This window comes from Gavia stellata, chromosome 4 (genome assembly GCF_030936135.1).
Source record: "Gavia stellata isolate bGavSte3 chromosome 4, bGavSte3.hap2, whole genome shotgun sequence".
Taxonomy (NCBI): domain Eukaryota; kingdom Metazoa; phylum Chordata; class Aves; order Gaviiformes; family Gaviidae; genus Gavia; species Gavia stellata.
In genome coordinates, this window is record NC_082597.1 from 83,786,200 (window position 1) to 83,857,257 (window position 71,058).

Consider the following 71,058-nt stretch of genomic DNA (forward strand, 5'->3'; position numbering starts at 1 on the left):
CTGCTCAGAGCCTCACCTAGAAACACCAGATTGCTCACCTTTTCATTCCCTGCAGTGCACACTGGCTGAAGCCTGAGCCCCCTCTTACACAGGCTCAGCACCCTGTGGTACCCCACAACAGAGCTTGTGCAGGGTCCATCAGATTCCAGTTTGAAGCCATATTCTGCAAATACTGCTGCTTATTAGTGTTATTTTGGATTTCCATTAAAACGCTTCAGAATTTCTCCGTCGTTAATCCAGCACCTGGGTTTTGGGGGCTTGTTTCTTTCCCTAAGTGTTGAGCAAATGGGCCTTGTAGTCTGTTGCAGAGCATGAAGAAGAGACACTTTCTAGTTAGCGACGAAACCAAGACCAGGCTTTGACATCGTAGTAAATCTGCCCTGAGGTCTTCTAGTGTCACATAAAAATATCCTTACTTTCTGCTGTTGGAAACCTGTTACAAATATTGAAGGATCAATTTTGTACTGCTAGACTTGATGCCAGATCAGTCATTATCTGACCTTTCACAGCTGGAAAAAAGCAGCGGCTTAAACGCTGTCCCACATTGATTCATCAGAAATAGGACCTGGAGCAGAACTCTGAACTGCTCCTTAACCCTGCAGGGCCTGGGTCTGGTATTAGTGACCACACAACCGTCACCTCACCCTGTCTAGACCAGGAAAAGCTGTCTTCTAAAGCATATCTAGCCTTTAATTAAGACATTTTAATCACCTGTAGTGTCTCATGCAGGCAAAGTCTGCCACGTTTAAAAGCATGTGATGCTGATAATCAAGTCACTTGATTTCTAGCAGCTGCTTTTCCCAAGGCAGAGAGACAACTCCTTCCTGATGAGGAGAATTAGAAGGTAATTCTCTGAAGGTGCTCACCTGTGTGGGTTCATGGATGTCTAATAGGGGGTCTAGTCACACTACTGCAGATGACTCCTGAGGCGTTTGGGAAGACAGTCATGGAATCATAGACTGTCTATGAGCAACTCCCTTGAATTCAGTGGGGCTGCTCATAAAGGCAGAAGGATGATATCTGCACTATCTGGACAGGCTCTTTAAATGAAATGGGAAGGAAGCCTGGAATTGTGGTGTGATGAAGGCTGACTTCTTCCTTTTCCTCTAACAAATAACAAAAAAAAGCGAGTTTTATGTCAGGCCAATAGGATAACGCGCAAAAGAATTACTAAACGTAAAGGACCATCCAGAAAACTTCACACGTCCTCCCAAACGGGGATTCTAAGGAAACCTGTTAAATTCTGTCAGATGAGCTCCCAGCATACAAAAAAACCCCCAGTCTGCCCTTTCAGGGGTGCTGGGCCTGCTTCGGGCCTGGGGCAGGAGCTGGAAGTACCAAGGCCGGGAGGAAGCTGGGAGCAGCTCCCCCCAAGCGCAGCAAACGCGGCCCTCCCCCCGCCCCGTTTCAGGAGGGCCCGGCCCCCCCAGCCCGGGGAGAGGGCCGATGAAGCGGGCGGGAGCGGAGCGCTGCCCCCGGGCTACGCTTTTGCCAACCAGCGAACAGCGGAAGAGGGGAATTCCCCCTGCGCGTAAAATGCGGGAATGCGTTTCTGGGTGGGCCCGGCCTGCTCGGCCTGTCCCCCTCCCCGCTTCCCCCCCCGCCCCGCCCGCTCCTCAAGTAGCGGCGGGGCCGCGCTCCCCCGCCGGGCTCCTGCACCATGCTGAGGGAAGCCCTGCTCCTCCTGGCCTGGCTGGCCCCGCTGCTGGCCCTCCCCACCGCCGCACCAGGTAACCGGGGCCCGGCCTTGAGGGGTGGGCTGAGGCGGCACGAAGTGTGGTGAGGAGCGGCTGAGGGAGCTGGGGTTGTTCGGTCTGGAGAAGAGGAGGCTGAGGGGAGACCTCATCGCTCTCTACAACTACCTGAAAGGGGGTTGTGGTGAGGTGGGTGTTGGTCTCTTCTCCCAAGTGACAAGCGACAGGACAAGAGGAAACGGCCTCAAGTTGCACCAGGGGAGGATCAGGCTGGATATTAGGAAAAATGTCTTTCCTGAGAGAGTGGTGAAGCACTGGAATAGACTGCCCAGGGAGGTGGTGGAGTCACCATCCCTGGAGGTGTTCAAGGAGTGTGTGGACGTGGCACTGTGGGACCTGGCTTGATGGGCATGGTGGGGTGTGGGTTTTTTTGGTTTTTGTTTTTTTTTTTTTTAATGGTTGGACTTGATGATCTTGCAGGTCTTTTCCAACCTTAGCGATTCTGTGACCGCTCTGTGGGACCCCGGTCAGGCTTAAGGGGCCGCCCGCCATTTGGGGAGAGGCAGGCTGGGTGTAGCCAGCAGCCTCGCCGGTGCGTGTGCTGGCAGCAAGGCGAGGGTGTAGTCTCCATCCAGCATGATGGGTTTTGTGTGGGAAGAGCATCTTTTCCCCCAGACAACCGTGTTTGGGGGGGGTGTCTCATAGCCTTAGACCATGTTTCTGCTCTGGGCTCTTCCCTGGCATCCCTCTTCATGGGTTGGCTTGCAGGTTGTGGCCTGCTGTGCTCTGTCTCCCCCCTGCCTCAAGTTGAGATAAATCTCACAAAAGCCGAATCCTGTTTTCTAAGCTGAAATCTGCGCAGGAGTTTTTTTTTCTGGCAGTAGCTGAAAACAGCTCTGAGCAAGGTCAGCTTGGACGGGGCTCTGAGCAACCTGATGTAGTTGAAGATGTCCCTGCTCTTTGCAGGGGGGTTGGACTAGGTGAGCTTTAAAGATCCCTTCCAACCCAAACCATTTTATGATTCTGTGGTAGTGCAAGTGCAGTGTGGAGACCCAGGGTGGTGCTGGGGTGCGATGATGGAATATTCAGCTGGTCTCATTGCTGCGTATGCCTGCGACTTCTAGAGATCGCAACATCTCTCAGGGACCCACGGCTGAAGGTCTTTCCAGACAGTGGAGAGTGCTGGGTTACTCAGATACGTGCTGTTTGCTGTGGAGATTAAAACTTCCAGAAAGTGTTTCATGTCCTTCGAGTGTACAGGAGATATTTAATTATTTCTCATAATTATTGTCCCCAGATATCACAGCTTCTTACCTGGAGGGCACAACCACAGAAGCTACTGGTGAGTTGTTTTTTTTTTCTCCCGTAACAAACTGCAGAAGGAATGGACACCCAGAGCAGGAGCCCCTAGGGAGCCATGCAGAGGGGTGGTTTATGTACAGCATTGCGTGCTGACTCGCATGATGCTGCTTAAAACCTCTTTTTAAGCAGTGTAAACTTCCTACTACGAAAATTAACCCTAAAAATGGGGACAACTGATAACTAGAATGCTTTCTAGCATATGTCAGACCCTAGGGCCTATATTTCAATGAGTTTCAATGGATATTACTGACAGAAACTTCAGAACTTATCAGGAGAAAAATTTTCTTCAAAAAATGGGATGCAGCTCCCTCTCTCTGAGCCCTGCTTGCTTTTAATCCAGGCTACTCAACATGCCCTCCATCATTGTCATACAATTTTTAATATATTTATCCACACTCATTTTGCACATGGGTACTGTCACACACAAAGGCTTTATATCTTGCCAAGAGTCACATGGGAATTAAGTGACAAAACAGGCACTGGAACATAGTCCTCCCAAATTCTACACCAGGGCTCTAACCAATGGCCGTCTGCTCTGTAAAGCCCATTGGAGTTGAAACAAATAAATATTAATTACTGAAGTCAGCACATAAGACTGTGACTGAAGAGAAGGAACCGGCTTGCTGAGGAAAATTAAAATAATGATATGTAGTCCCACATAAATTCGTAAAATACAGTTTTACTTTTTTAATATATGGAACTTCTCCTATAGAAATATTCCAAGTACATTACAGGCTGTATGTTAATTGTGGCAAGTGAGAAGTGGTTTCCTGGTTTAATTACCTCAGTCTAAGCCCCAGGCAGATTATCTGAAGCCAACAACCATTTTTCTTTTAAATGTTAGCCTTAACGTTTTCACAGTACTACGTGAGCATTCATGAACGAATTCTAACAGAAGCTGGCTGGGCAGAACGGGCACCGATGCATAGAATTCTCGGTTCTGCAGCAACCCTTGTCCTTTATGCCTAGACCCATCCAAGATGTTTCTTGACTTCTTTTCCTTTCTACATCTTGCTTGGGCTTCACTAGCTTTTATTTGACATTGAAATTGGCTCTAGGTCTCAACTGCATCTCATGAGTGTACTGGGCATCTGTCTGGATTTCTTCTTACATAGTGGAAGTAACATCCTAAACATGTGCTGAGTCTTGTTTTACTTTGGTTTAGGTTTTAAATTAGGTCAGATTAGTATCCAGTGTAGTTAAAAGTCTTTAAAAATGCCCAAGAGAAGCAACACGATATTCTAGAAATAGGATATGTAAGAGATTTGATTGCGCATGGTTTGTTCCTGCTGTGGTCTTTGCAGGATTGATTCATACAATGTATATTGTCACTTAGTCAAGTGTAATGTAAATCACACCACTTCCCAGAGGAATGCTGTCACTAGAAACTTAACTCTTTAGCAATATGTTCATAGGCAAAATGTTCCTTTGTTCATTTAATCTCATTTAGTACACCACACATGACAAGAGTATGAAACGTCTGATAGACGTAATGAAGATGAAGTTAATAATTTTTTTCTAAAATGTTTCCAACTGTGGTTGAGTCTTTCTCTTTCTTTGTTTCACCAGGTTTCACCCAGTCTTCTACTGAGAAAGGAATAACAAAGATATTTGGTGAGTTTCTACCTAAATTATAATGTTATTTAATTTCCTAGAAACATGGGATCCCCATGGAAGGATGCTAATGCCTCTAAAATATCCCAGCGTTGGTGATATTAAAGGAAAAGCACAGCTATGAAATGATGGATCTTCTCCTTTCCCGGTTTGCAAAAAGAACATTAAAATCTTGCACTTAGGAGTAATGAATTTCTACTATTAAAAAAGTGAGTTTTTGAACAAAAGACTTTTTTCCAGTTTTCCAACATGTATTACAGGTTTTTAATGAAAGCTAGTTTTGTTTATCCCGCATTTCAGCTCCTCTGTAGGAGCCATAAGTACAGAAAAAAAAGGAGTGAGTCCATATCTGAGCTGTCCTAATTCTTCCCTAAAAACTGCGGTAGTTCAATTCCTAACCTGTGATGTATTCATTAATAGCAATACGCATTTCTCTGGTAATGCTGCTTCTACTTTTTTTCTGAGAAAATTTTCCATTACCCTCTGGTGGTTTGCTATAGGTAATTACATTACTTTTTCCTTTGGTTTAATCTAACTGTACTCTGCATCTTCTGTACTGTCAGGAGATTTGTTCTTTTAGACCTGACATTATTATGGTTCAGCTGTCCACATGGACGTGGCTCATTTTTTGGGGCATAAGAAATTTTTATCAAAGACTTTCTCTAAATCTACACAGGAAAAGAAAAAGGAGCTTCCTGTAGCTGTGTCTCTATCTATTATGTTCATTGTCAATGACTACCTTAGAGAAATTGTCAGGAGAAAATAAAGTATAAGGAAATAAAATAAAATACTTGCAAACATGTAAAAATAATCTTTAGAACAAAAGGGAGAAGTCTTTTTGTGAAGTCTGGGTCTCTTTCTTTCATACTTTGCTCTTCGACTAACACTGGGAAGTGCACAAGACTAGAAAGAATGTAACTAATTTGTCTGCTTTAATTAAATTAAATTTGTCTGCTTTCCTAAATACCACCTTTCACAACGAAGACTCAGCTGGAAAGGCAACAGATGAATTAGCGTCATCCTTCTTTTGTTCAAAACCCTTCTTAACCTTGATACCTGTTGTCTCTACCTGGTCAATCGTTAGAAGTCAGACAAACTGAATTTCTTTCAAAAAGTGTAAGCCTATTTTTCTGTTTGCCAATGGTCTGAGGAGTAAATTAAAATGACTTTGAAGCGTATTAGTTCAGTTTTAAAGTGTGGTATTAAAGAGTGAAATATATATGCATCATTGAGTCCAGTGATCCTAAAGTAAGACATAATTTCTATTTTAATTTTGTTTCCACATAGCTCTGCGAGGGCTTTGCACTCCCGCCCTGAAGCCCCCCTGCCAGCCCAGCCCAGGTCTTCCCCCCTGCCCCCCAAGCTTTATTTACACATTTCAGTATGTACCAGAGCAGTTTTAGGGCTTTTTTTTACTACTTTGTGTTGCTGTGCTGACACGCTTTGGTTTTACCCTGCAGCAGTTGTTCCCTTCTGGCTTTTGGTGTGATTGCAGGTTAGTCTGAGCTGGTGTGTTACACTGAAATGCCTCCTTAGCAGATGGTTTTAAAGCCTTTTTAAGAAAAAGGTATCCTATGTAAAAGAACAGCAGTAATCAACAGTTATTCTTGGCAATATGTATTTGTAATGTTTTCTTTTGGTTTAGCTGAACTCATCTTTGACCCAAATGGAGATAAGCTCAGTGAATATCCTGCAACGTAAATATTTCTTTCACGTTATATTTTTCCTTTTGGTGTGCTGCACAAGACCCTTCTGTTTTCAGAAAGGAGCTACCTGTCAGCCACGGTCTGTGACTGATTCTTTAAAGCTCTTGATTGATTATTAGAGCATCAGCTGCAACCCCAGCTTTCCTTTCTGCATTTTTTTTTTCCCCTGTTTGGATCAGTTCTCTGGCCTGGGCTCACAGCACAGTGTTTCAGATAATTCAGTCATCACAACTGAAAGGTGAATGTTTTCTGGTACAGAACAAGAAGGAGCCAAAGCTTATCGCAGAGGTTAACAGGTTGCGCAAACTGGCGTCGCTGCTGCAATACCAGCGATGCAGCGCAGCATCTCTTAGATGTTATATTTTCCCAGTAGCCCAGATGTTTTGACCTTGCTCCATGGGCACGCAGCCCAGCAGCTGGCCACATGTGCCTGAGGGTTTGTAGGTGTTGGAGAGCAGCTGGTAGAGCGTGGCTGGCCTAAATGTACTCTCTTGTTTACATTGCTGCAGGTGAAGTGACCACCACTGGAAGCAGAGGCAGGAGGAGTGAATACAGTAAGTTAGTCTTGCTACTTTTTAAGTATCTAACTCTTGTTACTGTGATATATATTCTTGTGATTCCTGCATGAAAGGCTGTAGCTCCCATTGTATGGGAGGTTGCAGAGGCCACAGAGAGACTAAGACCCCAAACTGTTAAAGGGTGTAGATTTTGCTTTGGGACCCCAAGCTGTGTTTTCATACCAGAAAAATGTGGGAAAGACAGCTTCAACCCAAGTCACCGATTAATGCTCTTTAGATTCCATTCTCTCTTTACCACCAGAGTCCTCTGTGCTTAATTTTGAAGGCCTTATTCCTATGAAATATTTTTCCTTTAATAATACTGCCAGTATCCCTCCAGTTTTGACTTACACTCCCTTTGCCACGCCAGCTGTGTCCTCTCTCCACACCTCCCTTACTGCGGTGTCCTCTGCCACTGGTTATCTTCTTTCTTTTTAACATTTGATTAAAAAAGCACCCCAAGAAGACACTATTCCACATGAAATAGGTCAGACATATTATTAAATGTGGCAAATTGCCACACCAACAAATGTAGCTCTGAATTCAGCTTTTCCATTATCTTGACGCTTCAGTGGTTGCTCTTGTGCTTCATAGACTTCATGTTTGTCTGCGTTCTCATGCAGCCTGCACAAATCTTGCTCATCTAGCCCTTGACTATGGCTCTCCTGCCCTTGCTCTTGCCTTTGTGCTTGTGTAGCACAACCCTAAAACTTCTTTCATGTCCTGGATCCCCTGTCTCGTCACGCAACACTTGTGAAGTTGGCCAAAAGCATTGAGAAATCTGAGGGGTTTAGCTCCCACTGGCAATACTACTTCTCAGTCTGCTTGGTAGCAAGTAAATATTTAATACTCTTTCCTTGGTAGTATGGATTTCAGGAGGGGTTGGGGTGACGGGGAGAAGAGGCGGGTGGATCAGGATCCCATTTTCTTCCTCTCTCTCTTCTGCATCTGGCTTGAGTGGTTCTTCCACAGAATGAAACTTGAACCTCAGTGCGTTTCTCATGGGCTGAGGTTTTTTCTAAAGCCTTTAGAAAGCTTTGCCTTTTAAAATATGCCAGTATGATTTTTAATATTTTTTTTTTTTGTTTAAATAGTTGAATATGACTCTATCACAGAGGAAGACTACATGACTGGTATGTCCAGGGAGCTCCGTTTCTTTTACCCTTCTGCCTGCAAATGTCTTCAGCCAACAGCCTCACAGTCACCCTCTCTCACACGCACCTTGGATACCTACAGTGTGTGACGGCCTGTAGAGAGAAGGAAAATTTTATAATCGTTGCCGGGATATTGCCTTCTTAGCCTATTCCTTTGTGAAATATAATGAGAGGCAGAAGGACTGAGGGTTTTTATTGTTTCTGGCCTTTTTCATCATCCTAAAAGTATTAAAAATTTCACGTCTGGTCTCCTAGTTTAGTCAGAAAATTTCTTGGAGGTCTCAGAGGGGAGGTGGTTATTTTTAGTATGCTATATTATGCTGGAAATAGGAGAAATAGCTAAGTTTTTATCCATTTCCTTTCTCCAGCTGTAAATATACTATGGAAATGAAATAAATGTAAGCAGAACACCAAACCCCTGTTTAACAGTATCCAGATATCCTTCTTATTTGGCACATTTTTCATTTTTTGTCTGTTGTATTGCCAGCATTTTACTGATTTTTATTCTTGTCATAGATTCTTCAAGCAGATATGAGTTATGTATATAAAACATAAGCAAAGGGAAAAAGTATCTGTGGGCACATATTTTAAGAAGGGAAAAATAGCCCAGCCCATTTTACGTATGAGGTAAACGGCCAACTTTGCATGAAAAACTTACCGGTTACCAGTTACTGATATTGCTGGGAGAGGATGCAGGAAATTCAGCTAGCTTGCTACTTCTGCTTCCCCTGCTTAGCACAGCCAGCCCTACACTACCCCGCAGGGGCAGTTTGCAAAGAGTTTTGCTGAAAAGGATGCGAAACATAAATTTCCATAGGGTACTGATTTTTCTTTTTCTGTAGGTGAGCCCAGCATCATCTCCACTGAGCAATGTGTGCAGAAGAGAACATGTAAGAAGTTTCCTCTTTATTTTTATTTAGCTTATAAATGGTGCTGTTTGTGTCTTTATTACACTATGTGGAAAATTTATGTTTTCAGGCACATTCTAAAGAACTATAAGCATGAAAATACTGGAGAGAGTGCTTGTGATTGTGGGGACTTTTTAAAATCCACAGCAATTTCTTTACACTGAGGGAGCATCAAGCAGGAGGTTTTGCCTCAATAACTTAGTAAAGATATTCACAAGGCCTGCAACTTTTTTCTGAGGAAAACATGGCAAGGATAGGTATTTTTGCTGTGATATTAAACAATAGCACCTAATAAAATAGCTCCATGGTTCATAATGAGTGTACCCGGTATTCTGGTAATAGAAATAATAAGCAGTTGTCTTAATATCACGTATGGAGGCCTCCTGGCTGTGCTAGGATTCTGATCTGAATTCAGGACAAGGGAAACCATCCATAAAGCATCAACAGTTAAGATGGGGGTTATCTCCAGAGAATAAACAAACGTTGCAAGGGATGAGGCCAATGCACAGCAATCTCAGGATTCCTGATTTTACCGTTATAGGACATCACAGCTGCATCTTCCTTCTTCCCTGCAAACACAGCGTAGTTGGAGAGGCATCAGGTTCTGTATGCCAGTGGCAGGTGGTCCATGCAGCGTGCCAGTTACCAGCACTGCTTGGCTTCTGGATCACTTTCTTTTGGGTACCTCATATCCAGTTTGGATGCAGAAAAACCAACTGAATCGTAGAGTGATTTATTATAAAGAACTGGCTTTACTGGTTTGTGTTTTTCGCTTGTCTTTTGTTTTTTAACATCATTTTCTTATGCCAGCAGTTAAGGACGGCGTCAGTTTGAATGAAGGATCTGTGATTGGCGATCCACGTGAGTTTTCATTTCCATTCTTTTTTTTTTCTTTTCTGCTCCTCTACAGTGAAAATCCTACTCTCCCTTTTATACAGATGTTATCTTATCTGTGTACTTCAGGGTCTCAATCAATTTGGAGATCCCAGATCTTCATGATCTAGACACAGTGCTCTGTTGCCTATTTTTTTTTTTTTTAAAAAAAGCAACTTTCTCCCACCACTAGAAGTTTTTGTGTGTGCACGAGGAAGGGCAGAAGTTGTTACCTTGAGTTCATATCTGGGTCCTGGCTCATAAGTGACTGGGCTTGATCTGCCACTTCTGAACGGACACGTCTAGATCTGGAACTGGATCTAAATCTTTATTTTAAAATGTAGGGTTATGTCTGCCTCTGAGGGTGATTTGTCTGGATGGAAAGAAAAGCATAAGGTGACTTTGGGTAGATTAAAATTACCTAGGATTGCTTGTTGCATGGCTGCTTCTTTAGATAATAAACCATTTTAGTAGAAAAGGCAGCCTGGGCTCTTCCAGAGCATCCTATTTTTGCGATTCCCCTTCAGCATTCTTTTGCAACTACCCTGATCTGTACCAACCCCCTCGGGCATCACTGTGTCCTGCTTGGCAGGTCAAGGCAAAGGCACGGGGCTGTATTGTTACCTTCACTGGGTGTGCGTAGGGGGGCAACACCCAGCAGTGTGACCCTTCTGATGTCTTGTTACAGAGGGGTCCATCGATGGAGAGGAAAACGCTGGAGGAAAGGATCAGCCTTGTAAGTGAACAGTTTTTGTAAGCATCCAGCCTAGGATAACTTTGCATTTTATCTGCACATTTTATTAAAGAACCTTTGTTAAGGCAAAGGGGATTAGCAGATACCCATAGTGTCTCCCAACAGATGAATCAGTCCCTTAGCATTACATCATGCTGTAGCAGTTGAGAGCTGAGCTACCTCAGGACTTCATGATTTGATATCTAACTCTTTTCTTCTCTTCCCATGTAGAAAGACATGCACAGAGTGAAGAAACCTGGTCATCAGCTGGCAATTTCAGCTTCATCACAGGAATAGTTGATTCCTGAAGTACAAAATTTGCTTTGAATCGTCTCTGTGTTATTGTTAGAATCTGGATTGCAATAAATCGGCGTCAGTGTTTACCCTGCCATGCTGTAGTGCCTTAATTTTGTTCTTTAGTAAGAGGACCAAGAGAGAGAGAACCCTGGCTGCTTCGCTGGGCTTAGAGGTCAAGCTTTATGCAAGTAGAAAAAGATGCTCTGTCCACATCCTTGCTAGGTGTGAGAACAATGTGTTGTGGGCTGGAAATATTCCTGCTGATTCTTGAAGAGCAACAAAATGGACCACACAAAGCCCCGAATTTGACATAAAATAAACTAGCAAAACCAAAACAAAAATCACTTTTGAAAGCTCTGTGGAAAGCCTTCAGAAAACCGCTTCATTTTTTAGTCTACCTCATCATTCTTTTTCCTGGCTGGCTTGGCAAGTCAAAGATGAATGGGCATGGAAAGCTGCAGCTCTGGTTGATGCAGCACAATCGCCTTCTTGTATACTACCGAAACAGTGATCGCTTCAGCTCCCCAGATGCAGATTAAATGTGTTGGGACTCTGAAGAGCACTGTCTGACCTGTCTTCCTCAGTGCCCCATCTGACTTGGTTTTCTAGTATGGCTTACTTTTCTTTGCTACCAATTCCTAGCTGCCACCCCAGGCTGAAAGCTATGTGAGGAGGAACTGAATTGTTCTAGATAGCAGAAAGGACTAAAAGAGATTATGCACAAGAGAAAGCCTTTGGGGCTGTAGGCTGCAAAAGCAGGTGTTTCAAGCTGTAAGAGAATTTCGTCCTCTTAGGAATAGCAACAGAAGAGGAATGGGTAGGCAGATGGAGTATGGAAAAAGATAGTAAAATCTTTTTGAGATTGCAAGATGCTGCTACACTGCATGGTTGTCTGGTGGCTGTGAGTAAAGGCTGTCAGGTTCTGTGGCAGATCTGTTGGCATTTTTTTCAGATGTGCAAACCACCAACAATGCCCCCCTGAGTCTGTGATGCAGGCATTTCTACAACTCAGGCTTTCACATGCTCCAAGTCTCCATCCCTCTGTAAAACAAAGGGCAAACTACTTCACAAATTCACTGTCATCAACATGGATAGGATTTGATTAGAAGTTAGAAAAAGTCTCTTTCGGACGGGGCTCTTTTCTGGTCTGAGCTGGTAATATTCCTCATTTAGGGCTGCATTGTGACTCAACTGGTCTGTATCTACTAGTGGTAATGTAATTCTGCTATACAGCAGGCTGTGTGCAAGGGCGAGTAGTACATCCACCTACCCGACTGGTATGTGCTCTCACTTTTAGCGGCCAAAAGCAGGTATGGAGGGAAGAAAATATGGACGGGGCAATGATGTGCTGATATACCTCTGGTGTTACCTCCCAGCTCTCAGCAATCTGTTAATTAGTGACTTTCCATATCAAGATTTGCATATTAGTGTCTACTAATCCTCCGAGGAGTCTCCAGGAATTTATCTAATTCTGTTGTGTGAATATAAGTTTTGGGGTTGTACAACCACGTGTTTGACAATTTAATTTAACCACATGGGAAAAGTTCCTGCTCTTGTTTGGTTTGGCCCTGCCACCTGATAAATTGCTTGGTGCTACAGTTGCCAACCAGAAATGTCCAATACTGTCCCTACAATACAAGTGGTTTTAGACATGCATCTTTTTCCAGCTGGCCACAACTTGCTCAGAGCTGGTCAGTGTATGGTTGTTTTTCTTGATGTGTATCTCTGCGTTTTTCAGTAAAGAATGAGTATCTGCTGTTTTATTGTCTAGTTACTTAGTATTTCTCAACTCTTCACAGTCTGCTTTTGGTTTTATGGTCCTAAAGAATTCAGTATCAGTAGATTTTTGCATCCTCCCCTATACCCGTTTTTCAAGATGATTCATGAGTATGTAAAACACAACAGGCTATAGCAAAGTTCCTTTCAGAGCATGAATGGTCACCTTCGTCTTTTGTGAAAGTGAACAGTTTATTTCTCCTCTTTATTTCTTATTCCTAGCTAGACAATAATACAGAAAAGGACTTTTTTTAGCATTTTTCTTCTCTTTGGGGCACTCCAAGAGATTTCCTTGTAAACGTTTCAAAATATCAAAAAATACTATGTAAATCAGATCACCCTGGCCTATATACAGAGTTCCAGCACATGGACGAGACATGATTGCCCTTGTTAAAATTCCATGTTAGCTCTTCTCCCTACATCAGATTAAAATCTCATCACCTAATGCTTCAGTTTGAGGCAGGTCTGTTGCCTCCCTCATTAAGAAAAGTTCTGCTGTAGAAGCCTCCCTAACCTCCACAATACAGGCCAAGAGTTTCTTTGCTTTTTCTTTGCCACACTTTTGTCTTTTTTTGAATGTTTTCTTTAAAAAAGCATATATCAATTGGCCCTACAGACCCTCAGGTAGGATTCCTGACTCTTAAGTGTGAAAAAAAATCATCAGGTAATCTCTATGCCATGGCGAAGGTTTTCCCGAATTTTTCTCCCTCCAGGGTTTAATTGTGCTCTTGTAACCTTTTTGGCAAAGTGTGTGTTCTTTTCTACTTTCTTTGCTTGGATAGGTTTTAAACTTTTCGCAGGATTGCTTATTACTATTATTATAATAATAATTATTATTATTATTGCTTATTGCTTATTTCTGCTTTACTGGGGTGCTTGGCCTTCCATACTTCAGGAAGGGCAAAAACTAGGAGAGAGTCTTTTTGAAATATTTTCCTTGAGCCTTGCCCTGATTGCTTTTTAAAAATGTCCATGCTGCTTTTCAAGTATTTAATCACTTTAGTTGATGGTTTTAATTTCATTGTACCTCCTCTATGCCATCCTTCCTGAAAGTCAACATCAACGTAGAGGATTTTGGAGCAATGCTGAATTTGAGTACGCTATGGTCGTTATTCCAGAGCGGCTCTTCGGTGGTGATAGTTTGTTTGTCCTGAGCATTTCTCAAAATTGTAGGAGTTTTTTTTCCGTCCATGATGCATGGGTTCCTGTCTTTATTAGTATTTTTGCCAAGTTGATCTTTCTCTTTACTTGAAATCTATTACTATCATCTTTGTTGATAAATTAGAAACGTAAACAGGTTTTAAAACAATCATTCACTGTAGTAATATGTTTCTCAGTGTCCCGAGGCTGAACTGCAAATTCTCAAGATTTTTCAGCCAATTTTCAAGTAACTATTGTCTTAAGGCCCAGCTGCTGCTGCCCTCCACTGGCTGAAACCTCTGTATACTGAGGCTCCTTGCTGTCGCTGCAAAGAAACCGAAGGCACCAGTTTCAGTGCAAGAGCAGAAGTGAAGGTGTTTTTCAGAGACTGCCCTTAGCTATTCTCCTTGCCTCTTGTCCAGCTGAATGTTTGAAACCATGTCCTGAGAAAGAGTGCTTTTAGGTACAGCAAACCCTTTTCCTCATTGCTAATGTGAGCTGAAAAGTATAGTTAATGTAAATAAAGATGCATTTGAGCCATAAGACTACTAAAGGCTTGTTAGTACAGGGCAGTAATGATTTTTTTAAAAAAGAAACGTAGAAAGTTTCCAGCTCTTGGTTTTCAATTCCTGTGTGGCGTTCCTGTGGCTGTGAAGCAGTAACCCTCGCTTTACTCTTGATTAAATAGGTATCTAAATTACAGAAGAAACCTGCTATATGCCATATCTTTGCTTGTCAAAAGAAAAAAAAAGGCAATGAAAAAATAGGTCAAATTCCCCTCAGCCCCTGGGAGAAGTGGATGAGTAGCAAATGGGTCTATAATCATTTGGGGCAAAAGAGAGTTTCTAGGGACTATAAAGCTGGCGCCTTGTTGCCAGTATTGTATGAGTTCATTCACAATATCATGTAAACACACAACTTGAATGTTCTTTAAATTCAGAGCTTTTTAATAGTTTGGGCTTTTTTTCTATCTACAGCTTTATTTTAAATGAGCATCTTATTAATCCCCCGTGAAGCTCAAGAGAACAAACTCATCTCCAGAGTAACTATGCATGGACTGTGCAACTATGCATGGGAAGTAAGGTTTCACGCACTGCATAGCGGGCATGTGCGCAGCACTTGTGGTCTCCTTCTCAGTCTCGGTCATCTTCACGGGATATGGTTGAACATTTAAGTTCAACTTCCTCCATTAAGAGGAAGGAGGAGGACTGTGGAAGAAGCAGGGATGGAAAGGTGGGTGCTGGACGTCCCCAGTGTTGAAAACAGACTCCTGAGGTGAGAAGTCTTTCAGATGCCACGTGTGGTTTTGTCGCCTGGAAGGGTTTGTTTGGGAGACCTGTGAGGAAGGCCACGTGGGTGTCCTCTGTGGGGCCATAAAGAAGGGCAAAACACAGGCTTTGCAGTTGCAGCCAGGAGACCTGTTGTTAAAGTAATCACAAGGTGAAGAACCTCATGAAATTCTGGTGACCTGGACTGAACTTCTTTAACCAGTAATTCATGTTTCTGCTTCCCAAATGATGATCAGAGCTTTCAGAATAAGGGTAAACAAAGGGAAACAGATGCTTGCTGGTTGGTTTTGCATCCATTCCTTTCTGCTGCTGTTATCTCAGGAAAGAAAGCACATGTGATGCAGAAAACTTGTCTGATTATTTAGAGTTTTAAGTAGACTATTTCTAGCTGGCCTCAACAGTGGAATGTCTGGATGGCTTCTCAGTGATAAGAGGTATGGCCGCATCCACCGAGTCTCTTCATTTCCAGGGGAAAAAATGTTAAAACTGAAAATAATATGGGGAATCATTCCCAAGGAGATGACTTCTAGTGTGACCTTCTCATAAGATCAACCCTCCTCGTTTCAATTCATGACTCTAATTTGGACCACCAGGTGGAATTGATACTTGGCAGTCTTCTGTCTGAGAAGCACCGTTTTACAAGGTAGTTCTGATCCTGCTTAAGCCAGTGGCACTTTTGTGTATGTCAGGACTGCAGCATGTGAAGTGAAAAGAATGGTAAGCAGTATGTTGGACTGATCCTGACTCTAGTTTCTGCATTTCTCATGGGTTCTAAGAGGCAGGAGTCAGTGAAGACGAAAGAAGCTGAGCAATAATAGATTAGGGAAAAAAAAATGGAAGTGAAAAAGACTTAACAATTACACTTGATTCTTCAGCTGGCACAGTGGTGTAGTCAGCGATGACCTCTAAACACAACAAACATGAGTCACGAGAAAAACTGATGATACACCTGGGAGCAGGGTTTTACTGAGCCCATAATTAAATTTATTAGGTTGCTCTCAAGCCCTAGAGGAATCAAGTACTAATCTCATTGGATTGCCTCTGAAGTATTCCCAGGCAAAGAATTCATGAACTGAGGCTGAAGCATACATGTAGGGGAAAATTTTCCTGACACTCACAGCACTCATCCAAGTCCAGAGGCTTGGATGGACTAGATTGTAGGGTTTGGGTAGCTGAGAAGGTCTAATCTAGGATGTGGAAGGTTTGGTAGCTAGGAGAGTGGACCAGCAGGATGACAAGTGATAGAAGTCATTCCTTTTCTTCTGGGTGCATCACTTAACACATCCCAGACTCCCAACTTCTTCATTTCACCTCTTACTGTCACCTGCCTGTTGCAGAAGGGCCTAACTGTTTTTGCTTGTTTCTTCCTTTACCTGAGAGAAGAAAAAACTTGCGTCATCCAAAAATCCTAGCATATAAGTGCCACCAAACCTGAAAGTTTGTAGAAGAATGGCTCAGGACAGGGAGACTGTAGCTGCTAGAGAATGTATGAAACGGGATTTAGTTGAAGGCACAGATAGGAAGTGGGGGGTTGTGGAGGATCCCTCTTGGCTGGGGTTTTGAGGGACCACTGAAGAAGACAGTCTGTCACACAGAAGATGACCAGGGAGCGAGCTAGTCAATTATTTCCTGTCTATAGCTGGAGGCTGTAGTTGCAGGAAGAGAATATCTCCGGCGACCACATAAAACAAGATATAAAACAGTGATAGCAAGTGTGAGCAGGTGACAGTGATAGAAAGAAATCAGAGGCAAAAGGATTTATCAGTGGAAGTGATTCTGTAGCAGTTTCTTTGGTGATAGAAAGGATGCTGTCATCCAAAGAAATCAAACATAACGAACAAGCAAAATGATATCTCAGGGAAGATGATTCCATTGAACCAACTCTGATCAGTTCTGACACTCAGGAACATCGGGCTGGGTAATTTACAGTGTAGAAATTGTGGTAGGAAGCCCACCACTGTTGGTGGCCTTTTTAAATGTGGTCAGGAGGGAGGAACTCTGCACTCACAGATCTGGTAGAGGGAAGACAGTTCAAGTATGATTTTACTGAATGTGAGATAATTTTGCTAAATCACTTTCAGGCTCTGTGAGGTATTTTCCTCCCAGCCCAATTGCAGTTCCTAACGCTAAGACTTGCAGTACACGAACCTGAAGTTACTGCTGTGACCTGCTGTTCCTGAGCTATGGTTTAGGACCATATTGGCTGTGCAACAGAAGTCCATCTCTTACAGATAATAACAATATTACTCCCCTTGACTGTAATTTTAAGAATATTTGAACATGTCCTAATTATCTAAGGAGCTGGCGGATAATACCACTGTGCTGCGATGACAGAGTACATGCATGTCCTTGGGTCTTGTTAAAAAGAAAGCTTGTTATGCTCCTTTCATGCTTTAGAGCACGAAAGCATTACAAGCAGGAGAACAGTGGGTTTGGAGATAAAGCATGTGCATGGGTGGCTATTTTGGCTGGTGGTTCATAGGCGTGTGTCAGAAGCTGAGTACTGGGATGAGTCAGCACAGAAGTGTCATCAGATAAAAATAGCTGGAGGACATAGCAGGGTGTGGTAGTTACCAAAGGGATCATTGTATGGCACTCACATGGAGTGAAGTTCTTCTCCTATTCCTCCTCTCCCCTTCCCCTCCCCTGTTTCCAGCCATTTCATTTTCCCTCTAGCTCCTACCTGCCTGGGTCACTGGGAGCTTACCTGCTTCAGCTCAGCTACAAGCGTCTGGGTCATGGCTGCAGCGAAGGGTCAGACAGCCCAGAGCAGTTAGTGGGATTCCTACAGATACCTCAAATACGGAGCAATAAAGACCCCAGCTCACAGACCAGCCCTCTCTTCCAGGAGGCCATCTGAACTTGAATGTCTCATGGTGGCCAGAGAGACAGCGACAATGGTCAAGTGGCTGGCTGCAATGTACTGCCTGGTTGAAGCCAGGCAGAGGCTAGAAGCAACGACAGGGCCCGGCACAAAGCCCCTTGGGGCCCGAACTGCTGCCAAATTGTTCATTTCTGAAAGAAGCAAACTGGTTCCTGAAGACCTTCTCCTGATGGAATGGAGAAGCCATTCAGCACAGAGATTTTACTGGTGGGATGCCTAAACATGAACATGTAGAGCCAACTTATATGACCTAGGTTTTCCTTCTAGCCTCCTATTGCTTTCCCAGAAGGGAGACGGTCTCCTGTAGCTCCCGTGTAATGTCTGCCAGTCCCTTGGAGTCATCGCAGAAATAGTAGGTTATCCCAGAGGAAAGTACATGCCTCTGTTCAAGCAACTGAACCCATCCACGCTGCTTTTTCAGAGATCAACAACACGGTTCTTCATGGGATCCCTGTGTCTTCTTTTCAAAGAGAGCATTTAGAAACCACTTTTTCTAGATAACACTTTTTCAAAGTGAAAGCCTAAATCTTGATGAAAATATAATGACGTGATAAATTCATATAGAGAATTCCACCCCCCAGGGGAGCAACAGCCTTCCCAGAGGTCCTTGGGATTTGTGCTCTCGGAAGGAAAGCCAAGAACATCTGGCTAAACTTGATCATCGAAGGCTCCCAACATCCTATTCCAGCAGCTCCCACCCTGCTTGCTGGAGCTTGCTGGAGGAACAGCCTTGCTAGCCAAGAATCTTGCGCTTGGAAGGCTGGATGCTGCGGAGATGGTCCTGCACCCCTGTGTAGATTCCCGCACCCATAGGAATGCAATGCCTTGCTGCTCACCAGCCACTCTCAAATCATCCTTTACACCAGACAAGCACTAAAGTAAAAATAAAGAAATGAAGCATTTACCACATTCATATGCTGATGACACATCTGTTGTGTTGGCAGTGACAACACTGTCTGCCCGGCAATCGCCGAGGCCCTCGCCCCTGCTGCAGCACGGGAAGACCAGGCTTGCTGCTGCTGCACTTGAGGATGGGCTCGGGAGCTGCTTCCCAGAGGATTGTGCCAAGGGGAAGCAGATGCCATCCTCCCGAGGGAACAGCAGGACAAGGACGTACAGCCCTGCCCAGCTCTCACCCCCACCTTTCCATTCCGGCTCTGCTCCTTCCCCTCCCCGTTCCACTTCCCAAGTCAGGAACAGTCTGGCTCTTGCACCTTACTGTGGGAAGGCAAAACCCGCTTTGCTTGCAGAGCTCAGAAGACTTGAGTGGCTCTGCGTGTACAGAAACTGAAGATGTTTACTCAGTTTGCATACGAATGTCAATCGAAACCAGGAGGTTTGGATACCTGTTTCCTGCAGCTGTCCAGCCACTTACACAACCTTAAGGCTAGGATTTACCATTCAATCAAACTCCTTGTCCCAGGTATTGCTTTCACAGCACTGTCAAGTTATCCCCAGGCAGATCCCATTCAAGTGCAGACCTTGCAGCCCAATCCCACAAGGCTCTCCCGTGATTCATACCTTAACCTGGGATTCACTTTTAACATTCCTCCGGAGGACTGCTGATCCCCAAAGTTAACTTCAGAAAGCACCTGGCAAGGTAAAGCCACCTCCCCACCAGACAGCGAACAGAACCTGGTAACATCGTCATGGCATTAAACAGTAGGCAAGTCGCTACTGGCAGTAAATACCTGTCGGGGTATCTCAGTGCGTTCCTGCTTTATACACTGCAACTTTAGATTTTATATAAGCACGATGCAAAATGATAGTCATACTTTATACAAAACAGGAACGGGAATCACTTGTGCAGTTGATGCTCATTCTTTGCAGTCTGTAACAGGGGCCAAGTAGAATGGAATGGAATGGAATGGAATAGAATAGAATACAATAGAATAGAATAGAATAGAATAGAATAGAATAGAATAGAATAGAATTTAATTAGAATAGAATAGAATAGAATAGAATAGAATAGAATAGAATAGAATAGAATAGAATAGAATATTTTCAGTTGGAAGGGACCTACTCTGTATTCATTCAGACCTACTCTGTGTCACTGAATGCCTTCGGCTCCAGCTTAAAGAGACACCATGACAAAGAATTTCCTTGCCATTCAATGAGCTTTTCGGTTGTCCTAGTTACGGGATTTTATTAGATTTCTCAGCTCTACAAGAAAATCTGAGCGACTTTATCAAACTTTGAAGTTAGCCCTGCTCTAAGCAGGGAGCGGGACTAGATGACCTTCTTCCTAGATAAATTTTTCTGTGATTCTAAAATGGTGACAGTTGTGAAAAGGAGAGGAAAGGGAACAATAGTACATTTCAAGGAGAAATTCAAACAAATTGGGACTTACCAAAGGGTCTTGCTGAAGTGTCTTTCAGAGAACACGTATCCCTCTAGGGTACCAGGCAGAAGCCATTAAATTCAGTTCAGCCTCTCACCATGTGTGTGAGGTTGGTTTAATTTAAACCCTCCTAGGGCCGTGACATGAGGGATCTCTCACTCTCAGCAGGGACAGGCCCAGAATATAAAATCCGGGAGTCTTTGTGGTTGCCGGTGACTCAGCTAAGGATGCTATTTCCTCTAGGTGTTACATAGAGCTTGTGATTAAGCGGCTTTCCCCTGAGAAAACTTTTCAGTGGAATTAATGCTTCTATTCTCATTGAAGAAGTTTCTTTGAAAAGTTTTACCTGCTGAAAAAGTTGTAGGTTTTGAAAAACTTTCACTTAATTCTTCATTTATCAGAAGCCATTTTCTATGAAAAATGTCAACCTACTTCCAATGTGAACTGGGCGTTTTATTATTTAGACTTTTTTATGTATTTTAATTGCACTAATTATATTAATTCTGTATTTTATATATTAGATAATAATAATTGTGTTTATGTTCATTGCCATTTATAGAATTATGGTACATGTCATAGCTGGAGCAGAGTGCAGCCTATGGGATATTACGGGCACTAATCAGAGGGCATTCATGGAGGGGGAAGAGGAGAAGAACAAACTAGTTTTGGGACGGAGCTTAATACATTTCCTAAGGATATCATGTGATGACGACGCATGCAAAGCCAGGGTCCCGGGACTCTCTGCAGACGTGTGCTCCCATGTTTCATCCCTCTTGGCATGACAGATGAGCGTCATGGCCCTCAATGCCCAGGTGGGAAGTGCTCAGTTGTTGCGGGGCGGCATCACAACTAATGCAGGCCACAACGCCAAGCATTTCATTCAGCTCACACAATGCAGGACTGCACAGTATTCTGCTGGACAAGGTTTTGCTTTGTATTAAAGTGCACAGCCTGGGCTTTGACCACTACGCTCGCTCAAGGTCCCGGGATGGTTTTTCTTTGCCATATTCAATTTGCTAATCCAAACGCTGACCAGACATTACTGGCGACAAATGGGGTCTGGGTTACCTCAGCTGGCGATCTACGTGACAGCTGGATGTACTCTTCCCTTTCTCCATGAGCTGGTGTTCCGTTGCTGGTCATACCCACCAGTTACTGGGCCTTCGGTGAGGGGGAGCTGACTTCCAGCAGCTTGTGCATGATCCCACCTACGAATCGGGCGTTGTGCTTGCAACTCTTCTTTAGGGAATCTTATTTGCGGGGTTAAATCGTGAAAACAGGAATTTACTGTACAGATATGTTGACGTTTCTTGCGCATCCAAAGAACCTAAGGAGAAAGGCAGGAGGCATAAGAAAAAAATGCCTTTTCCAGAAAACATGCCTTTCTAACATAACTGCGGAATGTGGCACCAGGTTACGGCGAAGTCTCTGCATTGAAGTGCGAACCCACTTGCTGTTTCTCAATTACAGGGTTAATCGTCCTTATTCCCCATGTGTTACTGCCATCTACGGGCTCTGACCGAATGGACTCATCGTTGGACCTTGAATAAATATCTCTGGTTAACTCTATTTATTTAAGAGCTACAAGTTTTGATAAAACTGTTATTTCTGCTGGCCTTGGAAGGTTTGCCTTCCTCTCCTTTTTAAATCTCTTTGATTCCCCATTAGCTTTTCAGTACAGATATATCATATTGAGTTACTGGCCAAAAAAAAAAAAATGGCTTTTTTAGCTCAAAAGAGAAGAGGAGTTGCAGGCAATGTAGCAGCCTTTCTGCATGTGATGACTCTCCTTGCAGGATTCCTGCGTGAGTTCGGAAATTCCTGGGAAGGAGCAAGGAAAACAGCTAGCTGTGTAGAGCAGGGGAAGGGGATTTGCTTTAATAGGAACTGGCTCGCTTTTTATTACCTCAGACAACGCTGAATAAGTCATGTTTTCAAAGGAAGGTAAATTCCATCACCAACTCCCATCTTCTTGCAGCGGTGGGGGGAGGGAGAGTGAAGGGGAACGTCCCTCACGTTCCTGAGGGTGGCTGGGATTCACCCCCAAAATTTTATAATCGCAAACCCTCAGGGGCTAGGGCAGGAGACCTGAATTGCTTCCGTCAGCGGGGTCCCTCGTGCGACACGCAGCACTTCGTATCGCGGGGAACAGCAGTGCACCAAGGGACCCGCCGAGAGGGCTTTTGGAATGGATTAACTGAGAAACGCAGCGCTCGTGTAATGGCAAGCTCGGGCCGTATCTGGGGAGAAGTCATGGCTAAAGAAAGGAGAAGACAATCCAGAAAAGCCAAGTATTGCATTTCAGCATTTTGAAAAGAAAGAATTTCGATTTTTTGTTTTGAAGCAAGGCTTTTGTTTGAAAAACCCCACAATGCTCCCAAAGTTTAATTTAAAACAGGGCTTTATAAAAGGGGCCAAAATGCATCTTGAGAGTCAGTCTCAGAGCATTACAGTTCTGTGGCTTAAGCTGCAGCTGGGACTAGCAAAACGCCTCCAAGAAGCACCTCAAAGCTCTCTCAGGTGAAGGAAAGCAAAGAGCATCCCGCAGTGTGCCTCTCTTCATACGTGCTGTCAGGCAGCAACATCATTTGGGTATCGGCTGGTTTCATCGCTCCGGGAAACTGGCTGCAGGTAATGGAACTCTTTAATTAGCGACTTGTAAATGATCAGACAGGCATTAAGTCAGGCTGAAATCATTCAGGAAAAGTCAATGCTTAGATTTTTGCTGTTGATAAAGGGAAGCAAGATTGGATGGATTTTTATGATGATTGGCCCTTGATGGGTTTCTTCTTGGACTTTTTGGACTTCTTCTTTGGACTTGATGATCTTACAGGTCTTTTCCAACCTTAGTGATTCTGTGATTCTTCGCCCCTCCAGCATGCAACCGTTGGGTAAGTCCGCCTGAATGCACCGGCGCTGCCGGTGTCAGAACAGAACAGGAGAGCAGGCTCGAAACCCAGCCACTTCCATGCTGGTGCCACACAACCTCCCAGCAAAGCAGCCTTGCTATCTTGGGCCGTCAATCCGTGGGGAGCTGTTGTGAGTCCAACAGCATTTAGCTCGTGTTGCAACTTAGACTGGAGGCATTCCTGGAGCATATGCATTTCACAGGATCCTATAAATGCCTAGTGACAAGGCACTGTGTTAGATCACACCTTAGACACTTCTCTTCTTACTTGGCAGAGCAGGATTCCTCTCTACAATCTTTTCTTTGGAGCCCTGGTTTGCCTTAAGGCAACTTAGGTTTAAATTAAATGGGATTTTGCCACCCCCACGGAGTCTGACACTCACTTTTAAGAGCAAAGTATTGAACCACTTAGCTATCAGCATGTCTCCTTCTGCCACCTGCCTGCAGATACCTGCCCGGCAGGCCAGGATAATTTTTGTTTATTCCAGTGCTTTCTTTCCTCATTATAAACCTTTTGCACTGGCTCAGACAATTCCCCTCTGCACTTGCCACTTTTAACCTTTAAAAAATCTTTAATGACTTGCCACAAAACCTTGCGTTGACTATGTTCACTATGTCTCCCAGCCCATTTTCCCCATTTCCCCTGCACGTGCAGTCATATGCTACAGTATGGTTATTGGGACATGGCTCAGAGAATAAGGAGAAAGCTTGTTTCAGAAGAGCAGGCCCCAGACTTAAGAACTGAATCACAGTGTCCAAGTCTGCTTTGACACATACTTCCTCCACGAAACTCCCCGGGGATGAGAAAGAAAAAAAGCTGATGGCATGCTTGGGAGCGGAGAAGGAATTTATTTACTCTGTGGTCTTTGGTGACCACGAGAGGCAAAAGGAGAATCCAGTGCCGTAGGCAGATGTTGCAGCATTCTTCATCTTGGTACAGCACTTTCATATAATGCACTTCCTACAAAGTGCATGGGTAGAGGATAATCCTGGGTAAAGAAGAATGTTATTTACTTGATGTTAGAGGTCAGTTTACATTCCTGTTACAGTTTTCCACTCATACCCCCCTGATCCTTACTGCCATTGTATTTTCCATAGTGAGATGAAGACTATCACTCTAGAAAAAATTACAAAGGCAGTCAATGCTCATGACTTCAGAAATAACCATGAAATGCAAGGGAAAGACCATTTCCAAGAGAGATGCTGGAGGACACAAGAAGATTGTTCTCATGTCCCCTAGGGAGTGCAGCGTGTGCTGCAGCTCTCCGTTATTTTCTCACATCGACCCTTCTCACTGCTGCACTGAACGGAGCTACTCACAACTGAGCCTCTGCCCGGGGTTTGATCTGCAGCTCTCCACCTCCGTACGATCGAGGCTCCCCGTAGATCTCTGGTGGCTACTCTCAGTTCACCCTTGTCTTCCTTGACCAAGCAGGGGGGATGATGAAGGGTTCTGCCAACCTGAGTTTTTCTTTTGTAGCGCAGGCAAATGCATGTTTGCCTCTGACCTAAGAAAGGACGTGCTGGGTATAGTTATCCCTGTGTGTGGTCTCTGTGTTGTATGTGCAGTCGAATTTGTGAATGTGTGGTTTGTGGCTGAGGAATGGTTTTCTGAGTTGAAATTTAGGTACCGTGTTCTATACTTGTTTGTCACTATAACGCAAATTACAACTTGCAAAGTCCTTTCCCAATGTAGACATCTTGTTCCTTTGCCTTCTCACAGAGCTAGCAGCTGGCTGTCATCCAGTCTTTTTAAATCGGTAAATAAACAAAGATCCGGAAGCAAGCCGGTGTGACTGTCACTGCACAATTCAGTGCTCTAGTGAGCTAATTCCTTATCTTGATCAGGTCCTTCCAGATATACTTTATACGCCATTAGAATAACACCACCTATTGTGCATTTGCCTTATGTCACCTTAACCCATAAGACACCACAAGAAGCCTTGGGCAGACCAGCGGTACAAGTGAGCATCCAGAGAAAAGGAATGGAGAGGGCTGATCCCACTTCTGCAGGATAACGTGCAGCGGGATGCTGAGCCGACACAGGGAGTTGGCAGAGGCTCCCCTGCTGCCAAGCGAGACCAAGAACGGCTCTAGCAAGCACATGCTAAACTCTGTTCTCATTTTCTTCATTAAAAGTCATATTTGCATGGTAGAACAGTAATATATTTAAGCCTAGTCAGCTACCCAGTGTTTGACACACTTGGGATCTAATCAAAACTCCGTAGATGTCAATCCATCAACAGAAAGTTTTCCTTCACTGACCGCTGGGCAGGTCCTTCATCTCTTAGGAAAGAAATTCTCATTCTTCAGCAGCAGTAGCATTTTCCCAAGTTCATGTCTTTCAACTCTGGCCTGGAATCAGGTTCTTCCTATCTCACAGATAGCCAGATAATAAAAATGATTGTGCTCATAAGTTTTTTAGTATTTTACAACACACAAATCCTGATGGAAACCATCGACAGTCCTTTTAAGTCCTTCCATCTGGAATGATCCAAAATTGCTTAGAAACAGTAATTCTCGGGTACTTCAGCCAAATTGGAAACACATCCTCTGTATGGTAGAACACAGCAGCCCTAAGAGTGAATTCGATCCAACGCTTCCCAGGATAGCGCCAAGCTACGGGTTATCTGGGGATGGATTGTTCTTCATTTGCCACGCTGAAGCAGGTATACTGACTACCTATGTACTCATTTAACATATTCAAATGGATTCTTTGGCAATTTTGAAGTATTTTGTTGATTTTATTTTGCCTAAAATTATTAATGAATGTGATTGCACTTCACAGCATTCTCTCATAAATTGTCCACTGGAAATTTTTTTTCCCAGTTTCAACATCATGTTGAGTGGGCCAGAAGATGCTTGCAGGACAACATGAAGATCAAGGGACAATGACTTCTGGAACCTTTGCTACTTTCCTACCACAGTAACTTTTTTATATTTTCCGAGATAACCTTCCACAGCATTAATGGGAAAGATACTCTTTACTTCCTTCTTATGCCATTCCTCTAAAGTTTCTGGACACAGGTTGGTGGAGCAGCATTTTGCATCTGACTGCTGTACCCTGCAGATACTTGATCTATAAACCAGTTTGATTCCTTCTAGATTAAAGGATTTACAAGACTATCAATACTTTCCATTAAAGCCAGTGTAAGTTGTTTTTTCTTAATAAAAGCCTTCCAAAAAAAACCCCCCAAACAACTTGCTGGATTTTGTAAAACTGCCTTCACTCCAATATTAAAGATGTTACTCGAGAAGCAGCTGTTGACAATATAAAATGCAATGGAAAGTAATTAAGATCAATCAATCCTCTACATCTGAGATCCAACCATACACTTAGGGCTTACTTCCAAGCCCATTTTTCCACTGACTTGGTGAATCAAGTGCTACATTTTTTAGTTAAGTTTTTCTGACTTTTTAAACTTGCTTGTGTAAATAAATGTTATCACTTTAATTTTTCAATAAGGAAGGTAAGTAGAGAGTTTAAATGACTTGCCTGTGGTAGGTAGATCATTGTATTATCAATTTAATGACAATGTCAACACAGGCACAGGCTGCACAGAAGATAAGGTCCCAGTTACGCCAGAGTGTGTATAAAAGCACACTGAAGGACCATTTATAATTTGAAGAATTTATGGTTTAAATTCAGGGTTAAGGCCCAAGAAGTCTCTTACTTGTCCAGCTATACCTGGGAAGACCAGAGTTTTCCATTTTAAAGGAAAATCTGCAGCTTTAAATGTCCTTCTAAAATTGGAAGAAAAAGAAGTATTTCTAGATATCTGCATTTTATAAAATATATCCCCAGAAAAATACTGTTTACTGTAAAAACCCCACATGTCAACATTATTTTTGCATTACATAAAATAATTTCAGTACATGAAAACATTTGGAAATGCTACATTGAAACGTTAGTTTCTGCAATTGTTGAAACAGGACCTTTCCGCTTTATTGCAAGGTGTTATCTCAATTTTTTCCAAGAAATACAATTACAGAAATCGATTTGTATCTGCAAAATGTTTCTGCTTCGGTCACCACCACATTTTCTAATTACAAAACCTGTTAGCCCCATCTGCTCTTTGAACTAGCCTATTGGACCCGTGTGTCCTGTTACAGACAGGTGAAGGCAGCCACTGTGCACATCATCCACCCTGTGAAGTCTTCAGAACTCCTGTTGTCCCTTCAGATTTCTCAGTAGGGCCCAAAGCCCCTAAAGAGCTACTTCATAAGTATAAATAGTTATTCATTCCCATAAATCATCACATACACTCTGCCTACCTAATCTAGAACTCTTGCGGCGTACTCCCGCCAATTCCCAGCACTCCAAATTCGTTGGGGTTGGCTTAAAATCATGAAATTTTCAGAACAATGATGAATTTTAGCTCTTCTGATCTGTCTTACAGTATCTAAGCCTTAAACAGTACATTTCAAGATCTTTTCCGCAGCCAGCACGGAGCAAGCAGGTTCTGTACAAAGAAAGGAAAGCACAGATTTTCAGGCTATCACAGGATTCAAGAGCCTTGTAAAAGGGAGCCCGTGAATAAATATGATGCTTGTTAAGTATTTGATCTTTAGGCGCTGCACAACCTGATGCAGGTACTTGGTGGATTCAGGAGATGGAGCTGGGAGATGGAGCCTGGGATGCCCACACAGAGCATGGGAGGGATTAGTCACCGAAGGAGAGAAATTCACAGGTGACGATGAATGATGACCTACGCTCACCGGTGGGAAACAGCGAGAGAAGAGGTGGGCTTCAAACCCAACCCCTCCAAGAAGGCCAGGCTGCCGACCCGATGCTGCAGCAAAACATCTCCTCTCACTTGGGATCTGCAGGAGCAACCTCTCCTGAAGCCCAGGGCATAAAATAGCCCCACAAAATAGCTCCTGTGCTGCCATGTCGCATGTCCCAGCCTCATGCAGGCGTCTCGTGGCCCACCTGAGTTGTAAAAACAGCAAGTTCCCTGGAAAAGAAACGCAGAGATGTTCAAGGCAGCTACCCAGAATCAGCAGATACTTGAAAACGGTAGCATTAACCTCTTTTTGCCTCTGTTCCCCATTCCCAGAGTTGAGATGATAATCCCAGCTGTTTGCACACGATGCTGGATAAAGTACATTCATTAATGCTTGAGATCGGTGGGTACACAATGGTAAAAGCCCCACCGGATCCCAAAGAAAGAAGGGCATGAATAATTCTGCATCTAGTCTGAGGCTTATATAATACACATTAAATAATAGCTTGAGCTGCACATCGAGTCAGGAGGATGAAAGGGACTATTGAAAACCAGCTCATTTGCTGAAAAAAGGCAGGATCCTGTGGGAAGAGGATTATGTGATCATCTAATTAAGAAATGTATAATTATCCCCACACTTAAGGGGGCTGAACTTCAAGCTTACAAGTAACCTCATTCCTAGTAGTTCTTAACTTTTCCTTGCTTAACTTTGCAGCTTTACTCTCTTTTGTCGAATGGGTTTCAGTTCCCTTCCAAAAGTAAAACAGCAATAACCCCCAGGCTGGGGAACGGCGCGATTGTCCCAGAGGGACACGCTGACTAACCCGAGTGAGAAGCAGGTCTGGCTCTCCAGGGCTTCAGCCCGGACGCCTCGAAACACCCATCGCCGGGCCTTTCTGCTCTCTCTCAGCCACCGTTTTCTCTTGGCTTTGGCTCCCAGTACTTCATCCCCTTCTGACAAGTCTCTTCACACCGGATGTTTCAGTCCCTGGTCTTGCACTCAGTGAAGCCCACGCTCCCCAGCCATCCTCTGCTCCCTGCCTTTGTTAAAAGTTGGGCAGCATGGAGACATGCGGAAGAGCACCGATGGGATAGTCTTCTCTCTCCAAACACCAGTGACTGGTGCCACAGCGACCCAGAAGAATGGCAGTTGCAAGGGTGACCTGCTGGTCACCAGCTGGTCTGTCCCGTGGTGCTCAGACATGGGATTCGAACAGCGGGCAAGAGGTGGAGCATGCTCGGCGCACCTCCAGACAGCCCCTTCAGAGCATTTCTCTACTGACCATGTGCTAAAGATATTTTTTCAGAAGTTCCTTACTTGGTGAAATTTGATTTCTAAGAGTTTTGAGGGGTGCTTTTTGTTCTCCCCCCCAAATAGGAACTGTAAAACACATGCCTCTATCACAGCTAAAATTCAACTTCCCATTCAAAAGCACAGACTCACTGTGACTTATAGACCTACGTCCTAAACCAAATTCAAACAATGGAAAACAAAGCATTTTTCTCTCATCTCCTTGTTAGGACTGAGCATCTTTTGCTGAACTTTTCAAATGAGGAGTACAGATTTCAGTCCAAGCTTTGGGCCCCTCACTACAAGAAGGACATTGAGGTGCTGGAGCGTGTCCAGAGAAGGGCGACGGAGCTGGTGAGGGGTCTGGAGCACAAGTCCTGTGGGGAGCGGCTGGGGGAACTGGGGTTGTTCAGTCTGGAGAAGAGGAGGCTGAAGGGAGACCTTATCACTCTCTACAACTACCTGAAAGGGGGTTGTGGTGAGGTGGGTGTTGGACTCTTCTCCCAAGTGACAAGTAATAGCACAAGAGGAAATGGCCTCAAGTTGCACCAGGGGAGGTTTAGGCTGGATATTAGGAAAAACTTCACTGAAAGGGTTGTCAGGCATTGGAACAGGCTGCCCAGGGAGGTGGTGGAGTCACCATCCCTGGAGGTATTTAAAAGACGTGTGGATGAGGCGCTTGGGGACATGGTTTAGTGGTGGACTTGGCAGGGTTAGGTCTATGGTTGGACTCGATGATCTTAAAGGTCTTTTCCAACCTAAATGATTCTACAATCCTATGATTCTTTCACAGTTTAGCCAAGTTACGAGCAACTTAAACAGTGTGTCAGATTGCTGTTTCCACCACCTGCAATGTCAGAATCACAGAATCACTAAGGTTGGAAAAGACCTGTAAGAACGTCAAGTCCAACCACCAACCCAACCCCACCATGCCCACTAAACCATGTCCCACAGTGCCACGTCCACACGTTCCTTGAACACCTCCAGGGATGGTGACTCCACCACCTCCCTGGGCAGCCTGTTCCAGTGCTTCACCACTCTCTCAGTGAAGAATTTTTTCCTAATATCCAGCCTAAACCTCCCCTGGCGCAACTTGAGGCCGTTTCCTCTTGGGCCTGGGCCCTGATGGGATGCACCCACGAGTGCTGAGGGAGTTGGCAGGTCTCATTGCGAGGCAACTCTCGATACTCTTCGATTGATCGTGGCAACTGGGAGAAGTGCCCAAGGACTGGAATAAAGCAAATGTCACTCCTGTCTTCAGTAAGGGCAGGAAGGAGGACACAGGGAACTACAGGCCGTGGGAAAGTGATGGAGCAGCTACTTCTGGAAACCATTTCCAGGTACATGAAGGACAAGAAGGTGATTTGGAGTAGCCAGCATGGATTCACCAAGGGGAAGTCATACTTGACCAACCTGATCACCTTTTATGATGAAATGACTAGCTTGGTACAAAAGGGGTACAAAAAGTCTACCTTCAGTAAGGCTTTCAACACCGTCTCCCGTAAGATCCTCACAGAGAAGCTGCTGAAGTGCGGGCTGGCTGAGCAGTGAGGTGGATTGAAAACCAGCTGAACGGCCGGACCCAGAGGGTGGTGATCAGTGGCACGAAGTCTAGCTGGAGGCCAGTAACTAGTGCTCTACCTCAGGGGTCAATACGGGGTGCGATCCTGTTCAACATCTCATTAATGACCTGGATGATGGGGCAGAGCGTACCCTCAGCAAGTTTGCCGATGACACCAAACTGGGAGGAGTGGGTGATAGGCCAGAGGGGTGTGCTGCCATCCAGAGGGACCTCAACCGGCTGGAGAAATGGGCTGACAGGAACCTCATTAAGTTCAATAAGGAGAAGTGCAAAGTCCTTCACCTGGGGAGGAACAAGCCCAGGCACCAGTACATGCTGGGGGCCACCCAGCTGGGAAGCAGCTTTGCAGAAAAGGACCTGAGGGTCCTGGTGGACACCAAGTTGAACATGAGCTAACGGTGTCCTCCACACTGGTGAGGCCACACCTGGAGTGCTGTGTCCAGCTCCCCAGTAGAAGAGAGACATGGACATACTGGAGAGGGTCCAACGAAGGGTTACAAAGATGATGAAGGGACTGGAGCATCTCTCCTATGAGGAAAGGCTGAGAGAGCTGGGACTGTTGAGAAGGCGCGGGGGGGTCTTATAAATCGCAGAATCACAGCATCACAGAATCACTAAGGTTGGAAAAGACCTGTAAGATCATCAAGTCCAACCATCAACCAACAAACCCCACCATGCCCACTAAACCATGTCCCACAATGCTTCGTCCACATGTTCCTTGAACACCTCCAGGGATGGTGACTCCACCACCTCCCTGGGCAGCCTGTTCCAATGCTTCACCACTCTCTCAGGAAAGACATTTTTCCTAATATCCACTCTAAACCTCCCCTGGCACAACTTGAGGCCATTTCCTCTTGTCCTGTCGCTAGTTCCTTGGAAGAAGAGGCCAACACCCACCTCTCTGCAACCCCCTCTCAGGTAGTTGTAGAGATCAAGAAGGTCTCCCCTCAGGCTCCTCTTCTCCAGACTGAACAACCCCAGCTCTCTCAGCCGCTCCTCACAGGACTTGTGCTCCAGACCCCTCACCAGCTCCGTCGCCCTTCTCTGGACACGCTCCAGCACCTCAATGTCCTTCTTGTAGTGAGGGGCCCAAAACTGAACACAGCATTTGAGGTGTGGCCTCACCTGATGGGAGGGTGCAAAGAGGACAGAGCCAGGCTCTCCAGGACCAGAGGCAGTGGGCACAAACTGAAAAACAGAAAGTTCCCTCTGAACGTCAGGAAACGCTTTTTTATGGGGAGGCTGACTCACAGCGTGGTCTCCCTCCTTGGAGATACTCAAAAGCTGTCTGGACATGATCCTGGGCAACCAGCTCTGGGTGGCCCTGCTTGGGTGGGGTTGGACAAGGTGACCTCCGGAGGTCCCTGCCAACCTCAACCATCCTGCCAGTCCGTACTCTTCTAAACTTTATAAAATAGTTATTTACACCTAGCTGATAGGAAGTAGCCAGACAATGTAGATGCAGAAATTAGCGTCCACACGCAACAGTTAACTACCCAAGTTGTTACTACCCAAGTTGGTGGATTAATTTCTTCCAACATAATTTTTGAGAAGAGATTGAATACTGAAGCAAATGTATTACCACTTGTCAGCAAGAAAAGGAAAAATGAGACTACTCTATAATCCTTACATTTTCTCATTATTAAAAGAACTGAGAAAAATAGAGGAGAACACTGCCAATTTTCTCCGAAGGGAAAGAGTAAAGCAGGGTACATTTCCACAGCTTGCATACTGTCGTTTTTTGTTGAACGGGCTTCTCAAGAAAACTCTAAAATTTACTTGAGGAAGAAAAATTAATTAACAACTTCACTGAAAATAACTTCGATGTCTCAAGTGCACGTCAGTGTCTGAATTTTGATAACGTATTTGACTTGGCATGATAAGCCTTCCCCTCAAAACTCATTGTAATGACCATCCTCCTAGAATTTTTCACGTACCCTGAAAATGTAAAAGGACACAAAGTGAGATCATCTTTAAATAATACAATTAACATAGAGGGGAGGATTAAAAACGGTGGGACAAAAATTATTTTGTTGTTTCTTATGTGTACAGCGGGGTGCGATGAGGAAAACCGTAATAAAAATTTCCGCCCAGGAGTTAGAAAAGGGTGTACGGAATTGAAGCGGGAGCAGTGATGGCTGCGTGGGTGGAAATACCCCCGAATCCTCCGAAAGCATTTCGGATTTCAAACCAGCTCGCTCCTTCGCCATCGCTCTCTGGAGCAGCTGAGCCTGAGCCGGCTGGCGGTTGCGGGAGGGTCCGCATCCCCGCGTTGTGGCGTCTTTTTCTTTTGGCTCCGGCGTCCCGCAAACCCAGGTGGAAGGTTCCCGAGGAGTTTCGGTAGGCGAGACGTTGCGGGGTTTAAACCACGGGCCGAGGCGTGCCTTCCCAGGGAACGCTTCACCCGAGCCTGCTTTGGCATCGCTACCCGAGGGGTCCACCCTTCCACGACCGTCATTTTTGTCGTGAGAACTGCCAAGGAATCGTTCAGAAGTGGGGATCGGGGGGCGGGGGGGGTACAAAGCGGAAAAGGTCCCCGCGCTCTTTGACTGTTCGGGTATGCAGGGAAGCAAAGGAAAACTCGGAGGTGAAGGCCAGGCGCGTGAAGCTTCAGTTCAGGCACCCGTCTCGTGGGGAAGGATGGAGGAGAGGCAGAGGCGATGCGGAACGAGGATGCGGCGGGAGCGGGGCGTCAGGGTGGGGCGCTGGCGTGGAAATGGCGAGGGACAGCGGAAACGCCACCGGAAAGGCGGTCGGGGAGGCTGTACAAAAACTGGGGGGAAAAGGGATTTCCCTGGAGAGGGAAAAAGAAGAAGAGGCAGGAAGGCAGGCGGGGGCGATGGAAGGGCAGCGGGAAGGACGGGAGGCAGGAGCGGGAGGGCTGGGGTGGAACCTCGACCCCACGAGGACACCCCGGGAGACAAAGCGCCGGGGTGGAAAAGGTGACAAGGAAAGAAAGAGGTGTGACCGCGCCAATGCATACACGTGTGTGTCCCCCCCCCCACGCACCAACATGCGGGGGTCTCCCGCAAAACGCACAGGCACCCGCGCCCCGAACACGCCCCCCTCCACCCACCCCTCCCCACGCGCCTTCCCTCCATCCACACCCCCCCCCTCGCCGCGCAGCCGTGGGCGCGGAGCTGCGCTGACACGCGTGGGTACGGACGGGCAGCTGGGGCTGTGCCTACGTATGTTAGCTATAGGTACGCGCCCGTGAGTCGGGGTACGCCTGCGTGTACCCGCGGATACGGATGCGGGTGCACACGCGGCGCCCACGGCCACGCGCACGCCCCACGCGCGTACACACACTCCAGGCGGCCACGTATATATCCGCACCGACGCGCGCGCACCCACCCAGCCACTCGCCTCCCATGCCACGCCGGGCCCACGCGTCCCCACCGCCTCACACGCGGGGGAGCTGCTCCCCACTCCGCGCCGCCCTCTCAATGTGGGCGCGGCCCCTTTAAATGCTAATGAGGCGGCGCGAATCCCGGCGCCGGCCCCCGCTGACTGTGTTAAAACTTCGGCGGGGCCATTTTGGGGGCAGTAAGACCCAGCGCGGGCCTGAGGGACGCCCGCCCGCCCGCTGAGCGCCGCGCACCCGCCCGCTACCCACCGCCCTCCCTCCCGCCAGGCACCATGAGCGAGGCGGCGGAGACCAGCACCGCCAGCCCGGCGCCCACCACCACCACCACAGCCGCCGCCGGAGCCCCCGCGCCGCCGTCGCCCGCCGCCCCGGACGCTAAGCCCAAGAGCCCCGTCAGCGCCGCCGCGCCGAGCGCGGCTGTCGGTGAGGCGGCTCCCGGTGCTGCCGCCGCCACAACCGCCGCGGCCGAGACGGAGAAGAAAGTGTTGGGTGAGTACCGGGCCCCCAACTTCTCGGGGCACCTGAGGGGGGAGAGGCGGCAGCACAGGGCCGCCGCTCGGGGCCCGGTCCGGCTTCGGGTTCCCCCCCCCCCCCCCCGCCCCGCCGCCGCCTCAGCGGCTGTGAGTCAGGCTGCGCTCGGGGGGAGGCGGCCGCGCCTCCTCCTCCTCATTCCCCGGCCGGGGCGGGGGGGAGCGGAGCGGTGCTGGGCCGGGACGCCGAGTTGGAGTCGGGCGGGAGCACCTGTGAGCAGCAGCGGCGTCCACTATCCCCGCCCGGCCCCGGAGAAGCGCCCGGGGCCGCGCTTCGCGGCCCCGGGCGCTTCTCCGGGGCCGGGCGGGGATAGTGAGTGAAGCGCAGCCATGTTGACGGGCTTCCCGGCACCTGCCGCCGGCCCCATGCTCTCCCTCTGGGATTAGTGGTATTTTTTTACCTCTGCTTTACCAATAAAGAGGCAAGCGAAGTGCCAAGTTGCCACCTCTGTGCTCAAGCCCGGTGCGTAGCTGGCTTTTATTGTGATTAACCAGGATCAACCTGTTGAAAAGGACGAGGCTTCCATCAGCGGTGGAAATAGGGAGCTGCTGTTTATAACTGCGGAACTTTGAGAGGTTAGTGAGGCAAAGAAGGCTGAGTACTAGCGCAGAGTCCTGGACTTCACTAAGGAAAGAGAGCATCTCCTCTTCTGAAGGGAAAGACTGACGCAGCAGATAGAGGAGCCAGGTAAAGGATTTCTCTGGAGCTGAGGTAGGAAGGATTCTAGTAAAACAGAAATTGGAGGTACAATTTGCGTGATTCCCCCCCAATTCTGTTATCTGGTTTGTCATTAATCAGTCAAGGCACATCCGCATCTCTTGGTATGTCTGGCTGCTTCTTGCCTTTACATGGCTTGTTTAATTCTCAGTAATGTTTTAATCATCTTCACCTATTGCTTGGAGAGGGGAGGAAAAAAGTGAAGACCCAAGTGCCTTTCCTGGTCTAGCAAGAAAAAGAAAACCACCACGGTGATGGTTTTGCACACCGGCCTTATTGCTAGGCAAGCTTTTTAGAAGGAGTTGTAAAGAAAATTGTCATTGATAACGCTAATTGAAAATGGACTTATGTTCAAGTTCACCTCAAATGTCCCTGTTAATGGTCTTGTAATTATGTTCCCTTAAGTCCCCTCTTACTAAGATCCCATTAGAAGCAAGGTCTGATGCTTGCCCAGGGCATCCAAATGTCTGACTTCTAGGAATAAGGATGAAGGTTAGTCAACTTTCTTTTCTCTCTTGGTCACGGGAGGCTTTGACTTTCCTTGTTAAAACTAATGAAAAGGCTATTTTGGCATGGATGGGAGCAGCTGATGATTGTTCCTCTGATAGCATCAGTACAGCATCTTGTAGAGATATGTGGGCTTTCACTTGCTGGTGGGATAGGTGTCATCCCATCAACTACCTTCTCTGACCCGTCAGTAGAACTGGTTATGGTTTCCTCTGGGCTTGTCCTCCTCCTGATCTCCCTGCTATGACAGCTCAGGCTTAACAGTGGCTGCACCATGGCCACGTGGATGTTCAGTGTAATGCTATTGTGTCTGACGTTCTTCCCCCCACGGTAATGCTTAGGGGAGACTGTAAAACTTGTGTGGGTAAGGAATGGTGTTTCCCCAGTACATTATCTTAGGGAATATATTGGAGACTTGCCCCTGATCTCTGGCAGCTTGTGCAAAAGGAGCGATGCTGCTCTGAAGCTGTGTGTGTAGACTTTCATTTATCAGCAGCCAGCTGGCCATGTAGAGTGAGTTTTGACTACCTCTCCTTCCACCAGCTTTCCGACTCCTCGGAGGGTTTTTGTCAGGTTTCCTAGGTTTCTCGCCCTCTTCCTAATCTGATTGAAATAGGCCAACAGATTCAATAGCTAGTTTGTGGGGGAGGGAGAGGATGATGGTGGGGGAATCAGTGGTATTAGCCTTGTTTCTTAAAGCAGGCTAAAACCCGCATGTGCTATTGGCACCTGTTTCTCTGCTTTATTCCCCCCCCAACTTTTTCCCCCGTTGCCTTGTCACGGTGCCATGAGCTCTTGCATGTAGCCAGTCCCTTCATGGTAGCAATAAGTGACCGTACCTAGTGATGTCCCTGTGAAACTAAACCTAAAAGCACAACTATAAATGTTGATGCTGAAGACTGTTATTGTTACTGAATCGGTGCTAGGCAGTGAAACCTAGGGTTTTTATCTCTGTAAACAAGAAGTCCTGGGAATGGATGCAGTGCTAGGTAGAGCGTTTCCTTCTAATAACTGTCTCAGTCTTAACATGGTTTTGCTTCTTCTAAATATGAATGTTCTCTGCTAAAAAATGCTATTAAAGGAGACTTAAAACCTTCACGTCTAGAAGTGCAGTGAGAAATGGCATGTTACTACTTTCAGTAACGGCGACAATACTACAATGGACTGCTATTGGCAAATGTTCCTACTTTAGCTCTGTATTGAGGGGCAGAGGAAGAGGTTGCTCTTTTTGTGTGTCAGAAGGGTATATAAGAACAGCAAGACTGTATGAGACCAAAGATCTGTCCAGCTCTGTCATCTCCTAGTGGATGTTTAGGGAAGAATGCAGGTGAAGGTAAGGCTTTGCAGTGTGTTCTTGTTGCTCTAGCAGACTGGCTTGGACTGCTGAACTGGAGATAGTCTTTAGACTATTTTCCTTTTAATTGCCTCTTGGGTTTCCCCCCACCCCCCCAAACATATGTCAGGTTTCTAACAAGCAGTCATCTATAGGTGACTAGATCCTTCCTGAGTAAGTACTACATAAATTGCTTGGATAGTTGTGGTCATGCTATGAAATAAGTAACATTATTAAAGTCTAGAGCCCAGAATTCTCCCTTTCCTACAGGTTTGAAAAGTACAAGTTTGTGGTCTCCACCCAGTTGCTGAGAGGGAAGGAGAGGTTGAACTACCTGCATCACTGTTGAGTTCCTCCCACACGATCTTATATGTTGGAGGAACAGGTTTTGCCAGATCCTATAAGACACCGCAGTATGGCTTCTAAGTAAGATGCTGTTCTGGTGTTGCGTGAGACAGGTGCTTGTCTTGATCCTAGAAGCCTTGGAACATAAAGTTGGTCAGTTTGTTGCTGGTAAATCACAGAAGATCTCTAGAAGTAGGAATATAAAAAGAGCAACATCTTGTGGTGTCTTGTTTGGTTAGAGCGGTGTTGACAGCACAAGAAAGAGCTTGTCCAAAATAAGGGTGTGCTGTCTCTCCACTTGAGAGAGTTGCATGGTGCTTGATGCTGCTTCCTTAGCCGGTTCTGGTTTCCAAGGAATAAAAGAAGGATAAATCTGAGTGAAAGAGGGGACCTCTAAACAGCTTTCTTCAGCTATGCTTCATGTCTAGCTACTAAGCTAAAGAGAACTGATGAATGGCAGTGGGATCTTCAGCTTCACTGCCTGTTTCTGGGATAAGAAATAAAAAACAGAAGGGATGGATGGTCAATTCTGAAAATAGAGCTGCACTTCATTCTAGATGCTGTGTGGTAAACTCTTGGCTGAAGAACAGCGAGTTACAGCCCTGCTTCCTGCTACTGCCTTAGTATAAACTGAAATGGAGATGAAGGTACGCTTTGGCTGTTAAGGGAACAGAATAGGTCTGGTTGTGACTTCATATGCAGGTATAAAAGTATTTTTGTACTTTATTATGTTTTAGAGTAACTTCTTTAACTTTTTCTTTCCAGCCACCAAAGTTCTTGGCACAGTCAAGTGGTTCAATGTCAGAAATGGATATGGCTTTATCAACAGGTATGTTTAAATTACGATAGTCATGTTTATACTGTACTAAGACTCATGGTACAGATAATAGGCCATTGTGTTAGTAATTGCAGCAGAGACCCGAGGACCTGACTACATGTTCATGCAGTTGATTTGGCTAGGCATTCAACAAACTCTGATATCATCTCAGGGGACTCTTGTTTGTTTTTTTTCCTCCTACTCCCACCCTCTCCATCAAAGGTTGTGTGTATGGGGAGAAAACAAAGGGTCAAACTCCTTAAAAAATTTGGTCTGTTACTTGTTTCTCATGTTTACTTGTACTCCACCTTTAATGAGCTGTATGTTCCTTCATGACTGCCTGGCTTTTTTTAAAGGTGCAGGTAAAGTTGAAGGATGAGGGGACATACTTTTGGATAAAAATTCAAGTGTTAACCAATTGAGCAAAGTACCTACTCTAAATACACACTGAGTTTCTCTGATATCATCTAACTGAAGAGATTCCAGGCCTGGGTTCACAAAACTTCTCTCTCTGTATCTTTGTTCATGCTCAGAGGAGAAGAAAAACCTCTGAATGGCATCAATAAGCCAAATAGCTGTAAGTGATACTGATCACAGTCCAACCTTAGGTGCACAAGACCCACACTTCCAAGTTACTGGAGGAAGGTCTGGCTTTTAAAGCTGGAATATCTCTGGGGTTGAGAGGCTTAAGTGTCTTGCATGCTTTATGAACAACGAAGCTCCTGCATGTCTTGCAAAAGGCATACCTGGCAAGTTATTTTGTCCTGCAAGTCCTTAAACTGTTGCACAGCAGGTAGATTTGGGCAAGTTGGACACTGTAGGAAGGGGTACAAGAGCCCCGTTTCATGGATTTGAAGCCAGCTCTGGTACGGTGTTAATCCCAGTCTCTGGAGACTACTGTCCAGTGTTACGTAAGCTTAGAAGAAAAGCTTGAGTTAGGAAGTACTCTTAAAGTCTTTCATAGCAGTTGATGTGAGAGCCTTCAGCTGGATATGGTGTAATAACTTGTTAGCTTTCTTCCTAAACTGAAGTCTACTATGACTGCAGTCCAGGGCAATGAGTTTTGGATTATGTGTTATCTTCACAAACTCTCTGACCCACCTGTTCCCTCTGCAGAGAAGGAATTGAGTGAAAAGGCAGCAGAGTCTAGGCTCGTTCTGTTATATGGGAACACAGAATCGAGGTCTCGGACCTGTCTTCATGTGTTGCATGTGGAAGCCTGACCTGGCTGGCCTAATCCAGACCACCTCATGTTTATGTCTGTGTCCCCCTCCAATGGACTTTCCTAATGCCTCTTGGGCATGGCTGCTTTTGAGTTTCACTGAAAGGAGAGCTCTGTTAACAGCTGTGGCCAGTCCTGTTGATAGTCTTGCTTGACCTCTGGGATAACAGCTCAGGTTGCAGCCCCTGTGGAAGTTTTTTTGGGGGGGTGGAATAGTGAAACCAAGCAGTCCAGTCATTAACTCTGCCCTGTGTCAAAAACAAAATATTGAACGTTTGCCAGAAGATTACAAAGAACCTCCCCCTGTCCCCTCACCCTTCTGAAGGGTGGGGAGTCCTTTCTGCTGTCAGGCAAATAACCCTGAAAATTCAGAGCAGGGTCTTGGTAGCATAGGCTTACACAGAATGTATGGAATCCAGGGGATGTACTACAGGCTGGGGGAAGGAGGGTTTTGCTTGTGAAGTCAGGGATTTCTATTTAAGTCTCTTAGTCTAAACTCTTACGACTCTCACTTTCTTTTCACAGAAATGATACCAAAGAAGATGTGTTTGTTCATCAGGTAAGACTGTGGTAATTGTACTTAGAGATGTGCTCTCTGACAGGTTTCTAACACACTTTCCTGAACAGCCACCCAACCTTGTCCTGGCTTCTCCTTAGTATATTTATTGCAAATACCTTGAATGGACATGTGTGAAATTTTTGGGGAGGAATATTAGGGTATGTTTTCCTTCTCTCTGGAGTTGTAACTGAAGGAGTAGGTATTATAACCCTTCATGCTTTCTTTTGTCTGCTCTGATTTGAACACTAAAGGTTTTCTGGTGGTTTTTTGTTTTGTTGTTCTTCCTCTGTGGACATGACTCCTCTGTTTTGTAAATACCTTGCTACTTGTCTGTCTTTCTCCCCACCCCCTTCCTCATGCTCCTTGTGTCTTCTGTTTCTTCCTACCCTCTTCGTTTGCAGGTCTGTTCTGTCTGCCCTCGCTGGTATTGGAGAGAAAGTGAGCTAGTCTGGCTCTTGACCAGCCTGCGTTGCCATCAGCTGTTGCTGCATGAGGCAGCTGCTCTTAGGAAGAAGAGGAGGAAGGCTGCGTGCCAAGTGTGCCCAAGCAGAGAGAGGTTGCCCAGCAGCTTGCCACTGGTTAACTTTCCTTGAACTGTCAGTAGGCTGTTCTAAGTTTATACTGCGACTCTTGGGTTGCAGGCAACTGATGGGAAGACAGAGGAGGCTGTCTCGATGCTGATGTAAACTGAATAGTTGGCTTAGATCTGGTTTTGCATCATCCGAGACTTTTAATTCACCAGAAAATGAAATACTGCCCCTGGAGCTTGTCCCATATGAAATGTTTGATTCCTAAAAGCATGAGCTTTCTCTGTGGCATAAGTGGCAGTACTTCCATCAAGTGTAGCCAGGACACTTGCACTCAGTTTGTCACACAGAATATGTACATACGTAGTTGTGTTAAACGTGCTGGTCAGCATTAAAGTTAGCTTAATTCCTCTGGCTTCATGACTAAACAGCCTGTGATAACTGTTTCTCTGGGTCAAGGGCTATAGACTGGTTATCTGAAAATGGATGAAGCTGGGATGGAATAAGACTAGTGCTTGTAATGAGTGAAGTTGATGTTGGGAAGTGTGTGCAGTACACATTCCCGGTTTTGGCTGGTGGATTGGGAGCAAGAGCTCTCAATACATGTAGCCATTTCTAATGGTCACTCTCCTTCCTTACTGACAGTGTGCTGTGTGCATGCTGATACAGATGCTGCACCTGCAGCTCGATGGGAGTGTGTCCAGAGGAGGGTGGGAAGAGTTCTAGTAGCAGAAACATGTTCTGGATAGGCAGCACTGTAAAACTACCTTGAAGACAAACAAGGTCTCCTTGAGACCTGTGAGAAGATATCCTGGAAAACGGTTGTTGTACTGATGACAGAGAGAGGTGGAATAACACTGATACGTGTTGGGAAGGCAGCCTGTGGAGAGCCAAAGCACGAAAGCCCACAGCAAGGTAGTATCTGCACTGGTTTCGTCGTCTTCACCTGTGGAGAAGATTATTCTCCCAAATGTAAACGGGGACACACACACTTATTTCCCATCTCCTGTGGCTGGAATCCTCTGAGTGTGCACTGAGCAAAACTGGCTTGACATTTCAGAAATACCACATTACGTGCAAGCTTGCATCCGATTAACCCTCTTGGTGGGCTGTGCATGGCAGAGTAGATGCTTCCAGCTCTGACCTGGCTTGGCTGCAATTGGATGTTCCTCAGCTCTTCCCATCTCGAGCTGTTCCTGTATGTGAATGTGCTTGCTACCAGAGCCTGGGGCTTTCTGGCCGGAGCTCCTGCCTGAGCGTTTGGCTTGGCAGGGCTAGTGTATAGGGCCTGCCTGGTGAGGGAGGCAAATCCATGGTGTAAGCAAACATCCTGCTGCGAGAGCTCCCTCTCCACGGTTAGTGCTGGTTCTGCCCCTCCTCCCCGTGCCCATCCCAGGAGGGGCTGGATTACATGCCTAATTCCTTCGGAATAAGGCTGACCTAGTTGAATAGATACAGCCTCCTCCCTGCCTCCCCAGCACGCATCCGCAGCAGGGAGGGAACAGGCCGATCTCATGATTGGAATGGGGGTTAACGCTTAGCGTCTGGCTATTGGATGCTATTTATAAACCTAGTACAGATTAAAATGCTTTTCTCTTTAGGGCATGCATGGCTTGCTTTGAATTAACCCTTTGTCTTGCACTGGACCCAAGCAAGTGTTTTGGGGAAGGGCAATTCTTCACCTGCTTTGTCTTGCTTGCATCCTTGTCCGGTTGGTTCATGCAAGGTGCTATCCAGGGCGCTGTGTCAGTTAGAGGTGGTGTGAGCAATAGGGGTCAATCCGCCTTGTGGGGTGGAGTGTGTCTGGGGGGCGAGGAAGGTCTTGCAATTTAACGCTGTTAAAAGTGTCAGTAGCCAGAGAAGTCCAATTTAATTAGGCATAGTTTGAATCAACAAGCCGTGAGGAGGAGTTAATCTCTTCTGCTGCATGGGTCTGTCTTTTTCTTCACTTCACTGGATTGTATTTGTTGTGCACAGCCTGGTGTACGTGCACCAGTAACTGCTCTAACAAATTTTGGCTATTGCTGTGACAATGCTGGATGTGCACATGACATGGTGATATCATGAGGATATGGAAAGAACTCTTTCAAACAAAATACTGAACTAGCTCTGAAGACTCTTACAGCTGACTGTTCATCGGTGTCCCCTTGGGAAAGGAAAGGCTGTGTCTTAATTGTTGAGTGCTGTCTGTGTTAACACAAAACATCTGTCTTTTGAATTAAAGAAGCTGGAGCCTGCAGGATGCTGGTGAACAGTGACAGGGAGAATAGTGCTCTCTCCCCTCTGGATATACAGAGTAAAAAGTCTTTTCATCAAGCTTAGTGTTTAGGCTTGTTAGAGGCTTATTTCAGCAGTGTTTACCTGCAGCTGAAGTAGTAAAGCCATATAGTTTCTGCTCTGAATTCCAGGACTTACTCAAAATAGTTCCTGGTTGCCTTCATAAAACAAATGTCAGCCTACTGTGTGGCAGCCTTTATCTCCTGTTGGCAGGTTATTCAATTGCAAATCTGATTTTTTGAAGTTTCTGTTCATAACGCTGGAATAGAACATGTGGAATCCTGTTGAATTTATCTTCCATTACCCTTCTCAGAGGATGTTTGAGGAGCCTGATTAATCTTAAGTACACCCTCTGCTGAGAAGAAATCTGGTAGTCCTTTCTTCCTCTGCACTTACAAAGGAGGGGGAAGGGGTTTGAAATACAGCTTGTTGACATCTCTGTCATATGCAGAGCACAAGTCTTAGGAGTTTGAGTCGGTTGTCTCAGTACAAGTGCTGGTGAAAGAATTAAACCCTTAATCTGCAGTGAAGATAATGATTTTAGTAGTAGTATGTAGCATTCATGGAAAAGCTAGCACTTCCAGCTGATTTTAGAAATGGGGCAGTTATGCTAATAGGTCAGCAGAAAGCAAACAAAGCTGTCTCAGCTGATGGTGGGAGTCTCTGTTTTGTAAAGTAATTCCCAAAAGAATTCACTTGAGCAGCTCGTTCTCTTCCTGTATCAAAAAAAACCAACCCTCTTGGGTTGTTTTTGCTTTGGTAGCAATAATATGTGCTCTCTTGCATTCTTCCTCAAGCTGTTCAGGGACACTGCAGGGTACAGGGAAAGGTGTGGCTAGATGTTGGGCTAGAAGGACACGCTGGCCTATTGCCTGAAACACAAAGGGGACTGTATTCGCAACAATAAGAATACTTTTCCTAAACTGGTCAAGCTCAACTTTAAACTGATCGGAACTTTTCCTTCAGTGGGAAATATTTTTGGGCTATTGTTGACTGAATGAATGTAGTTGCCACGTACAGGCAACAACTCGACTGATCTTCATTCTGCCTGTTTTTCTTGAACTGCAGACAGATATGACAATTCTCTTTTTTGTTTCTGCCCTGCATCCCATTTCTTAAGCCAGATTTGTGCCCTGTATTTCTGTGTGTGCTTCTGTCTACTGGGTCTGCACTTGCCTCCTTCATGCTAGCAAAAGATGCCCATCTCAGGAAACTTAAAGTGAATTTGTCTGTAATAATCTAAGAGAACTTCAGTTCTACGGTGTATGTGTTTTGGGTTTGGTTGGGTTTTTTCTCCCCTGGCCTCTTCCAGTTTGTGAACCCTTACCTAACGAACAGACAGTAGGCTTGTCTTGCTAACTGCCTTTTGTGGAATCCTAGAAATACTCCATGGAGTAAAAGCCATCCGTAGTTGACAGGCTGAAAATTGCTCCAGGAGGTTTGAGTGTCCCTGTGAGTCTGAGGAGGTTTTCAACCAGTTTTGATCCAAAGCATGTTGTTAATAGTATTTTGGGGTTTCCATCTAGGAGATAATTAAGACTGCGATTGTCTGTTCTGGTACTATTCCTGTGTTCTTTAGGGACTTGCCTAATTTTTGGGGGTCTCACAGTGCTTAGGTAAAATGCTTATTTATGTTACACCAGAGTTAGAGTAATTCTTCTCTAGTTACTATGAGTTGCTGTGATACCTTACAGTTAATGCCAATTTCTACAAAAATGCTCCTGGTCTTAAGTTCTCTGTAGATGGTCTACAGGCCTCCTAATGACTGTGAAGGCGTGGGTCACGCTTGCTGCTGGAGCTGCCTTGGTACAACTTGCAGGAGATCAAACACAGTGTGAACTCTATTCATACAGAAATAGGTAATGATCTGGGTATTTAGTAGGCTTGACAGAGGGGATCCTAGGGCAACAGCTGATTTGTAAATTCATAAGTATTGAGAAAGGAGTAAACCTTGACTGAGTATTGGAGGGCGTGTGGAATAAGAGACATCAATGTATTTGAAATATCTTGGTGTGGCAACTGATCTGGTGTGTAGAGTTGGGATTGTAGCAGAAGAATACTGTCTTTCCCTCATCTACAAGGCTATGAATGTGTAAGATAAAATAATATGTTTTTCTGTATCTTCTTCCTTTAAAGACGGCGATAAAGAAAAACAACCCACGGAAATATCTGCGCAGTGTTGGTGATGGAGAGACTGTAGAATTTGATGTGGTTGAGGGAGAGAAGGTAAGAGATGACAGAGACTTAGGGGTGTGGTCTAAGAGAGTTGACCCCACTCTAGTGGGGAGTAACGCAGCACCTTAGCTGTGTGTCTGGTGGTTTTGTCTAATGCGTTAATCCCAGGGGTGGGTGGCATTCATACAGCTTTTCTGTGGAAGATCTGTTTTTTAAAGGCTTCATTAAGAAGTGTTTCTAGATATGTATCAAAATTCTCCTTTAACTACATCCTAGTGCTTCTAGAATCTGTAATTTTTACTTGATGGAGCATCTGAAGCTTGCAGCCTACCCAATTAACTGAGGCATCATCTTCTCCCTGTAGCTGGTTGTTCTTTTCTCACACCACCCTGCTTTACTTTTTTTGGCCTTTTAGGGTGCAGAAGCAGCTAATGTCACTGGTCCAGATGGAGTTCCTGTAGAAGGCAGCCGCTATGCTGCAGACCGGCGCCGCTATCGACGTGGCTATTTTGGCCGACGCCGTGGGCCACCTCGAAGTGTAAGTTTAATTTCTTTAGTGGTGGTTAACCCACCTCCTCAGCAGTCTTCTGATCCTTTCATGAGAGGGAACTACAGGTTCAGCACTGGCATATAGTAAACTGTCAATGCTTAAGTTGTGAGTGTTCTTCAGTAATATTCTGGGTTCCTCCAGCACATCATTGATGTTGCTACTGATATTGGCATGTCTTTCTAGAATGTGTTAAAAGCATTTCTTTGGGTGTTAAGGTATCTGTTTGCTTGAAGAGTAAATGCAAAGGAGTGAGATGCCTGGGTGGTTGACCATGCCCTTTACCTGAAGCGAGGGGAAGTGTTTATATTACTCCAAGCAGTATAACCATAACTTGGAAGGGTTACTTGGAAAATGGGATTTGTTCAGAAGTTCATCACTTCTGCGTGGCACGGTAGTAGTTTGACCAACCAGTTGAAACCTCTGTGTGTCATCCCTTCGTAGGCCTCTGCCTACAGCAGTTCAGTGTAAAGATAATGCATTTTTTCTTTAAGCTAGCTATGCACCACTGTTCATAATATATGCAAGCCTTCCTGAGCAGCTTCCCTGCAAGTTTTTGCAGAGGTAGAAGTAAGTATGAGGTACATGGCTGTAGTTCTAGCAGTTACTGCTCCTGTCCTCACTGTGCTTGTGCTAAATTGGTGCCTGGAACAATCCAGCAAGCTTGGAACATGCTCCAGGCTTGGTTATCTTTCCTTTAATAGTTGAGTCTGTGATCATCGCTTGTGGAAATGTGTGAATGATCCAATATGAGAGCCTTGGTGGAATTCTCTGCCCAGGCAACATAACTCTCTTCTCATCTTGTTCTACAGAGTTGACAGCACAGGGGCAAATAGAAAGAATGTTCTGAAATCCTTCCTTAAAGCCTATCTGTTTACACTAGCTGTCACGAGGTCTTTTAATCCTGCTGGACACCGCTGAGCCTTAAATACATGAAAGGTTCTTTCTGAGTCCCTTGGAGACAGCTAGAAGTTGGTGCTGGTAACTGATGGCTTATTGCTGAGTATGTCTTTGGTTTTGTGGCAATACAGTTTGTAGCTTCAGCTTCCACGCCAAGTGGCAAAGAACTAGGATACTTAGTTTTGGTCAGTTTTTTGATGTTTCCAGTCTTATCTGTTAGCTCATAAACCAGCTACATTCCAGTATTGATTCTGTTTCCTTTTGCTCTCCTAAGATTAAAATCTTTCTCAACTGTCTTTATTGAGAGTGAGTGCTTTAGTTGGTGGTAGTGGTGTTGTCTTGGAGCTGCTTCAGATCTTAAATGAGCAGACATATCAAGGTTTAGACAACCCTGTGTACTGCTGAGTATGGAAAGCAGCTGTTTATCACTCTTCAGGCAGAAAGAATGTAAGGCCCAACTTGGACTTGGGGAACACTCACTCTCAGGGTACTCATGCTGGGACATGTTCTCTTGGATGTCTAATGCAAACTCATGTAGCTAAAAATCTGGCTTGCGTGTGACACTATAACACCCTTGGATCCTGGTACTTGAAGGTGTACACAAGGGGAACAAATTGTGATACACACTGTTTTCCTTTGGCTTGCTTATATCTGAGTCTCCAGACTGATTTGTTGTGTGTTAGACCTTAGCTGTTGTGTGACTGGTGCCTGATCTCCTGTGAAATGAGAGATGGCTTTATAACTGAAAACATACTGCTCTTTCTCTGGGATCATTGACTCTGGAAGAATTACAGCCTTCAAAACTTGCGAATGATAATTTACAAAAGGACATTAGCCTGGGTGTTCATTGTTTCCCATTGTTCATGAGGTTTGTTGGTCCTTCTCTTTACCTTGTTGAGTATCCGCTGAATATCAGGCCTTCCCATCAATGCATTGACTCCTCCTCTGGATTTGGTATCATCTGTTAAAATTAAGAGTAAATCCTGCTTCATTCAAGAATGATGAAGACCTTATAGTACCCTTCCCTTAGCATGCCACTCTAACAGGTAACAAGGTAAAGTCTGTGATTGCTGTGACCTTTCAAAGATGATACTGGCCAGGCAGTGACATTGGCCAAGTCCTTCAGCTCTCTTGAATGTACCCTGTGTAGTCTCAGACTTGTATGTGTAAGACCTGTTTAAGTGATACTCCTGACTGAGCTCAAACATGAAAAGCAAGTTCCTTGTGCAGCCAAAGTTGATGTTCTGCTACACCTGCTCAATGTTCTGCATGTTGCAGTGGACCCTTCTTGTCTTCTGAGCTAGTTTGAGGTGCAGCCAGTTCTGCTGGGCCTTCTTACCCACTCATTTATTTGTTCCCTGAACAAGTCAAAGTTCCACTTCAAGGAAGTCTTCACAGGGACTGTCCCTGAAGCTGTCCTAGTGTAGGTCAGTGACACCACTCAAACTTGGCCAGATACTCTTGCCTATTCATCCCCTGTGTGCTTGCTTTGACAGATCACTTGAGAGTGGAGTGAATCCTCATCTGAAGCTATCAGTGTTTCCTTTTGGAGATTTTTCCACTTGCATCAGTTAACACGTTCTTCACATGGAAACTGCATGTCTACTGCATCTAGAAAGATGCTTCTTTCTAATATTCTTTTCCTTTAACAAGGCCTCCTCTTTCCCCTCCCATTCCCACGTGTGTAGAGGGGGAAGAAAGGTAGTGATGTCTGTGAGCCATAGCAGTATGTATACACTATTCTGTATGGTCCCGTAATGGGTGCATTAAAGGTTGTGCACCTCTACTTGAGGAATTGTTTTTAGCTAACTGTCCTGCAGGATATTTCTGAGACAGGTTTGAGTTGCTGATGGTTTGGCACTCTTGGGCTGTGTTTGCTGAAAGGACATTTACTCAGCTGCAGGCAACTGTTGCTGCACACTTGAAGGAAAATGTTTTGGCGTACACAGGCCCGCTATGCTTAAAGATCTGCTACGATGCAGAGGTGAAAGGTTTTCCCAGAGCTCAGCTGCCCACATCATCAATCCTGTATTTACTGAAAAAAAAAAAACTGTTTAATTTGTCGAGATGACTTTTGACATGGTGGCCTTCCAGGTTTCAAGAACTTTTAATTGATGTCTGTTAGCAACTCCAGTCCAACCTTGCAGTGTAGCCAGAGGTGATTTATCCTTGCTTACTGGCATGGTTTTAAGCAAACTGAAGATGCTATCTCAAATGCGCCTGTACTCTGCGTGTAACTTACTGGGTCTGCTTTTGAACACATTGTGTGAATTTCTCAAGAGTGAAGAGAACCTTGAGGAATCTGAAGTATTGAACCAGCTCCGGTGGAAATGCGTCTGGATTGCATGGAGAGTTCTGTGGAAAGTAGAAGTACTTGTTCGTATCAGAAACTTCTTAATTGTATCTACTACAGAAAAGAGGCTATGCTCTTTGCTAAACTGTGACAACATAGACATGGCGTGAAGCTGTAGGCAGAATATTAGAACAGACATTGAATCATGGAATAACCTTGTAGATGAGGACATCATCTGTTTTCATATAGTATGCATTACTAATATAAGAAGCCTCTGTACCAGTGGGTCGGAAAACAAGCAAAATATTTTGAGCTGTTTTATAGGCTATATTTCTTGAGGAGACCTGAAAAGATGAATAGTATTATACAAAAGCTAGAGACTGGTCTGGAGAGATGTAAGAAGAAATTAGGGGAAGCAGATGGGTAAAAAGCTCATTGCAGTTACAGTTAACACTTACAAAATTTTATTGCTGTCCCCCAAAGGAAAGTTTTGTATCTTTTTAGGGTTAGAGAAATCTGTGTGAGATCTTCATGGGAAGTCACAGCTTGCTTGCTGATTTTGGTCATCTTCAGAGGAAAATTGTCAGAGTGCAGCAGGCCAGCTTCATTCATTTGTCCTTTAGGATGACCTAATGTTTTGTTAGAAGGTATTACACTGAGTTGGAAGGTTTCTGTGGAGGAGATTGAACAGGATCACTTGTGTGCTAGACATGGTGTGGTGCTTTTAAGAGTACAAATGAAGCTTTCCTAGTAAGTGAATCTACTATACTGATAGTAAGTATATTAAAACAAGACCTCAAAGCTCAGGTTCTCTTTTCTGGTCAAATTGCATCAGTTTCAGTGACTTCTGACAGCATAATTGTCTTATTCTGGAGCCATACTTCACTTCTGGCCAGGAGACCTAGATCAACTGACAGTGATACTAATGTAATGTGTTAACTGAACTTTTGTGATACTATAGAAGATGCAGGAAATTATCAGGACTTCTGGGCTAAGCAATTCAGTTGCTTTGCTATCCTGTTTCAACTGATTGTTTAAGCCAAACCCATTTAAAATACTGACATAGCAACATTCAGTTCAAGATGAATAGGAAAATGTTTGCATTGTTTTCGAGTAATGCTTCATCAGGTTTAGTCATTCTTTCCGTCACTACAGGAGATGGAGTCTTTTATCTGAGATAAAGTACAGTGCTCGTAGGGGAGTGGACTTGGGCTGTGCCATTAAAAACATGTAGAAATTCAATACTGCCTTTAAAGAGTTGTGAATGTGATACTGATTGTCAAGTGCTATAGGAGAGCTTTGGCTGATGAAAAATATTGTTGTATGCCCCTCCTTACAATGAGGTTGGTTGATGCTTTGTTAGCTTCTGGCACGTTGTCCCTCAGACAAGACCTGCTAGGCCTTTGTGGTTGCATGTTTCTGGCATCACAGTGCTAGAGCTGAGTGCTGATTGCACATGTACTTGCTCAGAAATCCTGGAGAAGAGAAATGGCAATTATGCTGGAACACGTTCAGGACTGTTTAAGCTTTGCATCCTCTCTTCCCTTCACATCTTGCTGCTCTCTTCTGTTTCTGTGCTTTGCCAGTCCTCACATGAAGAGAAGAGTGAGAGCAGGAGCAGCATTAGGTCCTTGCTTCACAGAAGGTAAATCCCAAGACCTCGGAATCATGTTGCCACACACAATACTGGCAGTGCCATTTCCCACCTTACTGTCTGATGCCCTTCTGACCACCCATCACAGGTCTAGTAAACTGTAAAGTTACATAGTACAAAGTGTCTTGGTACAAACAGGACAGATGAGTATTGCAAAGTAGATACAAGTAGTATAATGCTGTTGTAAGCTCCAAGTGTGGGGTTTTAATTTTTTTTCTTTTGGGTTCTGAGTCTTGAGTACTTTCTAACTGGTATCAGATGCCGCCTATTATTACTATCTACTTAGTGGGAGTTCTGGTGGATATTTAGTTATCCTGATTGGTTTTATACATGAGAGAACATTATGTTATTTATGATTGTGGGTTTTCTTAATTGGATTCTGATTTCTCTCTACTAACCTCAGCAGCTGACCCTGTCATATTGTTAAGAATAGCTGGTATAGCTATTTCTAGGTACAGCATGTGAAATATTCCAGTTGCCTTTAGGCCGTGTCTCTGTGCTTTTTGGAAACTTGGAAAGCTACAAAGAGTGCTTGAAACTATTAATGCATTTGGAGGGTATTTTACTGTGGTGAGAGGAGAAGATTGTCCAAGTTGGTCGCTGAGGTTCATCTAATTCCCCAAGATTTCTTGTTACGACCTACAGCACTCCAGCCTTTCTGAATGCTTATCATCATGTTATCTTAGCTAAAGAAAAGTTCACCGCCTGTGCAGTTACCTGAGATTGCCAGTTAAAATAGAATAAAAGATGGTGGTGGTGGTGGTTAAAATAGTTGTGTAGAATGGGAAGGAGACCTGTCAAACTTAGTGTAGACTAGTGAAGGCTGTCAGGAAACAGTAGCTTTTGTTTCCTACTGGATCAGATGCAGAAGATGCACTTCGCTTTCCAGATCTCTTGTTAAATTCCTTTTTTTTAAAGGGAAGAATAGTACAATGGGAACTGTAAATAATGTAACATTTTATAAAGCGAACATTACTGATGGCTGGCTTTTAAAAACCAAAAAAACCCAGCAAACTAGGAAAAAACCCAACAAACTGAAATACAGCTTTATCATTAACAACTAAAGGGGAAAGATAACCACTGCATCTCTGAAAGGTTGAAAATGTTGCGCATGTAGAAGAGGAAAAACTACTACATAATGTCAAATACTATCTTTAAATTTCTTCATGTTCTTCTGGGACCTCTGTGTAGAATGGGGCTTTGTGTAGAATGAAGTCCGAAGTGGTCTCTGTCACGTTTCAGCATGGTATCTTTCAGTTAGCTTTCCAAATTCAGAACTGTCTTGACCAATAGCTGCTTCTCCCCGTAACACGTTTACCCCTTAAAATACAACGTCATGTCTTGAAATGCACTTCCATATGTGTCAGAGCGAACTCTCAGGTTCTCTGCCTTTCTTGGCAGATGGGGAGGAGGCATCGTCAGGTAGCTTCTTGGCCTGTTAGCGTGAGGAACAAGGGCAGCATTGTTGGCTCTTGTTCTGTCCTATTCTTATCTTTGCCCAAATTAAAGCTTTTTGAGTATCTGCTGCTTCTTTTTACCTGATATGCTGGTGTTTCTGTACTGATATACTGTTTTTGAACTTGTGTTCCAATCATTGGGCTTTATAGTTAATACACTGCCCGTGAAATAATATAACACTTCATCTTTGACTCTGTCTTCTGTTTTCTTTTGGTTGTAGGGTGGTGAGGGAGAAATCAAGGATGGGGTCACAGAAGGAGGACAACTTCATCAACAAGTTCATAGGAATCCCACCTATCGTCCCCGCTATCGCAGGTTTGTACTATTTCCTTTGCTCATCATCACACTTGGATGCTTTTGTGATCTATATAGACTTCATTAAAAGCAGGAAGCTGTATTCCCTGGCATTAATATGTATGCAAATGATAGGGACAGCTTTTCACTTTTCATTTTCAGGGGAGAGGTGAGCCACAGCAGTAAGGAAACAACTGTAGAGTTTGTTTAATGTGCTTATATATTGCTCAGAGCCAGGAATAGGTCAAGAAAGGGTGAAGAATTCTTTGGATCCTGTTACTTCTCACAATTGAGTAACATACTGAAGTGAGTTGTGGGGTCTGTGTCTTCCCAGCTGAACTCTTATATTTCCTGCACAACTACCAAATCAAATCCCACTTGATCTGGGGCAGGTAGGCCCAACATCTTCAGGGGCAGGGTGGGCTTTATAGCTCTTCTTGTGGACTGCAGACAGTAGTTTGCAGTTCAGCACTGGACTAGCAGCTTGTGCACATCCAGCTCAGTCCTACGTGGCACTCAGGCTTGGGTTTATGCACTTGTAGGTACAGAGGAAAGCCTACTGTTCAGTAAAAACTGAAGTTGTCCTATGTCTTCCAGGCCATTAGATTATATGGTAGCATTAGAGTTACCTTGTAGTATCCTGTGCTAGTGGAGGGTATTGATGTCAGTCCTGACATAAATTTTAGGTTCCTTGAGGGCTCCTAAAGGAGAGGGTAACAAAATAGGATTATTAGAGTTGGTCTTGCTAGAACTTCTGGAGAAAGGGGATGCTAAAGAGACTGGAGAGCTTCCAGAATAAGAAGATAAAACTCATCAAAATGATTGAAGGGGGCGAAAAAAATGTGTGAAAAGTGGAAGTGACTGAGGACTCTGAGGTTGGGAGAAGAGACAAATGAAGACAGATTATAGAGCTCCTCAGAATAATGAGTGGCACAGAAAGGATGGATGAAATCAGTTTTGCTTTTTCTTCTGATAAAAGAATACACTGTGAGGAGCCTCCAAATGAAGGAAGTGGGAGACATGTGGAAATCAAAGGGAGGTTCGTAGAACCACAGAACAACTGGAAGGGACCTCAAAAAATCATCTGGCCAAACCTTTTGTGGGAAAGGGAGCCTAGATGAGATTACTTAGCACAGTCTCCAATAACATCTTGAAAAGCTTCAGTGATGGGGACTCTACCACATTCCTGGGGAGGTTATTCCAGTAAATGATTGTTCCCTCTAAATCTTTCTTGTATTGAGATGAAACCTCTCCCGGAGCAACTTGTACCTGTTCCCCCTTGCCTTCTCAGTGTGCCTCCTTGTGAAGAGAGAGCCTCTGTCCTCTTCTGTAGCTGCCCTTCAAGTACTGGAATACCATGAGTTCCCCCTCTAAGCCTTCTCTTCTTTAGGGAGAAAAGCCCTAACTCCCTCAGTCTTTCCTCACAGGTCAGTGTCTCCAGCCCTTTGATGATAATGGCCCTCCTTTGGACTGCACCCAGCCTGGCTGCCTCCTTTTTTTTAATTGTGGGGACCAGAACTGGACCCAGTACTCCAGGTGCAGCCTGATAAGTGCTGAGCAGAGTGGGATGTTCACATCTCTCTCTCTCTCTCTGCTACTAATGCCTCTCTGGGTGCAGCCCAGGATCCAGCTTGCCGTAGTTGCTGCAGCAGTGCACTGCTGGCTCATGTCCAGGTTGCTGACTCGAGTTGTTATGCATACAGCAGGCTGTTGGAGCTTTTTGCCACAGGATGTTGGAGATGTTAAAAGCTGGCATGAGCTTGGGGGAGACTGTTAAATAGCTAAAGAGAACACCATTGTGATATCTCTAAATAGGCAAATTCTTGTCTGGCTCAGGAAATCCCCAGCGTGGAAAACAATTGGAGGCTATTTGGGCAGTAGGTTTCCTTGTCCTTATTTTTCCCTAGGGATCCATAGAACTGGGATAAATAGACACTTAGAAGACCCAGTAGGCCATTCTTATGTTCTTAGTAAAGATCCCTTGGAGTTCACACGAACACTGATGCTTTCTAGTGGGATATGTGGAATAATTTGCTGAGTCATATGTGTTAGTCAGACCTTAAACTGGCCAGTGCAGGGTTGTTTTCTTCATTTTCCAGCCTTAGTTCTGACATGACCACTCAGACTTTCAGCCTCTGTACTGAGGGAACAATTCCATAGCTGAAGAATTTGGTGCAGTTAAAAATATCAAATAGTCAGGTTGGACTAGATGACCTTTAAAGGTCCCTTCCAACCCAAACTATTCTATGATTCTGCTCTGAAGGAGCTGATTTGTATTAATCTGCCATTCACTCACTTGCTCCTCTTCATCTTGTCTTTGTCTTTCTATCAACTAGCTTAAGAGGTCAAGTTCCAACATTGGATTTAGAGAGATGAACTATGAAATGGATGTAATCCCCACTTTTCATATGCATGTTTGTTCAAAAACAAACAGCAGGAGGTAAATAACAGTGCAAGAGCAACAAGAAGCTGAATTTCATAGGAGTAATAAGATTGTTCTTAATGGCAATGACTACCTGTTCCATGCAAAATGGATCTATCCTCCTGGGTGCTGGGTCTAGAACCCCAAGCCTTCCACCTCTGCTCTGAGCTTTCCTCTCTGTGAATGTTTGTTCAAGTTGACTCTTTTATCTAGGATTGTGGGAAGTGGGGTAATACCGATGCTGCTGCTGCTTGTAGGGATCTGGGCAGAATAAATTCTATTCCTGAAAGTCTTCATTAGTGTTGGGCAGTCAGGAATAGCACCACTCCAAGTACAGTGAGGCACCTGAGCTTTTGCATGTCATGTGGGTGAATGACTAGCTGGATAATTTGCCCATGACTAATGGGAATTTACGCATTTCTGATGCATGTTTCCCTGTAAGAAGTATGATAGCTTACTGTATCCAATATGAGTGCAGAATGTTTCTGTTTGAGGTAACAGGTAGGTATCGCTTGCACTTACATGGACTAAATCCAGTGACGCTAGTGTTTTTATGTTAGATTCCTTTGGAAAAGCTAAATTTTTTTTTTGGGATGGGATAGCTGTGGATTAGCTAAGCCAGCTAATGGGAACTAGACAGTAGGCAGTGACTCTGTTATGACTTCCAGCTGTGTTTTGACAGTTTATAAACATACTTTGTTTATACTGGAAATGGGATGAAATGCTCTTGCGTACTTCAGGAACATGGACTTGATAGCTTAGAGAATAACAGAATATCTCAAGTTGAATGGAACCGTAAAGATCATTGAGTCTAGCTCCCTGCTCCTCGCAGGACTAGCTAAAATTAATCATATGACTGAGAGCGTTGTCCAGATGTTTCTTGAACTCCGACGGGCTTGGTGCTGTGAGCACTTCCCTGGGGAGCCTGTTCCAGTGACTGACCACCCTCTCAGTGAAGAACCTTTTTCCTAATGTCCAGTCTGAACTTGCCCTGATGCAGCTTCACTCCATTTCTTCCTGTCCTGCTGCTGGTCACCAGAGAGAGGAGGTCACACCTCCCCTTCCGCTGTCTACCTTGAGGTAGTTGTAGACCGTAGTGTATATCCACGCATTTGAGATGTGACCATACATTGTAGATCCAAACCAAAAGCCTTTCTGTCATCTATTGAATAACCAATCCCAGAGATGTCCCCATGTCATTAAGATGTTAGGCAAGTTGGACCTCATTAAGACTAACTGAGATACATGCTACACCTCCTTACGTGGTCAAGAGGGGCAGCATAAGGCAAAGAGGGAAGACCTGGGAATGGTTTAAAGGTGGAATTGCAATTCCCGGGGGATCGCACCATTACTTATACCAGTCCAGCCTTGTATTAATACAGCTAGTCCCAGGCTAACTTGGCAGAGTTGGCCTGTGTGGCCACTACTGGCTTGTTTCTTCTCCTAGCCAGCAATTCAAATGGGTAACTACCTCTTTATTGTAGGACAGGCGGCAGAATATGCTGACAGAGCTTCAGCAGTGAAGAGACACCCAGGTTGCTTGTCTGACCTGCTGAAACGGGTCTTTCCCTTCCAACTGTATGCCAGCTGAACTCCAAGGGATGGTGTGCTAGCATTCAGAATTGTTACAGGTGGTACTTGAGAGGTTTTTGCTGGGCTAAAATTATGGTAGCTTAGTGTTCCTGGGCTTCTCTCATACTTGACAAATACTTATTTCTCCCCCTCTTCAGAGGGCCCCCGCGTCCGCGCCCTGCCCCAGTGGCTGGTGAGGCCGAAAACAAAGAGAACCACCATGAGGCCAATGCTATGAGCCAGCAGCCACTTCGCCGTGGGTATAGGCGCCCGTACAACTACCGGCGTCGACCTCGTCCACCCAATGCTCCAGCTCAGGATGGGAAAGAGGTAAGGATGCTCCTGGCAAAATGTGGCAGAGACAGTTTTGATGGGGTGAGTGCTCAAGACCTTCTGTCCTGTAGGAATTTTGACAAGCGTATTGTTGGTGTGCTGGGGGGGTCTGATGGCCAAGTGCAGAGTGCTGACGGTTGAAAGTAGCTGGTTTCATTGCCTGTTCCTTGTGACCTTCTTTGAGAACAAGCAGCTTATCTTAAATGGAACCAGCAGTGGGATGGGGATTGCTTCTGTATAGTTCTTAATCGGGGTCAGACTGTAACAAATATTTTTTGAGGTGGAGAGAAACAGTTGTGTTTTCCAGCTTCCTCAAACCTTCAGACTGTATGTAGTATAAAAGATGGATTTGAAAGCTCCAGATCCATTTCCTGAACTGCTTGAACTAGATGATTTCAGGGAACTGTTTGCAAACACGGATTCTACCTTAATGAGGAAAGACTTTGTTATTCTGTATCTATGTGAGGTGGTCCCCTGACAGAATCTGCTGTGTAATACTTAAGTGTATTTCCTGGAGGTAATATTTTCTGAGGATTGGTTTTTCTTGATTATTTTAAAAGCTGTTTTATGCTGGCCCTACCACTGACCAGAGGAAGGGTCTGGAGGTCAGTCTTTGCCTGTAATAAAGGTTTATTGTGTCTCAGACAAAGGTGACTGAAACACCTGCTGAAAATCCTGCTCCAGTGACCGAGCAGAGTGGTGCTGAGTAATGTCCGGCTCCCCAGGCACCTTTACCATCCCTCAGGTAAGGGATAAAGATGGTTCCTCTTCCCCAGCTGAAGCAGCATTGTGTATACTTCTAGGACTTGGGCTCTGGCCACATCCCCTTATGTATGGCTGGATATTTGTGATAACTTCTGAGAGTGCTGTATAGGCAAACCCAGGAACTGCTTGCTGCTTTCTCTTCTTTCTCTCCTCTTCCTCTGTGTCTGTATTTGTCACAAAGTAAATTTTTTGCTTTATCAGTTGTGACTTTTTTCAGGAAGACCTGTCTGGTCTGTATAGCAACAACATCTGTTGATGAGCTAGTAATGTTTTGCTTTAGGAAGATACTGTACTCTCGTTCTGCAGCTAGGATAAGCCAGTCATGCTTATCCTGTCTGTTATTATGATAACTCCCTCTCCACCTGACATCCCACCTTTTCAACAGCAAATGATATTAGTAAACTGCATTTTTTTTCTAAATCTGGCTCTTCAACAGGTGTCCTAAAATACAACTGAAAAGTAACACCAAAGAAACACTTAAGCAATAAATTGTCAACAGTGATGACGAAAGCAAAGATTTGAAACATCGGAACTTAAAAGAAAAAAAAATATTTACCAGCAGCTGAGATCCAGGGAACGCCTGCAAGATAGATGCATGAAGAGAGAAAAAGAGAGCGAGATTCAGAAAGAGCAACCTCCCCAGTTTCAACAGCAACTGTGGGGCTATTTTTTTTTTTAGAATTTCACTGTTTCGCTAGTATTGAATTTTTCAAGTTTTCTTTTGGTATCAAACTGAAAAGGGAAAAAACCCAACCAAAGAACTGAAATTGAAATCAAATGCTTTTTTTATTGGATGCTGGTGCTAAACCTCCCAGGTGTGACGAGTTTCTTTTTTTTTCTGTGCCAGTCCTGTTCACTGCAGGACATGGGGGGGAGAAACTTCCGCTTTCCTTGGTAAGATCTATTTGAAACTGTGCAGCATGGGTGACGTTCCTCACAAATAAAAGTGATTTCAACAACCAAAAAAAATCTGGTTTAGTGTGTTTGTTCATTTATCTTTAAAATAATGAATTATTTTAATCTTGCTGCTTCAGCAAGATTATATGTGAAAGTGAGAGCTGCCTCTTTAATATGTGTTGATGTATCTTTCTAAAACCGTTCTGGATGATACATGTGCAAGGATGTGGCTAGGTTAGGTGGACCTACTTCAATCCAAAACACCTTCTGCAAAGAAATTATACAACAGAGCTATAATCTATGCTGTCCCCTCTCTCTTCTGGCTCAAATAGTGTTAATGGTTGGGTTTTTCTGTTAGCGTATTGTGGCAGGAGTTTGGTGGGGTTTGGAATGGGTTACGGGGATATTTTCCCCATCTGTTTGCTAGGCTTTTGTGTTCTGTAAACGGTAGGATCCAAGCTTTGAGACTCTTCTGCTCAAAGACAAAATGGGCTTAGTAACTGCCACCTTATTCAAGATTCTGTTCCAAATAATGACAGTGCATCTTATTAGCTTCTCCGCTTTTCCTTACTTGAAACCAGTAGAATCTCTGTACCTGTGCCATCCTGTGGTAATGAGCGGAGTACTTAACCGTCTTACTAATGCGTGTGTTTTTCTAACGTTCCTCCCTAAAACTTGGATGTCTTGCAAGTGTTATCAGTCTGCTACCAGCTGTTGAATATGGGTGCGTTTCTTCAGCTATCTTGTTGTGTCCTTCATTCTCTAGGCCAACATTTCTCACGTTCCTGTCTTGCAGTTGCTGTTATCCAAACCTTAGATAGTGTATTTGTTTCCTTGGAACACCTCTTTCTGTTCTTAGCTATGCAATCTTTAACCAGCCTCTGGTGAATAACAACTTCATATAAAACCCCTTAGTCTGGAGCAGTGCTGTAGCTGTACGTGTGTAGGACTAAATGGGAGTAGGGAGATTCTTGGCAGGTACTTGCTGTCCTTGTCTCCTCTACTTTCCGTGTTGTTGCACACTATTAGTAATTAAAAATTGTATGATGTTCTCTGGAGACACACTTTCTCACGTTACCCCTCAGGAAATGAGAAGCAGGGGGAGCCGGGGGATAACTGCGCTCCAAAGCACTTCACTTCCAGCCTCTGGGAAGGCAAGGAATGGCCCTTGTGGGGTTAGGGGAAGGTTTAGTGATGCACGAGTTGTGCTGCCCATAGCTCACTCCGTTGGGGACTTCCTGCTTGCTTTTGCAATGAATTAGGGACTCTTAATGAGGTGTGAAGTGACAGCTACAGGCTTGGTTCAGGAAGAAGAATGCTTCTGACTCCCTTGAGTATGCACACGGCTGCATTAGCTGCGAGCTCATGGAAGCGTAACCTGCTGTTGCAGTGCCGGATTGCTTGCCCAGCGGTTCTGAAAGTACGTTGATACAAGGATTGCTGAGAGACTGAGTTTCTGCACCAAACCTGGTAAGCTGTAGACTGGGAAAGATGTCGAGTTGGACACAGTGGTGTTCTGATGTCTTTCCTTGGAAGATGAAGAATATAGCTGTCTCAACAGAATAAAATTTAATAATGTGAGGAAAACATAAGTAATGTACCTTATAAAAATTCTTAAGCAGGATAATCCTTAGTAGGCTTCAGTTTTTTGTTTAGAACTAAATCTGCTTCAGGCAGATTGGAGCAAGGTTGGCAGTTTCATTGTAATATAAACAGATGTAAGACATTCTGTAAATATTGAAATGTTACCGCAGAATTTCTCATAAACTACTTGAACTGCCTACAGTTGCTCAAAAGCGAGTGTTTTTTCTTAAAGTGAGATTCAACAGGTCAAATAGAATTTTCTTAATCTCAACAAAAATGTAGGTCAGGTGTGAATCAGTTTAACAAAAGCACCTAACTGGTCATCTTTATTTTATGAAAGGAGAAATTGAAGGAGAGATGCAAGTAGTGTCCTAGTGTCTAGTTTTTTTCTTTCAGTCCTACCTTTTGTGATAAGAAAAATCTTTGCATAAAACAAATTTGTGACTGGGAACCCCCTTAATCCCTGAATTCCTGCTTACAAAAACATAGGCTCAACTCTAGCAAGTGTAAAGCACTTAATAAAATGACATTTTAGATGTCTCAGGCTGGCTGTAAATTGTTGTAGGCTGCTTGTTCTCTTGTTAGCTGAGCTTTGGCTGAAGAAATATAAAACTGGTGCTCAGTACTGAGGGTTGCTTCTCCTGGCAACTGTGGTGCTTGTGTACTTGTAAATAAGGCTAGGGGTTATTTGCCTCAAGCAGAACTTTAGATGAGTGCTTAGTTTTAGTTCAGTGTATGTGTTTGGGGTTTTTTAAAGCCTTTAGCTACAAGGATTTTGAATTTGCAGAGTAGTTAACGTGCTTTTATACCTACTTGGAGCCATTGTTTCTGTGCTACGTTCATTCTCTCGTTCCAGCATTCTTCCCTTTCATGGGCACTTAAAATGGCTTCCACTTGGAGTGGATTACACTTTTATAGTGTAATCATTTTACAGTGTTTTCATAATACCCTGCCTGTAACCAGGCTTTTTGCTTGTGAAGGCTGCTGTTACTTAGCCACAAAAACATTCCCTGTGGCTTGTGATCTTTTGAGGAGGATAAAGAAGGGAAGAAGAAAGCTCTGTAGGCCTTTGCCTGTGCACTGGTTCATTTAAACAGAATAGCCTTGTAATAACAAGATACTCACCGATTCAGAGAAATACGTATCCTGTAAACTTCTACCCTGAGCAATATTATATCCATGTGCAGCCCTTCCCACCCACTTTCGCCTTGGAAGCAAAACACTTTCTGCTGCGGCTGGAAAAACTTTGGAAATAAAGTCTGTGCTACATAAACTTGATTTCACAGTCCCTATGGCAAGCTCTGTGCATACTTCTTTCATGCCAGGGGCACATGCTTGAGACTCCGTCATAGAATACTAGAATGAACTTGCATGTGATCTGGATAGTGGGAGTTGTAATGACCCTAACGGCTCTAGAACAGGGGTTTTCAAACTCTTCAATGTGTAGATCCATGGAAATTTCCAATGAAGATGGAAAACTATGCAAGTCTGACACTTGGTTATTTGTTGTGGCTTTTTAGAAATTCTCTGTAGATCCCAAGTTCAAAGCCACAGCCTTAGATGTTATCCTTTCTGCTGGTTTGGCTTTTTGGAGAACCAGGTAGCCTTCAGCATCGCTGTCCTTCTGCAGAAAGAATCTGCTCTGAGATGTTCAGGTGCACTTGGGGAAAAAACCACATGAGCCAAGTGGTGGTGGGACCCTTCATCAAGTGTAAAGGAGATGAGGAAGTTTTGGACGCCATGTCAAACAAGCGGCAGCTTGAACTCTTCATTTTGTGTTGACAGTGGAGCAACGCAGTGATTCCATTTTGAGTCCTGGACCTAGATGATGCACTGAGCAAAAAAACTGTAAAATCCCACCAATTTCACCACCTTGGGATGGTATCCCAAATGTGGCACGAGAGCTTAAACAGTCACTAAATTAACCTGCTCTAACCAGTATCTCCACATGCCTTTATTTAGTCTGGCTTTCTATAAATGGGAAGATGCCGTGTGGCCTCTTCATTCGGTATTTGACTTTTTGAGGAGCCACTGAGAGTTCTCTAGTTACACGTGGATTGAGTTCTGCTGGTAAAATTACATGTCACCTCAAAATCTTGTAACCTTACTGTCTATGTGTGTATCCCGATGATCTAAACCCAGAGCACCTACAGAAAACCAGGCAAGTAGACAATAGTTTATCAGAAACAGAAAAATTAAGAAATGCCGTAATATGTTTTTGTTGAAAACACGTAAATGCATTTTACAGTGGTGCAGAAGCAGGGAGGAGGCAGCGCTATGAAAAAGAAATCAGTCTTAATAGAATGTACACAGAAAAGGCACTGCCACTTTCATGGGATAGTGCCTAGGTGATACAGTCCTTGCCCTGGAGGAAATGACTGACTCGGAAGGAATGTTATTCACCCCTTCGTTCCCAATCAGCTCTTTGCTTCTCGGCTAAGAATGCCAGCAAAAAGAGCTTTATTTTAATACTAGTATGTGTAAATAGGGCTGTTACAGATTCAATAATCTCTCCATACACGTTTTGGGGAAAAATTGCTGCATTTTGAAATCATTTATGCCAACAAGTATTTATGCCAGCTAGTATGGATTCTCTTCTTGAGCCTTTCTGAGATAACCTGTGTTTGGGCTATAATAATTAAGCACTAAATAAAATAAATATTCTAAACAGAGCTCTAAGCCATATTCTGACAAGGATCAAGGTGCCTAAGTGGACATGTGAGGTGTCCACAGCCGCTTCTCAGTTGTTTTACGCCACAGTTTCGACCATCAGAATTTCCCGGGAGGCTGCATGTTGGTCTTTTAGCTAAGTCTCATCTCTTTCTTGGTAAGAAACTGTTAATGGAAATTCTAAACAGCGTTTAGAGAACCCAGGCAGCTCTCAGGAGTGCAGTAGCACCTGAGCTGCTAGACAAAAAGGGAGTGCTGGACACCTTGCACACCTCTTTTATAGGCGGGAGTGCTGTTTACATTCAGAAGAGGAAGGTGCCTGGAGCTATGCTGTGGCAGGCTGGTGGGGCCAGACCATGTATGGCTCAGTTTGGTGGCTCTTGGGTAGTTCGCTCTTGGGCATCCAACTCTCGCCTTGCTGACAGGTTAAGTACATAACTAAGATCAGTAAATTTTGTTGTGACAAGGACAGTAAAAGCGTTGCAGTGTTAAACACCAGCACAGCTACTACCCTTAACAGGTTTTTAAGGGTCGAGTCCATAACCTCTTTACTAAGCTTCACACACTTCTTGATTAAAGCTGATATTTCCAAGTGGAAATAAGACTTGGCCTATCTACTCATGCAAAATGAACCAGCATGAACACAGATTCCAGTACCTGTCCAGGTGTCTGCATAACAGGAAAAAAAAGAACATTTCAACTGATTTATGACATGCTCATTAAGTGTAACTTAATGGAGGCTAAGGAATGAATAACTAAGGAAACAGGATTCCTCAGTGCTGTCTTTGGGCATACGGATCGGCAGTGCACCGGTTCCAACTTCTCTCGCTTCTGTCCCTGTTTCGCAGAGTGCGCTGTGCCTTAAATACAGTGCAGGAAGCACCTGTGAGCAACTGCTGCACAGGCTCAGGTCCCAAAAGTGGCATTGACAGAGAGTGACCGTAAAGCTAAACTGCTGCTGATGCTTTTCATTACAGCAATCTTTGGCGATTAAGAGATGTCAACCCAGCAATCCGGGTTGCTGTTAACAGTTTTTAAGTTATGCGAGCACCAGATGGGGCTGTTGCTCCACATACTTTTTACAGACCATTTGTATGACACACTGAGGCGTTTCGGTGTGGGCTGTCTGGTTTCTGCTGCAAGCCTAAAGCATCTAGCTGGGCTGAAATGTGGTAGATGGTGAGATGCATGAAACAAACCTCACAGTCCCCACAAGCAGATTCTCAATGTAAAAAATAAAAGAAGAAAACCAACCTGAAATAAACACATATTATTTTAGTAGTAAAGTATAATCATCTTGCCGTACAGTATTTCAAGGAATATGCGCTGTTCCTATGCTGGTGCATATCCCTACCTCTCCTCTGGTTATCGTCACACAGCTAAGAAGAAAATCTTGGGGAGAAAGAGGCAGACCCAGCCTGCTCCGCCAGCCAGATTCCCCTGGCAGAGTACATGCTGTGGTCCCAGCCGCAGCCATCAGTTCTCTTGTCCCAACTTCTGTCCCTACCCCACACCACCCTTAGGTGTTCGTGGTCATGTGCGTGAGAACTTTCAGGAGAAAGAAGAAGGGTGGCAGAGACGAGAGATGTTCACAGGTATTCCCAACACCCCTCCTGCAAACTCATTCTGCTCCTTCACAGAGGGGTGACCTGGTACCTCAGTGTAAGCACCTCTCCTTGAGACTAACTTGGTGCCCAATGGTTAATAGCCCATCATCTGTCTGCTTTTCCGTGAGGAGAACATGAAGGCATGCTTAATGCTGTCTGTTGATGGTGTTGTAATGCCTTCAGCCTCAGCGGTTAAACAGAAAAAAAATAATCCATTTTTCCAAAATTCGAAAAGGAAAAGTTGTAAAGTGATGGGACTTGAGGAGTGAAAAGAGTGTTACCAGATGCCTCCTCTCCTTACAGCTGCACTCTTGATTGTGGCCCTTTGCTCTGGAGAAACACAGTTTTCTGACAGACTCACTTATTGTAGCCATCCAATCACAGGAAATAGGATTCAACTTCACATAAAATATACAACTTCACTGAATGTCATATTTAATTAATTAAAAGACATATTTTTTTAGAAGTGTTGGTTTTGAGCAGTATTCTCTATTCTCAGTGGGACTCCTGGATTAAAAAAAAAAATTGTTTTTCTAACACTGGCCGCTTGGTTTAAATGTCTAAATGAGAACTGAGCTTTCTGGAAAATCTACAGTCTATACTTGGCACTTTACGGCCAAACGGTCACACAAAATTCAGTACATTCCTCCACAAGCTGTTAAACACAGTGCCTCTTCAAAGAATTTTGGTTTTAATACAGAATTAAAGAGTGAAGACAATGTACTCAGAGGTACCAAGGTGACAACATGCCATTAAAAATCCTCTAGAGATTAATCAAAGTGTAAGTTTCCTCATGCTGCTCTGCCATTTTGCCCTATCTTGGCTGGAATGAAGACCTACCAACTGGAAAGTCAAGAGTAGAGTTCAAAGTCTATTGTGGTTCTTTACCACTTGTACCTCTAGAAACACTTGGTAGCATTGGGAAAAAAAAAGTGAAATTACTTACTTATTTTTCACTGCAGTGGGATAAACTTTCTGTCTGTGAATCGAAAGCAACCAGTCTCAAGAGAATACATAGTCTAAAAATTAGCAAACTTTTGACAGATCATTTAGATGTGATTTAAATTATTAAATGCCTTTTCAAAGGAGATGGAGATGCTCTCACTTGCTACATGGTGCTTACTTTCTAGTTAAAAAAGACTGATTTTAATGAAAGGGAAGATCCTTCTCCTCAAAACTTGCACTGGCTTCCATCTCAGCTAAAATACTCATTTATGCATTACCCGCAAGCCACAAGGTGATGGTCTTAATCCACATCTTGGCTACAAAAGAAAAGTAATTTTTTTTCTTGTCTTCCTTTTTTAATATTGCCCAGTAGGAACACAGGGAGAAAAGCATGTTTTATAACATGGTTAATTTGGTTTCTGCAGCAGTCCCACAGACTACACCACACAGAGTGCAGTCTGTAACGATAAACAATTTTTTCTTAAACGAGACATGCTACCTTCAGAGGGTTTGAGAAGAACAATCTTTCTGGGAAAACCAGTCCAAAGAAATGGTTAAAAATCCAAGGAAACAAAATTAAACAACTACCGGTGAGCTATCTGAATAATAAAATTCTGTAACTGAACACCTAGTTGGCGATCCCACATCAAACTAACTCAATCTATCTGCAAATCTAGAATTTCACCTGTTTTTCATTTGGAAAAAAAGTAATTCTTCAGTTTTCCCTGAAAGGCATGTGCCAGTGCAATACCACTGTGATGATCCACTGCACCCCACCCCCCCATTTGTTCAGGTGTCAAAGAATTCCACATATATTGACAACGAAGTGAGTGTGATCTTTCAGGAAGAAAGACACAGAAGGCATGTAAGTTGTGTGTGCACACACAGTACAAGGCTTACTGATGAGCATAATAAAAACAGACACATTGTTACCTTTTACCTTCAACAATATAAATATATATATGTGTACTCTCATTAAAACACTTCCATAGATGTATACACACGAGTAGTTCTCAGCAAGATGAAAGCCAATCCATTTTCCACACTGTCCGTGAAATCTCCATGGCTGGAAAACAGAAAGACTGGAGTGATTTTCCAAGGGGTGTAGTTCTGCCAGCATGACTGAATTCAACTTATTCCTTTTTTTGCTCTTCGCCTTTAGATTCCTTTAGCACCTCTTGCCAGTTCTTCTCCACCTCTTCTTTGCAACTCAGGAAGGCATCTTCCAAACGCCTCATGGAGCTGGCCAGGTCTGGGTTGGTACGTATGACTACCATGCCATATGCCATCCAAGTTGCCTGCACTACAAACCCAACAGATAGACACTACTAAGCCAGGAATTTTGGCTAAATAAAAGCAATGGCTAATTCAATAAATGAATAAAGGACATTATTATCAGTTCAGATCTTATGTCAGAGAAGGCTTGCTGTAAAAAAGTGGAAACTGCCCACAGTAATACTCAAGATTAAATAAAAGACTGTGCAGTATTACTTCTTTATAAATGTCTCAAAATACTTCAGAATGGAAGCATACTGATGTAAATTCCAAAAGGGAAGCAGACGCTTTACCTAAAAATTACAACAAAACAGGTAATCAAAAAGAAAGGTTCAACAGACTGTTTTAAAATAAACGAACCAAAGAATCCTCTCTCCAGACCAGTTACAGTCAGAAGGCTTGTGTTAGGTGAGGCAGAGCAAGATGAAGGAGGCTGCAGCACAGAGATGAAAGGTTTTAAGAACAACCTAAATAATGAAACCGATTTTGAAACAAATGACTATCTGATAAAGCAAATAGTTTTAGCACTTATTTCATACTTTCCCTTTTTTTTTTACCATAAATTGACTGTAGTTTTCTCAATGGCACTCATAAATTGTGTTTAATTACAAATAGTTTAATTAACAGGTTCCATCTATTCTTGTTAGTTGCACACAGTTTCTGATAGAATTGTTGCAGAACATGGAGAGGAATACGTAATCCTCTCCATACATACAAGACTAAGATTAACTTTGCAGAGGAACTTTTATTCTAGCTGACAAATTAGACATGTCATGCACTGACTTGAGAGGTACTATGTATCCCACCATTTTTCAAAATTAAATCTCATTTTGCATACTGTGTTTTAATAATTGTATATTAAATACCTTAGTATTATTTCTGTTTTCAACCACCACTCTGAACTGAGTATCCATCACCTATTAATTTTCAATTCTGAGCCATCTGAAACTTCTAGATTATTTGCACGCTTTCTCCCAGCTAGGAACATCAGGGCATTAGTTGATGGTGATTGTTTCCACTTATATTTCTATCACACGGAAGTTGACAGCAATAAATATAAATAATAAATCTTCAATGTCTTCACTCCAGTAGACAAATCCGTATCATTCTTAATAAAGACCTGTACCTGTTAGTTTTTCCATTTCCTCCAGAAGTTTTTCTAAGTCTCTGTTCAGGTCCTCCACCATCTTTATGGTGGGATCATAGTTTCCTTCCTGAGGTTCCGATTCGGCCATCTACAAAGAAAACGGGAATTTCACACTTTATTTTACTTTGAAGTGAGTTGATTTTCACAGCTGAGAGAAAGTAACATTGCAATAATTCTTTTAAAAAAACCTGTATGTATATAAATATTCAATTTACATGTTAATTCATGAAGAATCTGACCTTGAAGTTACTGGTCATCACCTGTATGCTGCATACTAGTCTCAATCCATTTTGAAATTAATTTAAGTAGAAAGAATTACACTCAAATATGCTGTGTTGGTGCCAAATGAAGATGTTGGTATCAGTAATAACGAAGACCACTGTGTCAAACACTTCATTAGAAAATTTTATCTATTATCTTGTTACAGTTGTCCTCAAGCTTCTCTCCCAAATATTCTGATGTAGGGCAATTCTTAATTTTCAAAGTTAGTTGTAAAATCCCCATTTGTGTCCAGGATTTCACCCGTCCATGCTACAGCCGGGTAACTACGTTCTGTCACCAGTGTTTATGACTCGCTAACCTCCAGTTAAGTTGTAGGTAGTACAATTTCAGGAAGTAAAAATGCTTGGGGCAAAAATACAGATTTAGAGGCTTAACTTATGCAATAAAAGTTTCAGAACCTTGCTATTAACTGAAAATGTGACACAGCCTTGCATTTAATTTCCTTTTCTGAAAACCACCGATGGATGGGACAGAACTATGGAGAAGGAGACGGAAGAGCTTCCCTGTAGTGACTACGCACATCACGCAGCAGGCGTAGTTTTTGTCGGCTTCCTTTTTTTATGTACGATTTGTCAAACTCAGTTAGCGGGGGTCCATTTTCTGGTTTTTATTGCCCATGAACGTGGAAGGAATGTGACAGTTTGTAATGGCTTTACAGCGTTTTAAAGCAACGCCAAGCCTTCTCAGGACGCTGGGGGTTCAAGGGTCTCTTCACGCAACCGATTTCATGAGGTAACGGTGTGCCGGCAAACCCTTTGCCTCAGAGACCTTACAGAGCCCGAACCCCTTCTGGTACCACGACGAGCCCGCAGGCCTGCACGCCGCCCAAGGCGCTGAGGGACGCTTAGGCCGAGCCCGAAGGCCCCGTGAGGCGCCGCCTTCAGAGGGCGGCCGTGGCCCACCGGTGCCCACCCCCGGGCCCGCTCCCTCCCGCGGGGAAGGCCCTTCTCCCGCCCCCTCCCACCAGCCCGCCCTGCCGCCGCCGCGGGCTGTCTGGCGGCCCCCGCCAGCGCCTCACCCGCCCCCTTTCCCGCCCACGACCGCCGCTCCCCGCCCCCAGCCCCCGAGCTCGAGAGCGCCGCGCGCTCCCGCCTGCCGGGCCCGCGGCCGGCGCCAGCGGGAGCGGGGAGAGGAGCGGGCGGGAACGGGACACAAAAAAAACCCCTGCGTTCTGGGCTCTTCGTCCGCTCCTGCCCGCTCGGCCCCCGAGCTCACGAGCTCGATTAATTCTCTGTTTCACGAAAACAAGCACTTGGGTGAGGGGTTAGGCGGCCGACGGACAGGAAGGGGAAAGGCACGGTTTTGCCCCCCGCGCCGTGGCAGGGAGGTGCTTCGCGGCTCCGGGCCCGGAGTGCGGCACGGCTCCCTCTCCCGCCACCCTTCTCCTTCGCCGGTCCTGGGCGGCGGCACGGCGGGCCCCTCAGCCGGCCTGGCCATCCCCCTGGCCTCTGGGCCGGCCGGGCCTCCTGGGCAGCGCCTCGTCCCCTGCCTGCCGCCGTGCCGTAGTTGCCCTTCCCCGGAGGCTGGACGACAGGAGGTAACTCCCTCCCCCGGCTCACGGCCCCTCCGGCGGTCCCCCAGCCGCCCCCCCGGGGCTGCATGGCCCCCCCACCGCTGCGAGGCCTCCCCTCACCCTCCTTCACCAGCCGCCCCAAGTCAGGGCCGGCTGCCGGCACCAGCTGGCCTGTCGTTTCGGGAATTGGCCTGAAAGTAACCCAAAAGTTATGTCTTGAGCCCAAAGTGTGAAAGTTGGGTGGTGCCACTGCTCCTTTTCTGTGGGGGTTCATCTCCCCCCCCCCCCCCCGCTGCGTGATGGAGGGAGAGACTTCAGACCGGGGCCTGTAGTGACAGCACAAGGGGCAGCGGTTTTAAACTAGAAGGGACTAGGTTTAGGTGAGCTATAAGGAAGAAATTCTTCACCGTGAGGGTGGTGAGACACTGGGGCGGGGAAGGGAAGCTGTGGATGACCCACCTGGTGGGTGAGGGAAAGGCTGTGGATGTTGTCTACCTGGACTGTAGTAAAGCCTTCAACACTCTCCCACAGTATTCTCCTGGAGAAGCTGGTGGCTCATGGCTCAGGCAGGTGCACTCTTCGGTGGGTAAAAAACTGGCTGGATGGCCGAGCCCAGAGAGTTGTGGTGAATGGACTCAAATCCAGCTGGCGGCCGGTCACAAGCGGAGTCCCCCAGGGCTCAGTTTTGGGACCGGTCTTGTTTAATATATTTACCGATGATCTGAATGAGGGGACTGAGTGCTCCCTCAGTAAGTTTGCAGACAACACCAAGTTGGGCAGGAGTGTTGATCTGCTGGAGGGTAGGAAGGCTCTGCAGAGGGATCTGGACAGGCTGGATCGATGGGCTGAGGCCAACCGGATGAAGTTCAATAAGGCCAAGTGCCGGGTTCTACACTTTGGCCACAACAACCCCAGGCAACGCTACAGGCTTGGGGACGAGTGGCTGAAAAGCTCCCCCGCAGAAAAGGACCTGGGGGTGTTGATCGACAGCCGGCTGAATATGAGCCAGCAGTGTGCCCAGGTGGCCAAGAAGGCCAACGGCATCCTGGCCTGTGTCAGAAACAGTGTGGGCAGCAGGAGTAGGGAAGGGATCGTGCCCCTGTACTCGGCACTGGTGAGGCCGCACCTCGAATACTGTGTTCAGTTTTGGGCCCCTCACTCCAAGAAGGACATTGAGGTGCTGGAGCGTGTCCAGAGAAGTGCGACGGAGCTGGTGAGGGGTCTGGAGCACAAGTCTGATGAGGAGCGGCTGAGGGAGCTGGGGTTGTTCAGTCTGGAGAAGAGGAGGCTGAGGGGAGACCTTATCGCTCTCTACAATTACCTGAAAGGGGGTTGCAGAGAGGTGGGTGTTGGTCTCTTCTCCCAAGTGACGAGTGATAAGACAAGAGGAAATGGCCTCAAGTTGCGCCAGGGGAGGTTTAGAGTGGATATTAGGAAAAATGTCTTTCCTGAGAGAGTGGTGAAGCACTGGAAGAGGCTGCCCAGGGAGGTGGTGGAGTCACCATCCCTGGAGGTGTTCAAGGAACGTGTGGACGTGGCACTGCAGGACATGGTTTAGTGGGCATGGTGGTGTTGGGTTGATGGTTGGACTTGATGATCTTACATGTCCTTTCCAACCATAATGATTCTGTGATCCTTGGACACATTTAAGGCCAGGTTGGATGGGTCTTTGAGCAACCTGGTCTAG

The 71,058-nt window shown here is 44.9% G+C and overlaps 2 protein-coding genes across 2 annotated transcripts; one reads left to right on the forward strand and one right to left on the reverse strand.

The window, feature by feature from the left end:
• Positions 1–34,475: 34,475 nt before the first annotated feature.
• Positions 34,476–58,414, forward strand: YBX3 (Y-box binding protein 3). Its single transcript, XM_059816840.1, has 9 exons — positions 34,476–34,692; positions 38,402–38,465; positions 40,201–40,234; positions 45,175–45,264; positions 45,629–45,751; positions 52,286–52,380; positions 56,512–56,683; positions 57,331–57,431; positions 57,888–58,414. The coding sequence occupies exons 1-8, from the start codon at positions 34,476–34,478 to the stop codon at positions 57,394–57,396; spliced, it is 861 nt and encodes a 286-aa protein (XP_059672823.1). The 3' UTR covers positions 57,397–57,431; positions 57,888–58,414.
• A 7,873-nt stretch (positions 58,415–66,287) lies between these two features.
• On the reverse strand, positions 66,288–67,664 carry SYCE3 (synaptonemal complex central element protein 3). Its single transcript, XM_009812629.1, has 2 exons — positions 67,556–67,664; positions 66,288–66,457 (listed from the first exon to the last, which is right to left on the reverse strand). The coding sequence occupies exons 1-2, from the start codon at positions 67,662–67,664 to the stop codon at positions 66,288–66,290; spliced, it is 279 nt and encodes a 92-aa protein (XP_009810931.1).
• Between the last annotated feature and the right edge of the window lie 3,394 nt (positions 67,665–71,058).

What these genes read in the sequence shown, in the direction of transcription:
- SYCE3 (XM_009812629.1), bottom strand. Translation starts at nt 67,664, where the DNA reads ATGGCCGAATCGGAACCTCAGGAAGGAAACTATGATCCCACCATAAAG. An exon ending in GGAAATGGAAAAACTAACAG is followed by an intron (nt 66,458 to 67,555) that starts GTACAGGTCTTT and finishes TTGGGTTTGTAG; the next exon opens with TGCAGGCAACTTGGATGGCA.
- YBX3 (XM_059816840.1), top strand. Translation starts at nt 34,476, where the DNA reads ATGAGCGAGGCGGCGGAGACCAGCACCGCCAGCCCGGCGCCCACCACC. An exon ending in GGATATGGCTTTATCAACAG is followed by an intron (nt 38,466 to 40,200) that starts GTATGTTTAAAT and finishes TTCTTTTCACAG; the next exon opens with AAATGATACCAAAGAAGATG. An exon ending in AAGATGTGTTTGTTCATCAG is followed by an intron (nt 40,235 to 45,174) that starts GTAAGACTGTGG and finishes CTTCCTTTAAAG; the next exon opens with ACGGCGATAAAGAAAAACAA.